Source organism: Manis pentadactyla, chromosome 17 (genome assembly GCF_030020395.1).
Source record: "Manis pentadactyla isolate mManPen7 chromosome 17, mManPen7.hap1, whole genome shotgun sequence".
Classification (NCBI taxonomy): domain Eukaryota; kingdom Metazoa; phylum Chordata; class Mammalia; order Pholidota; family Manidae; genus Manis; species Manis pentadactyla.
The window spans coordinates 2,050,219-2,122,307 of NC_080035.1; positions in this window are offsets into that span (position 1 = coordinate 2,050,219).

The following is a 72,089-nucleotide window of genomic DNA, read 5'->3' on the forward strand; positions in this document are numbered from 1 at the left end:
TGTGTTGAATCCATTGTAATGTGACGCAATAAAGGGTTCCCTTGTGATTTGGAAGCGAATGCAACCTTGCTGGATGGAATCAAACGTAATAGAACGTGGTGGAATGTTGCGCAATAGAGAGGAAGGTTGTGAAGTTGAGTATAATGGTGTGAAATGTGATCTGTAGAGGGATACTGAGTGATTTTGTAGAGAACGGTGTGTTCTTTATAACAATGGAGTGCCATAGGATGCATTAGAATGTTTTGAAGGGAGAAGAATCTAGTGGAATCGTGTGGAATGTCATGTGAATTGACGCAATAGGCTGTTCCTGAATTGTTTGGAAGGAATGGGCCCTTCTTACACAGAATGGAATGCAAAGGAATGTGGTGGAATGTTGCCCAATGGAGTGCAATTAAGTTTTATTGAGTGGAATGTGGTGTTATGTGATGCAATAGGGAGTCCTGAGTTGTTTGGATGAAAAGGCTCCCTACTTTTTCACAATGGAACTCAGTAGAACTTGTTGGATTGTTAGGGAATAGAGTAGAATCTTGTGGAATGGAGAGGAATGGCATTTGAAGAGACGCAATACGAAGTTCGTGAATTGCTTGGAACCAAATTTAGCTTTCTTTGGCAGAATTAAAAGCAATAGAACGTGGTATAATATTGTGGAATGAAGGGCAATGTTCTGTAATCTAGTGGAATCTGCTGTATTGTGACATAATAAAGGTCTCCAGAGTGGTTTGGAAGCGAATGGTTCCTCCTTTGGCACAGTGTAAAGCAAATGAATGTGCTGGCGTATTTGGGAATGGAGTAAAATGTTGTGGAATGGAGCGGAATGGAGTGTCACGTGATGCCATAGAGTGTTAAAGATCGTTTTGGAAAAGAATGCAGCCTTCTTTGACAGAGCAGAACGCTACAGAACGTGGTGGAATTTTGTGGAGTGCAGTGCAATTTTTTAGATTGGTGTAGAATCGCATATAATGTGACACAGTATAGAGTTCTTGGGTGATCTCGAAGCTAATGTAGCTCTCTTGTAATTGATGGAAAGCTAAAGAACACAATGAGATGTTGACAAATGGAGTGCTATGCTGTAAAATCGACTGGAATCGTGCGTAGTGCGACGCAGTGGAGAGTTCCTCGTTGTTTTGGAAAGGAACGGAGCCTTATTTGACAGAATGGAATGCAATATAACGTGGTTTAGTTTAGTAGAATCTTGAAGAATGGAGTGGAATGGCATTTGATGTGATGCAATAGACCGTCCTTAATGCGCTGGAAGTGAATCGATGTTTCTTTGTAGGAATGGAATGCAAAAGAATACAGTGGAATGTAGCAAAAGGAAGTGGAGAGCTGTGGAATGCAGTGTAATCGGGTGTAATGTGACGCAAGAGACGGTTCCTGATTGGGAAAAGAGTGGAGCATTCTTTTGTAGAATGGAACACGATAGAACACGGTGGATTGCTGGGGTCTGGAGTGTAATGTTGTGGAGTGGTGTTGAATCCGTTGTAATGTGATGCAATATAGGGTTCCCTAGTGATTTGGAAGCAAATGCAGCCTTGGTGGATGGAAGCAAACGTAATAGAATGCGGTGAAATGTTGCAGAATAGAGTGGAAGGTTGTGAAATGGTTTCTAATGGGGTGTAATGTGTTCCAAAGTAGGGATCCTGAGAGATTTTGTATAGGAGGATATCTTCTCTGTAAAAATAGAAAGCCACAGAATGCAATGGAATGTTTGCAATGGAGTAGAATCTTCTGGAATCGTGTGGAATGTCATGGGAATTGATGCAATAGGCTGCTCCTGAATGGATTGAAAGAAATTGGGCCTTCTTTTACAGAATGGAATGCAATGGAATGTGGTGGAATGTTGCCCAATGGAGTGCAATGCTCTTTTACTGAGGGGTAAGTGGTGTTATGTGACGGAGCAGAGAGTTCCTGGGTTGTTTGGATAAGAATGCTTCCTACTTTGTCGCAATGGAACTCAGTAGAACTTGTTGGATTGTTGGGGAATAGAGTAGAATCCTGTGGAATGTAGAGGAATGGCATGTGAAGTGACACAATACGGAGTTGCTGAATTGCTTGGAACCAAATGGAGCTTTCCCTGGCAGAATGGAACGCAGTAGAACGTGGTATAATGTTGTGGAATGAAGTGGAATCGGCTGTAATATGAAAATAAAGGTCTCCAGACTGGTTTGGAAACAAATGGTGCCTACTTTGCCGGAGTGTAAAGCAGATGAATGTGCCGGCATACTGGGAAATGGAGTAAAATATAGTGGAATTTAGCGGAATGGAGTGTATTTTGATGCCACAGAGTGTTACAAATTATTTCGGAAATGAATGGATCCTTCCTTGAGAGAACAGAGCGCTATAGAACGTGGTGGAATTTTGTGGAGTTCAGTGCAATTTTGTATATTGGTGTAGAATCGCGTGTTTCTGAGTGTTTGCAATGGAGTAGAATCTTGTGGAATGGCATGTGAATTGACACAGTAGGCTGTCCCTGAATGTCTTGGAAGCAATGGGGCCTTCTTTTACACAATGTAATGCAATTTAATGTGGTGGAATGTTGCCCAATGGAGTGCAATGCTGTTTTATTGAGTAGAAAGTGGTTTTCTGTGATGCAACAGAGAGTTCCTGGGTTGTTTGGGTTGCTTGATAAGAATGCTTCCTACTTTGTCAAAATGGAACTCAGTAGAACTTGCTGGATTGTTGGGGAATAGAGTAGAATATTGTGGAATTGGGAGAAATGGCTTGCGAAGTGACACAACATGAAGTTCTTGGATTTCTTGGAACCAAATGCAGCTTTCTTTGGCAGAATGGAACGCAATAGAACGTGGTATAATGTTGTCTAATGGAGGGCAATGTTGTGGAATGGAGTGGAATCGGCTGTAATGTGACATAATAAATGTCTCCAGACTTGTTTGGAAGCGAATGGTGCCTCCTTTGCCGGAGAGTAAAGCAAATGAATGTGCTGGCATATTGGGGAATGGAGTGAAATGTTGTGGAATGGAGCAGAATGTAGTGTTATGTTATGCCATAGAGTGTTACAGATTGTTTTGGAAACGAATGGAGCCTTCTTTGAAACAACAGAACGCTATAGGACGTGGTGGAATTTTGTGGAGTTCAGTGCAATTTTGTAGATTCGTGTAGAATCGCGTGTACTGTGAAACAATATAGATGTCCTGAGTGGTCTCGAAGCAAACGCAGCTCTCCTGGGTGGAATGGAAAGCCACAGAACATGGTGAGATGTTCAGGAAAGGCGTGCAATGTTAAATGGACTGGAATAGTGCATAATGTGATGCAGTAGAGTGTTCCTCATTCTTTTGGAAAGGAACGGAGCCTTATTTGAAAGAATGGAATGCAATATATAACGTGGTGAAATTTTGTAGAATCTTGTAGAATGTAGTGGAATTTCATTTGATATGATGCAACAGACCGTCCTTAAAGGGTGGGAAGAGAATGGAGTCTTCTTTGTAGGAATGGAATGGAAAAGACTACAGTGGAATGTATCTAAATGAAGTGAAGAGTTGTGGAATGCAGTGTAATGTAATGTAATGTAATCTGATGCAAGAGACAGTTCCTGATTGTTTGGGATAAGAGTGGAGCCTTCCTTTGCAGAATGGAACACGATTGAACACGGTGGAGTGCTGGGGTATGGAGTGCAATGCTGTGGAATTGTGTTGAATCCATTGTAATGTGACGCAATAAAGGGTTCCCTTGTGATTTGGAAGCGAATGCAACCTTGCTGGATGGAATCAAACGTAATAGAACGTGGTGGAATGTTGCGCAATAGAGAGGAAGGTTGTGAAGTTGAGTATAATGGTGTGAAATGTGGTCTGCAGAGGGATACTGAGTGATTTTGAAGAGAACGGTGTGTTCTTTTTAACAATGGAGTGCCATAGGATGCATTAGAGTGTTTTGAAGTGAGAAGAATCTAGTGGAATCGTGTGGAATGTCATGTGAATTGACGCAATAGGCTGTTCCTGAATAGTTTGGAAGCAATGGGCCCTTCTTACTCAGAATGGAATGCAAAGGAATGTGGTGGAATGTTGCCCAATGGAGTGCAACTAAGTTTTATTGAGTGGAATGTGGTGTTATGTGATGCAATAGGGAGTCCTGAGTTGTTTGGATGAAAAGGCTTCCTACTTTTTCACAAAGGAACTCAGTAGAACTTGTTGGATTGTCAGGGAATAGAGTAGAATCTTGTGGAATGGAGAGGAATGGCATTTGAAGAGACGCAATACAAAGTTCGTGAATTGCTTGGAACCAAATTTAGCTTTCTTTGGCAGAATTAAAAGCAATAGAACGTGGTATAATATTGTGGAATGAAGGGCAATGTTCTGTAATCTAGTGGAATCTGCTGTATTGTGACATAATAAAGGACTCCAGAGTGGTTTGGAAGCGAATGGTTCCTCCTTTGGCACAGTGTAAAGCAAATGAATGTGCTGGCGTATTTGGGAATGGAGTAAAATGTTGTGGAATGGAGCGGAATGGAGTGTCACGTGATGCCATAGAGTGTTAAAGATCGTTTTGGAAAAGAATGCAGCCTTCTTTGACAGAACAGAACGCTACAGAACGTGGTGGAATTTTGTGGAGTGCAGTGCAATTTTTTAGATTGGTGTAGAATCGCATATAATGTGACACAATATAGAGTTCTTGAGTGGTCTCGAAGCTAATGTAGCTCTCTTGTAATTGATGGAAAGCTACAGAACACAACGAGATGTTGACAAATGGAGTGCTATGCTGTAAAATCGACTGGAATCGTGCGTAGTGCGACGCAGTGGAGAGTTCCTCGTTGTTTTGGAAAGGAACGGAGCCTTATTTGACAGAATGGAATGCAATATAACGTGGTTTAGTTTAGTAGTATCTTGAAGATTGGAGTGGAATGGCATTTGATGTGATGCAATAGACCGTCCTTAATGCGCTGGAAGTGAATCGATGTTTCTTTGTAGGAATGGAATGCAAAAGAATACAGTGGAATGTAGCAAAATGAAGTGGAGAGCTGTGGAATGCAGTGTAATCGGGTGTAATGTGACGCAAGAGACGGTTCCTGATTCGGAAAAGAGTGGAGCATTCTTTTGTAGAATGGAGCACGATAGAACACGGTGGATTGCTGGGGTCTGGAGTGTAATGTTGTGGAGTGGTGTTGAATCCGTTGTAATGTGATGCAATAAAGGGTTCCCTAGTGATTTGGAAGCAAATGCAGCCTTGGTGGATGGAAGCAAACGTAATAGAATGCGGTGAAATGTTGCAGAATAGAGTGGAAGGTGGTGAAATGGTTTCTAATGGGGAGTAATGTTTTCCAAAGTAGGGATCCTGAGAGATTTTGTATAGGAGGATATCTTCTCTGTAAAAATAGAAAGCCACAGAATGCAATGGAATGTTTGCAATGGAGTAGAATCTTCTGGAATCCTGTGGAATGTCATGGGAATTGATGCAATAGGCTGCTCCTGAATGGATTGAAAGAAATTGGGCCTTCTTTTACAGAATGGAATGCAATGGAATGTGGTGGAATGTTGCCCAATGGAGTGCAATGCTCTTTTACTGAGGGGTAAGTGGTGTTATGTGACGGAGCAGAGAGTTCCTGGGTTGTTTGGATAAGAATGCTTCCTACTTTGTCGCAATGGAACTCAGTAGAACTTGTTGGATTGTTGGGGAATAGAGTAGAATCCTGTGGAATGTAGAGGAATGGCATGTGAAGTGACACAATACGGAGTTGCTGAGTTGCTTGGAACCAAATGGAGCTTTCTCTGGCAGAATGGAACGCAGTAGAACGTGGTATAATGTTGTGGAATGAAGTGGAATCGGCTGTAATATGAAAATAAAGGTCTCCAGACTGGTTTGGAAACAAATGGTGCCTACTTTGCCGGAGTGTAAAGCAGATGAATGTGCCGGCATACTGGGAAATGGAGTAAAATATAGTGGAATTTAGCGGAATGGAGTGTATTTTGATGCCACAGAGTGTTACAAATTATTTCGGAAATGAATGGATCCTTCCTTGAGAGAACAGAGCGCTATAGAACGTGGTGGAATTTTGTGGAGTTCAGTGCAATTTTGTATATTGGTGTAGAATCGCGTGTTTCTGAGTGTTTGCAATGGAGTAGAATCTTGTGGAATGGCATGTGAATTGACACAGTAGGCTGTCCCTGAATGTCTTGGAAGCAATGGGGCCTTCTTTTACACAATGTAATGCAATTTAATGTGGTGGAATGTTGCCCAATGGAGTGCAATGCTGTTTTATTGAGTAGAAAGTGGTTTTCTGTGATGCAACAGAGAGTTCCTGGGTTGTTTGGGTTGCTTGATAAGAATGCTTCCTACTTTGTCAAAATGGAACTCTGTAGAACTTGCTGGATTGTTGGGGAATAGAGTAGAATTTTGTGGAATTGGGAGAAATGGCTTGCGAAGTGACACAACATGAAGTTCGTGGATTTCTTGGAACCAAATGCAACTTTCTTTGGCAGAATGGAACGCAATAGAACGTGGTATAATGTTGTCTAATGGAGGGCAATGTTGTGGAATGGAGTGGAATCGGCTGTAATGTGACATAATAAATGTCTCCAGACTTGTTTGGAAGCGAATGGTGCCTCCTTTGCCAGAGAGTAAAGCAAATGAATGTGCTGGCATATTGGGGAATGGAGTGAAATGTTGTGGAATGGAGCAGAATGTAGTGTTATGTTATGCCATAGAGTGTTACAGATTGTTTTGGAAACGAATGGAGCCTTCTTTGAATCAACAGAATGCTATAGGACGTGGTGGAATTTTGTGGAGTTCAGTGCAATTTTTGGGGATTCGTGTAGAATCGCGTGTACTGTGAAACAATATAGATGTCCTGAGTGGTCTCGAAGCAAATGCAGCTCTCCTGGGTGGAATGGAAAGCCACAGAACATGGTGAGATGTTCAGGAAAGGCGTGCAATGTTAAATGGACTGGAATAGTGCATAATGTGATGCAGTAGAGTGTTCCTCATCTTTTGGAAAGGAACGGAGCCTTATTTGAAAGAATGGAATGCAATATATAACGTGGTGAAATTTTGTAGAATCTTGTAGAATGTAGTGGAATTTCATTTGATATGATGCAACAGACCGTCCTTAAAGAGCGGGAAGAGAATGGAGTCTTCTTTGTAGGAATGAAATGGAAAAGACTACAGTGGAATGTAGCTAAATGAAGTGAAGAGTTGTGGAATGCAGTGTAATGTAATGTAATGTAATCCGATGCAAGAGACAGTTCCTGATTGTTTGGGATAAGAGTGGAGCCTTCCTTTGCAGAATGGAACACGATTGAACACGGTGGAGTGCTGGGGTATGGAGTGCAATGCTGTGGAATTGTGTTGAATCCATTGTAATGTGACGCAATAAAGGGTTCCCTTGTGATTTGGAAGCGAATGCAACCTTGCTGGATGGAATCAAACGTAATAGAACGTGGTGGAATGTTGCGCAATAGAGAGGAAGGTTGTGAAGGTGAGTATAATGGTGTGAATGTAATCTGTAGAGGGATACTGAGTGATTTTGTAGAGAACGGTGTGTTCTTTATAACAATGGAGTGCCATAGGATGCATTAGAATGTTTTGAAGGGAGAAGAATCTAGTGGAATCGTGTGGAATGTCATGTGAATTGACGCAATAGGCTGTTCCTGAATTGTTTGGAAGCAATGGGCCCTTCTTACACAGAATGGAATGCAAAGGAATGTGGTGGAATGTTGCCCAATGGAGTGCAATTAAGTTTTATTGAGTGGAATGTGGTGTTATGTGATGCAATAGGGAGTCCTGAGTTGTTTGGATGAAAAGGCTCCCTACTTTTTCACAATGGAACTCAGTAGAACTTGTTGGATTGTTAGGGAATAGAGTAGAATCTTGTGGAATGGAGAGGAATGGCATTTGAAGAGACGCAATACGAAGTTCGTGAATTGCTTGGAACCAAATTTAGCTTTCTTTGGCAGAATTAAAAGCAATAGAACGTGGTATAATATTGTGGAATGAAGGGCAATGTTCTGTAATCTAGTGGAATCTGCTGTATTGTGACATAATAAAGGTCTCCAGAGTGGTTTGGAAGCGAATGGTTCCTCCTTTGGCACAGTGTAAAGCAAATGAATGTGCTGGCGTATTTGGGAATGGAGTAAAATGTTGTGGAATGGAGCGGAATGGAGTGTCACGTGATGCCATAGAGTGTTAAAGATCGTTTTGGAAAAGAATGCAGCCTTCTTTGACAGAGCAGAACGCTACAGAACGTGGTGGAATTTTGTGGAGTGCAGTGCAATTTTTTAGATTGGTGTAGAATCGCATATAATGTGACACAGTATAGAGTTCTTGAGTGGTCTCGAAGCTAATGTAGCTCTCTTGTAATTGATGGAAAGCTACAGAACACAATGAGATGTTGACAAATGGAGTGCTATGCTGTAAAATCGACTGGAATCGTGCGTAGTGCGACGCAGTGGAGAGTTCCTCGTTGTTTTGGAAAGGAACGGAGCCTTATTTGACAGAATGGAATGCAATATAACGTGGTTTAGTTTAGTAGTATCTTGAAGATTGGAGTGGAATGGCATTTGATGTGATGCAATAGACCGTCCTTAATGCGCTGGAAGTGAATCGATATTTCTTTGTAGGAATGGAATGCAAAAGAATACAGTGGAATGTAGCAAAAGGAAGTGGAGAGCTGTGGAATGCAGTGTAATCGGGTGTAATGTGACGCAAGAGACGGTTCCTGATTGGGAAAAGAGTGGAGCATTCTTTTGTAGAATGGAACACGATAGAACACGGTGGATTGCTGGGGTCTGGAGTGTAATGTTGTGGAGTGGTGTTGAATCCGTTGTAATGTGATGCAATATAGGGTTCCCTAGTGATTTGGAAGCAAATGCAGCCTTGGTGGATGGAAGCAAACGTAATAGAATGCGGTGAAATGTTGCAGAATAGAGTGGAAGGTGGTGAAATGGTTTCTAATGGGGAGTAATGTGTTCCAAAGTAGGGATCCTGAGAGATTTTGTATAGGAGGATATCTTCTCTGTAAAAATAGAAAGCCACAGAATGCAATGGAATGTTTGCAATGGAGTAGAATCTTCTGGAATCGTGTGGAATGTCATGGGAATTGATGCAATAGGCTGCTCCTGAATGGATTGAAAGAAATTGGGCCTTCTTTTACAGAATGGAATGCAATGGAATGTGGTGGAATGTTGCCCAATGGAGTGCAATGCTCTTTTACTGAGGGGTAAGTGGTGTTATGTGACGGAGCAGAGAGTTCCTGGGTTGTTTGGATAAGAATGCTTCCTACTTTGTCGCAATGGAACTCAGTAGAACTTGTTGGATTGTTGGGGAATAGAGTAGAATCCTGTGGAATGTAGAGGAATGGCATGTGAAGTGACACAATACGGAGTTGCTGAATTGCTTGGAACCAAATGGAGCTTTCCCTGGCAGAATGGAACGCAGTAGAACGTGGTATAATGTTGTGGAATGAAGTGGAATCGGCTGTAATATGAAAATAAAGGTCTCCAGACTGGATTGGAAACAAATGGTGCCTACTTTGCCGGAGTGTAAAGCAGATGAATGTGCCGGCATACTGGGAAATGGAGTAAAATATAGTGGAATTTAGCGGAATGGAGTGTATTTTGATGCCACAGAGTGTTACAAATTATTTCGGAAATGAATGGATCCTTCCTTGAGAGAACAGAGCGCTATAGAACGTGGTGGAATTTTGTGGAGTTCAGTGCAATTTTGTATATTGGTGTAGAATCGCGTGTTTCTGAGTGTTTGCAATGGAGTAGAATCTTGTGGAATGGCATGTGAATTGACACAGTAGGCTGTCCCTGAATGTCTTGGAAGCAATGGGGCCTTCTTTTACACAATGTAATGCAATTTAATGTGGTGGAATGTTGCCCAATGGAGTGCAATGCTGTTTTATTGAGTAGAAAGTGGTTTTCTGTGATGCAACAGAGAGTTCCTGGGTTGTTTGGGTTGCTTGATAAGAATGCTTCCTACTTTGTCAAAATGGAACTCAGTAGAACTTGCTGGATTGTTGGGGAATAGAGTAGAATATTGTGGAATTGGGAGAAATGGCTTGCGAAGTGACACAACATGAAGTTCTTGGATTTCTTGGAACCAAATGCAGCTTTCTTTGGCAGAATGGAACGCAATAGAACGTGGTATAATGTTGTCTAATGGAGGGCAATGTTGTGGAATGGAGTGGAATCGGCTGTAATGTGACATAATAAATGTCTCCAGACTTGTTTGGAAGCGAATGGTGCCTCCTTTGCCGGAGAGTAAAGCAAATGAATGTGCTGGCATATTGGGGAATGGAGTGAAATGTTGTGGAATGGAGCAGAATGTAGTGTTATGTTATGCCATAGAGTGTTACAGATTGTTTTGGAAACGAATGGAGCCTTCTTTGAAACAACAGAACGCTATAGGACGTGGTGGAATTTTGTGGAGTTCAGTGCAATTTTGTAGATTCGTGTAGAATCGCGTGTACTGTGAAACAATATAGATGTCCTGAGTGGTCTCGAAGCAAATGCAGCTCTCCTGGGTGGAATGGAAAGCCACAGAACATGGTGAGATGTTCAGGAAAGGCGTGCAATGTTAAATGGACTGGAATAGTGCATAATGTGATGCAGTAGAGTGTTCCTCATTCTTTTGGAAAGGAACGGAGCCTTATTTGAAAGAATGGAATGCAATATATAACGTGGTGAAATTTTGTAGAATCTTGTAGAATGTAGTGGAATTTCATTTGATATGATGCAACAGACCGTCCTTAAAGGGTGGGAAGAGAATGGAGTCTTCTTTGTAGGAATGGAATGGAAAAGACTACAGTGGAATGTATCTAAATGAAGTGAAGAGTTGTGGAATGCAGTGTAATGTAATGTAATGTAATCTGATGCAAGAGACAGTTCCTGATTGTTTGGGATAAGAGTGGAGCCTTCCTTTGCAGAATGGAACACGATTGAACACGGTGGAGTGCTGGGGTATGGAGTGCAATGCTGTGGAATTGTGTTGAATCCATTGTAATGTGACGCAATAAAGGGTTCCCTTGTGATTTGGAAGCGAATGCAACCTTGCTGGATGGAATCAAACGTAATAGAACGTGGTGGAATGTTGCGCAATAGAGAGGAAGGTTGTGAAGTTGAGTATAATGGTGTGAAATGTGGTCTGCAGAGGGATACTGAGTGATTTTGAAGAGAACGGTGTGTTCTTTTTAACAATGGAGTGCCATAGGATGCATTAGAGTGTTTTGAAGTGAGAAGAATCTAGTGGAATCGTGTGGAATGTCATGTGAATTGACGCAATAGGCTGTTCCTGAATAGTTTGGAAGCAATGGGCCCTTCTTACTCAGAATGGAATGCAAAGGAATGTGGTGGAATGTTGCCCAATGGAGTGCAACTAAGTTTTATTGAGTGGAATGTGGTGTTATGTGATGCAATAGGGAGTCCTGAGTTGTTTGGATGAAAAGGCTTCCTACTTTTTCACAAAGGAACTCAGTAGAACTTGTTGGATTGTCAGGGAATAGAGTAGAATCTTGTGGAATGGAGAGGAATGGCATTTGAAGAGACGCAATACAAAGTTCGTGAATTGCTTGGAACCAAATTTAGCTTTCTTTGGCAGAATTAAAAGCAATAGAACGTGGTATAATATTGTGGAATGAAGGGCAATGTTCTGTAATCTAGTGGAATCTGCTGTATTGTGACATAATAAAGGACTCCAGAGTGGTTTGGAAGCGAATGGTTCCTCCTTTGGCACAGTGTAAAGCAAATGAATGTGCTGGCGTATTTGGGAATGGAGTAAAATGTTGTGGAATGGAGCGGAATGGAGTGTCACGTGATGCCATAGAGTGTTAAAGATCGTTTTGGAAAAGAATGCAGCCTTCTTTGACAGAACAGAACGCTACAGAACGTGGTGGAATTTTGTGGAGTGCAGTGCAATTTTTTAGATTGGTGTAGAATCGCATATAATGTGACACAATATAGAGTTCTTGAGTGGTCTCGAAGCTAATGTAGCTCTCTTGTAATTGATGGAAAGCTACAGAACACAACGAGATGTTGACAAATGGAGTGCTATGCTGTAAAATCGACTGGAATCGTGCGTAGTGCGACGCAGTGGAGAGTTCCTCGTTGTTTTGGAAAGGAACGGAGCCTTATTTGACAGAATGGAATGCAATATAACGTGGTTTAGTTTAGTAGTATCTTGAAGATTGGAGTGGAATGGCATTTGATGTGATGCAATAGACCGTCCTTAATGCGCTGGAAGTGAATCGATGTTTCTTTGTAGGAATGGAATGCAAAAGAATACAGTGGAATGTAGCAAAATGAAGTGGAGAGCTGTGGAATGCAGTGTAATCGGGTGTAATGTGACGCAAGAGACGGTTCCTGATTCGGAAAAGAGTGGAGCATTCTTTTGTAGAATGGAGCACGATAGAACACGGTGGATTGCTGGGGTCTGGAGTGTAATGTTGTGGAGTGGTGTTGAATCCGTTGTAATGTGATGCAATAAAGGGTTCCCTAGTGATTTGGAAGCAAATGCAGCCTTGGTGGATGGAAGCAAACGTAATAGAATGCGGTGAAATGTTGCAGAATAGAGTGGAAGGTGGTGAAATGGTTTCTAATGGGGAGTAATGTTTTCCAAAGTAGGGATCCTGAGAGATTTTGTATAGGAGGATATCTTCTCTGTAAAAATAGAAAGCCACAGAATGCAATGGAATGTTTGCAATGGAGTAGAATCTTCTGGAATCCTGTGGAATGTCATGGGAATTGATGCAATAGGCTGCTCCTGAATGGATTGAAAGAAATTGGGCCTTCTTTTACAGAATGGAATGCAATGGAATGTGGTGGAATGTTGCCCAATGGAGTGCAATGCTCTTTTACTGAGGGGTAAGTGGTGTTATGTGACGGAGCAGAGAGTTCCTGGGTTGTTTGGATAAGAATGCTTCCTACTTTGTCGCAATGGAACTCAGTAGAACTTGTTGGATTGTTGGGGAATAGAGTAGAATCCTGTGGAATGTAGAGGAATGGCATGTGAAGTGACACAATACGGAGTTGCTGAGTTGCTTGGAACCAAATGGAGCTTTCTCTGGCAGAATGGAACGCAGTAGAACGTGGTATAATGTTGTGGAATGAAGTGGAATCGGCTGTAATATGAAAATAAAGGTCTCCAGACTGGTTTGGAAACAAATGGTGCCTACTTTGCCGGAGTGTAAAGCAGATGAATGTGCCGGCATACTGGGAAATGGAGTAAAATATAGTGGAATTTAGCGGAATGGAGTGTATTTTGATGCCACAGAGTGTTACAAATTATTTCGGAAATGAATGGATCCTTCCTTGAGAGAACAGAGCGCTATAGAACGTGGTGGAATTTTGTGGAGTTCAGTGCAATTTTGTATATTGGTGTAGAATCGCGTGTTTCTGAGTGTTTGCAATGGAGTAGAATCTTGTGGAATGGCATGTGAATTGACACAGTAGGCTGTCCCTGAATGTCTTGGAAGCAATGGGGCCTTCTTTTACACAATGTAATGCAATTTAATGTGGTGGAATGTTGCCCAATGGAGTGCAATGCTGTTTTATTGAGTAGAAAGTGGTTTTCTGTGATGCAACAGAGAGTTCCTGGGTTGTTTGGGTTGCTTGATAAGAATGCTTCCTACTTTGTCAAAATGGAACTCTGTAGAACTTGCTGGATTGTTGGGGAATAGAGTAGAATTTTGTGGAATTGGGAGAAATGGCTTGCGAAGTGACACAACATGAAGTTCGTGGATTTCTTGGAACCAAATGCAACTTTCTTTGGCAGAATGGAACGCAATAGAACGTGGTATAATGTTGTCTAATGGAGGGCAATGTTGTGGAATGGAGTGGAATCGGCTGTAATGTGACATAATAAATGTCTCCAGACTTGTTTGGAAGCGAATGGTGCCTCCTTTGCCAGAGAGTAAAGCAAATGAATGTGCTGGCATATTGGGGAATGGAGTGAAATGTTGTGGAATGGAGCAGAATGTAGTGTTATGTTATGCCATAGAGTGTTACAGATTGTTTTGGAAACGAATGGAGCCTTCTTTGAATCAACAGAATGCTATAGGACGTGGTGGAATTTTGTGGAGTTCAGTGCAATTTTTGGGGATTCGTGTAGAATCGCGTGTACTGTGAAACAATATAGATGTCCTGAGTGGTCTCGAAGCAAATGCAGCTCTCCTGGGTGGAATGGAAAGCCACAGAACATGGTGAGATGTTCAGGAAAGGCGTGCAATGTTAAATGGACTGGAATAGTGCATAATGTGATGCAGTAGAGTGTTCCTCATCTTTTGGAAAGGAACGGAGCCTTATTTGAAAGAATGGAATGCAATATATAACGTGGTGAAATTTTGTAGAATCTTGTAGAATGTAGTGGAATTTCATTTGATATGATGCAACAGACCGTCCTTAAAGAGCGGGAAGAGAATGGAGTCTTCTTTGTAGGAATGAAATGGAAAAGACTACAGTGGAATGTAGCTAAATGAAGTGAAGAGTTGTGGAATGCAGTGTAATGTAATGTAATGTAATCCGATGCAAGAGACAGTTCCTGATTGTTTGGGATAAGAGTGGAGCCTTCCTTTGCAGAATGGAACACGATTGAACACGGTGGAGTGCTGGGGTATGGAGTGCAATGCTGTGGAATTGTGTTGAATCCATTGTAATGTGACGCAATAAAGGGTTCCCTTGTGATTTGGAAGCGAATGCAACCTTGCTGGATGGAATCAAACGTAATAGAACGTGGTGGAATGTTGCGCAATAGAGAGGAAGGTTGTGAAGGTGAGTATAATGGTGTGAATGTAATCTGTAGAGGGATACTGAGTGATTTTGTAGAGAACGGTGTGTTCTTTATAACAATGGAGTGCCATAGGATGCATTAGAATGTTTTGAAGGGAGAAGAATCTAGTGGAATCGTGTGGAATGTCATGTGAATTGACGCAATAGGCTGTTCCTGAATTGTTTGGAAGCAATGGGCCCTTCTTACACAGAATGGAATGCAAAGGAATGTGGTGGAATGTTGCCCAATGGAGTGCAATTAAGTTTTATTGAGTGGAATGTGGTGTTATGTGATGCAATAGGGAGTCCTGAGTTGTTTGGATGAAAAGGCTCCCTACTTTTTCACAATGGAACTCAGTAGAACTTGTTGGATTGTTAGGGAATAGAGTAGAATCTTGTGGAATGGAGAGGAATGGCATTTGAAGAGACGCAATACGAAGTTCGTGAATTGCTTGGAACCAAATTTAGCTTTCTTTGGCAGAATTAAAAGCAATAGAACGTGGTATAATATTGTGGAATGAAGGGCAATGTTCTGTAATCTAGTGGAATCTGCTGTATTGTGACATAATAAAGGTCTCCAGAGTGGTTTGGAAGCGAATGGTTCCTCCTTTGGCACAGTGTAAAGCAAATGAATGTGCTGGCGTATTTGGGAATGGAGTAAAATGTTGTGGAATGGAGCGGAATGGAGTGTCACGTGATGCCATAGAGTGTTAAAGATCGTTTTGGAAAAGAATGCAGCCTTCTTTGACAGAGCAGAACGCTACAGAACGTGGTGGAATTTTGTGGAGTGCAGTGCAATTTTTTAGATTGGTGTAGAATCGCATATAATGTGACACAGTATAGAGTTCTTGAGTGGTCTCGAAGCTAATGTAGCTCTCTTGTAATTGATGGAAAGCTACAGAACACAATGAGATGTTGACAAATGGAGTGCTATGCTGTAAAATCGACTGGAATCGTGCGTAGTGCGACGCAGTGGAGAGTTCCTCGTTGTTTTGGAAAGGAACGGAGCCTTATTTGACAGAATGGAATGCAATATAACGTGGTTTAGTTTAGTAGTATCTTGAAGATTGGAGTGGAATGGCATTTGATGTGATGCAATAGACCGTCCTTAATGCGCTGGAAGTGAATCGATATTTCTTTGTAGGAATGGAATGCAAAAGAATACAGTGGAATGTAGCAAAAGGAAGTGGAGAGCTGTGGAATGCAGTGTAATCGGGTGTAATGTGACGCAAGAGACGGTTCCTGATTGGGAAAAGAGTGGAGCATTCTTTTGTAGAATGGAACACGATAGAACACGGTGGATTGCTGGGGTCTGGAGTGTAATGTTGTGGAGTGGTGTTGAATCCGTTGTAATGTGATGCAATATAGGGTTCCCTAGTGATTTGGAAGCAAATGCAGCCTTGGTGGATGGAAGCAAACGTAATAGAATGCGGTGAAATGTTGCAGAATAGAGTGGAAGGTGGTGAAATGGTTTCTAATGGGGAGTAATGTGTTCCAAAGTAGGGATCCTGAGAGATTTTGTATAGGAGGATATCTTCTCTGTAAAAATAGAAAGCCACAGAATGCAATGGAATGTTTGCAATGGAGTAGAATCTTCTGGAATCGTGTGGAATGTCATGGGAATTGATGCAATAGGCTGCTCCTGAATGGATTGAAAGAAATTGGGCCTTCTTTTACAGAATGGAATGCAATGGAATGTGGTGGAATGTTGCCCAATGGAGTGCAATGCTCTTTTACTGAGGGGTAAGTGGTGTTATGTGACGGAGCAGAGAGTTCCTGGGTTGTTTGGATAAGAATGCTTCCTACTTTGTCGCAATGGAACTCAGTAGAACTTGTTGGATTGTTGGGGAATAGAGTAGAATCCTGTGGAATGTAGAGGAATGGCATGTGAAGTGACACAATACGGAGTTGCTGAATTGCTTGGAACCAAATGGAGCTTTCCCTGGCAGAATGGAACGCAGTAGAACGTGGTATAATGTTGTGGAATGAAGTGGAATCGGCTGTAATATGAAAATAAAGGTCTCCAGACTGGATTGGAAACAAATGGTGCCTACTTTGCCGGAGTGTAAAGCAGATGAATGTGCCGGCATACTGGGAAATGGAGTAAAATATAGTGGAATTTAGCGGAATGGAGTGTATTTTGATGCCACAGAGTGTTACAAATTATTTCGGAAATGAATGGATCCTTCCTTGAGAGAACAGAGCGCTATAGAACGTGGTGGAATTTTGTGGAGTTCAGTGCAATTTTGTATATTGGTGTAGAATCGCGTGTTTCTGAGTGTTTGCAATGGAGTAGAATCTTGTGGAATGGCATGTGAATTGACACAGTAGGCTGTCCCTGAATGTCTTGGAAGCAATGGGGCCTTCTTTTACACAATGTAATGCAATTTAATGTGGTGGAATGTTGCCCAATGGAGTGCAATGCTGTTTTATTGAGTAGAAAGTGGTTTTCTGTGATGCAACAGAGAGTTCCTGGGTTGTTTGGGTTGCTTGATAAGAATGCTTCCTACTTTGTCAAAATGGAACTCAGTAGAACTTGCTGGATTGTTGGGGAATAGAGTAGAATATTGTGGAATTGGGAGAAATGGCTTGCGAAGTGACACAACATGAAGTTCTTGGATTTCTTGGAACCAAATGCAGCTTTCTTTGGCAGAATGGAACGCAATAGAACGTGGTATAATGTTGTCTAATGGAGGGCAATGTTGTGGAATGGAGTGGAATCGGCTGTAATGTGACATAATAAATGTCTCCAGACTTGTTTGGAAGCGAATGGTGCCTCCTTTGCCGGAGAGTAAAACAAATGAATGTGCTGGCATATTGGGGTATTTAGTGAAATGTTGTGGAATGGAGCAGAATGTAGTGTTATGTTATGCCATAGAGTGTTACAGATTGTTTTGGAAACGAATGGAGCCTTCTTTGAAACAACAGAACGCTATAGGACGTGGTGGAATTTTGTGGAGTTCAGTGCAATTTTGTAGATTCGTGTAGAATCGCGTGTACTGTGAAACAATATAGATGTCCTGAGTGGTCTCGAAGCAAATGCAGCTCTCCTGGGTGGAATGGAAAGCCACAGAACATGGTGAGATGTTCAGGAAAGGCGTGCAATGTTAAATGGACTGGAATAGTGCATAATGTGATGCAGTAGAGTGTTCCTCATTCTTTTGGAAAGGAACGGAGCCTTATTTGAAAGAATGGAATGCAATATATAACGTGGTGAAATTTTGTAGAATCTTGTAGAATGTAGTGGAATTTCATTTGATATGATGCAACAGACCGTCCTTAAAGGGTGGGAAGAGAATGGAGTCTTCTTTGTAGGAATGGAATGGAAAAGACTACAATGGAATGTAGCTAAATGAAGTGAAGAGTTGTGGAATGCAGTGTAATGTAATGTAATGTAATCTGATGCAAGAGACAGTTCCTGATTGTTTGGGATAAGAGTGGAGCCTTCCTTTGCAGAATGGAACACGATTGAACACGGTGGAGTGCTGGGGTATGGAGTGCAATGCTGTGGAATTGTGTTGAATCCATTGTAATGTGACGCAATAAAGGGTTCCCTTGTGATTTGGAAGCGAATGCAACCTTGCTGGATGGAATCAAACGTAATAGAACGTGGTGGAATGTTGCGCAATAGAGAGGAAGGTTGTGAAGGTGAGTATAATGGTGTGAAATGTAATCTGTAGAGGGATACTGAGTGATTTTGTAGAGAACGGTGTGTTCTTTATAACAATGGAGTGCCATAGGATGCATTAGAATGTTTTGAAGGGAGAAGAATCTAGTGGAATCGTGTGGAATGTCATGTGAATTGACGCAATAGGCTGTTCCTGAATTGTTTGGAAGCAATGGGCCCTTCTTACACAGAATGGAATGCAAAGGAATGTGGTGGAATGTTGCCCAATGGAGTGCAATTAAGTTTTATTGAGTGGAATGTGGTGTTATGTGATGCAATAGGGAGTCCTGAGTTGTTTGGATGAAAAGGCTCCCTACTTTTTCACAATGGAACTCAGTAGAACTTGTTGGATTGTTAGGGAATAGAGTAGAATCTTGTGGAATGGAGAGGAATGGCATTTGAAGAGACGCAATACGAAGTTCGTGAATTGCTTGGAACCAAATTTAGCTTTCTTTGGCAGAATTAAAAGCAATAGAACGTGGTATAATATTGTGGAATGAAGGGCAATGTTCTGTAATCTAGTGGAATCTGCTGTATTGTGACATAATAAAGGTCTCCAGAGTGGTTTGGAAGCGAATGGTTCCTCCTTTGGCACAGTGTAAAGCAAATGAATGTGCTGGCGTATTTGGGAATGGAGTAAAATGTTGTGGAATGGAGCGGAATGGAGTGTCACGTGATGCCATAGAGTGTTAAAGATCGTTTTGGAAAAGAATGCAGCCTTCTTTGACAGAGCAGAACGCTACAGAACGTGGTGGAATTTTGTGGAGTGCAGTGCAATTTTTTAGATTGGTGTAGAATCGCATATAATGTGACACAGTATAGAGTTCTTGAGGGGTCTCGAAGCTAATGTAGCTCTCTTGTAATTGATGGAAAGCTACAGAACACAACGAGATTTTGACAAATGGAGTGCTATGCTGTAAAATCGACTGGAATCGTGCGTAGTGCGACGCAGTGGAGAGTTCCTCGTTGTTTTGGAAAGGAACGGAGCCTTATTTGACAGAATGGAATGCAATATAACGTGGTTTAGTTTAGTAGTATCTTGAAGATTGGAGTGGAATGGCATTTGATGTGATGCAATAGACCGTCCTTAATGCGCTGGAAGTGAATCGATGTTTCTTTGTAGGAATGGAATGCAAAAGAATACAGTGGAATGTAGCAAAAGGAAGTGGAGAGCTGTGGAATGCAGTGTAATCGGGTGTAATGTGACGCAAGAGACGGTTCCTGATTGGGAAAAGAGTGGAGCATTCTTTTGTAGAATGGAACACGATAGAACACGGTGGATTACTGGGGTCTGGAGTGTAATGTTGTGGAGTGGTGTTGAATCCGTTGTAATGTGATGCAATATAGGGTTCCCTAGTGATTTGGAAGCAAATGCAGCCTTGGTGGATGGAAGCAAACGTAATAGAATGCGGTGAAATGTTGCAGAATAGAGTGGAAGGTGGTGAAATGGTTTCTAATGGGGAGTAATGTGTTCCAAAGTAGGGATCCTGAGAGATTTTGTATAGGAGGATATCTTCTCGGTAAAAATAGAAAGCCACAGAATGCAATGGAATGTTTGCAATGGAGTAGAATCTTCTGGAATCGTGTGGAATGTCATGGGAATTGATGCAATAGGCTGCTCCTGAATGGATTGAAAGAAATTGGGCCTTCTTTTACAGAATGGAATGCAATGGAATGTGGTGGAATGTTGCCCAATGGAGTGCAATGCTCTTTTACTGAGGGGTAAGTGGTGTTATGTGACGGAGCAGAGAGTTCCTGGGTTGTTTGGATAAGAATGCTTCCTACTTTGTCGCAATGGAACTCAGTAGAACTTGTTGGATTGTTGGGGAATAGAGTAGAATCCTGTGGAATGTAGAGGAATGGCATGTGAAGTGACACAATACGGAGTTGCTGAATTGCTTGGAACCAAATGGAGCTTTCCCTGGCAGAATGGAACGCAGTAGAACGTGGTATAATGTTGTGGAATGAAGTGGAATCGGCTGTAATATGAAAATAAAGGTCTCCAGACTGGATTGGAAACAAATGGTGCCTACTTTGCCGGAGTGTAAAGCAGATGAATGTGCCGGCATACTGGGAAATGGAGTAAAATATAGTGGAATTTAGCGGAATGGAGTGTATTTTGATGCCACAGAGTGTTACAAATTATTTCGGAAATGAATGGATCCTTCCTTGAGAGAACAGAGCGCTATAGAACGTGGTGGAATTTTGTGGAGTTCAGTGCAATTTTGTATATTGGTGTAGAATCGCGTGTTTCTGAGTGTTTGCAATGGAGTAGAATCTTGTGGGATGGCATGTGAATTGACACAGTAGGCTGTCCCTGAATATCTTGGAAGCAATGGGGCCTTCTTTTACACAATGTAATGCAATTTAATGTGGTGGAATGTTGCCCAATGGAGTGCAATGCTGTTTTATTGAGTAGAAAGTGGTTTTCTGTGATGCAACAGAGAGTTCCTGGGTTGTTTGGGTTGCTTGATAAGAATGCTTCCTACTTTGTCAAAATGGAACTCAGTAGAACTTGCTGGATTGTTGGGGAATAGAGTAGAATTTTGTGGAATTGGGAGAAATGGCTTGCGAAGTGACACAACATGAAGTTCGTGGATTTCTTGGAACCAAATGCAACTTTCTTTGGCATAATGGAAAGCAATAGAACGTGGTATAATGTTGTCTAATGGAGGGCAATGTTGTGGAATGGAGTGGAATCGGCTGTAATGTGACATAATAAATGTCTCCAGACTTGTTTGGAAGCGAATGGTGCCTCCTTTGCCGGAGAGTAAAACAAATGAATGTGCTGGCATATTGGGGAATGGAGTGAAATGTTGTGGAATGGAGCAGAATGTAGTGTTATGTTATGCCATAGAGTGTTACAGATTGTTTTGGAAACGAATGGAGCCTTCTTTGAAACAACAGAACGCTATAGGACATGGTGGAATTTTGTGGAGTTCAGTGCAATTTTGTAGATTCGTGTAGAATCGCGTGTACTGTGAAACAATATAGATGTCCTGAGTGGTCTCGAAGCAAATGCAGCTCTCCTGGGTGGAATGGAAAGCCACAGAACATGGTGAGATGTTCAGGAAAGGCGTGCAATGTTAAATGGACTGGAATAGTGCATAATGTGATGCAGTAGAGTGTTCCTCATTCTTTTGGAAAGGAACGGAGCCTTATTTGAAAGAATGGAATGCAATATATAACGTGGTGAAATTTTGTAGAATCTTGTAGAATGTAGTGGAATTTCATTTGATATGATGCAACAGACCGTCCTTAAAGGGCGGGAAGAGAATGGAGTCTTCTTTGTAGGAATGGAATGGAAAAGACTACAATGGAATGTAGCTAAATGAAGTGAAGAGTTGTGGAATGCAGTGTAATGTAATGTAATGTAATCTGATGCAAGAGACAGTTCCTGATTGTTTGGGATAAGAGTGGAGCCTTCCTTTGCAGAATGGAACACGATTGAACACGGTGGAGTGCTGGGGTATGGAGTGCAATGCTGTGGAATTGTGTTGAATCCATTGTAATGTGACGCAATAAAGGGTTCCCTTGTGATTTGGAAGCGAATGCAACCTTGCTGGATGGAATCAAACGTAATAGAACGTGGTGGAATGTTGCGCAATAGAGAGGAAGGTTGTGAAGGTGAGTATAATGGTGTGAAATGTAATCTGTAGAGGGATACTGAGTGATTTTGTAGAGAACGGTGTGTTCTTTATAACAATGGAGTGCCATAGGATGCATTAGAATGTTTTGAAGGGAGAAGAATCTAGTGGAATCGTGTGGAATGTCATGTGAATTGACGCAATAGGCTGTTCCTGAATTGTTTGGAAGCAATGGGCCCTTCTTACACAGAATGGAATGCAAAGGAATGTGGTGGAATGTTGCCCAATGGAGTGCAATTAAGTTTTATTGAGTGGAATGTGGTGTTATGTGATGCAATAGGGAGTCCTGAGTTGTTTGGATGAAAAGGCTCCCTACTTTTTCACAATGGAACTCAGTAGAACTTGTTGGATTGTTAGGGAATAGAGTAGAATCTTGTGGAATGGAGAGGAATGGCATTTGAAGAGACGCAATACGAAGTTCGTGAATTGCTTGGAACCAAATTTAGCTTTCTTTGGCAGAATTAAAAGCAATAGAACGTGGTATAATATTGTGGAATGAAGGGCAATGTTCTGTAATCTAGTGGAATCTGCTGTATTGTGACATAATAAAGGTCTCCAGAGTGGTTTGGAAGCGAATGGTTCCTCCTTTGGCACAGTGTAAAGCAAATGAATGTGCTGGCGTATTTGGGAATGGAGTAAAATGTTGTGGAATGGAGCGGAATGGAGTGTCACGTGATGCCATAGAGTGTTAAAGATCGTTTTGGAAAAGAATGCAGCCTTCTTTGACAGAGCAGAACGCTACAGAACGTGGTGGAATTTTGTGGAGTGCAGTGCAATTTTTTAGATTGGTGTAGAATCGCATATAATGTGACACAGTATAGAGTTCTTGAGGGGTCTCGAAGCTAATGTAGCTCTCTTGTAATTGATGGAAAGCTACAGAACACAACGAGATGTTGACAAATGGAGTGCTATGCTGTAAAATCGACTGGAATCGTGCGTAGTGCGACGCAGTGGAGAGTTCCTCGTTGTTTTGGAAAGGAACGGAGCCTTATTTGACAGAATGGAATGCAATATAACGTGGTTTAGTTTAGTAGTATCTTGAAGATTGGAGTGGAATGGCATTTGATGTGATGCAATAGACCGTCCTTAATGCGCTGGAAGTGAATCGATGTTTCTTTGTAGGAATGGAATGCAAAAGAATACAGTGGAATGTAGCAAAAGGAAGTGGAGAGCTGTGGAATGCAGTGTAATCGGGTGTAATGTGATGCAAGAGACGGTTCCTGATTGGGAAAAGAGTGGAGCATTCTTTTGTAGAATGGAACACGATAGAACACGGTGGATTGCTGGGGTCTGGAGTGTAATGTTGTGGAGTGGTGTTGAATCCGTTGTAATGTGATGCAATATAGGGTTCCCTAGTGATTTGGAAGCAAATGCAGCCTTGGTGGATGGAAGCAAACGTAATAGAATGCGGTGAAATGTTGCAGAATAGAGTGGAAGGTGGTGAAATGGTTTCTAATGGGGAGTAATGTGTTCCAAAGTAGGGATCCTGAGAGATTTTGTATAGGAGGATATCTTCTCTGTAAAAATAGAAAGCCACAGAATGCAATGGAATGTTTGCAATGGAGTAGAATCTTCTGGAATCGTGTGGAATGTCATGGGAATTGATGCAATAGGCTGCTCCTGAATGGATTGAAAGAAATTGGGCCTTCTTTTACAGAATGGAATGCAATGGAATGTGGTGGAATGTTGCCCAATGGAGTGCAATGCTCTTTTACTGAGGGGTAAGTGGTGTTATGTGACGGAGCAGAGAGTTCCTGGGTTGTTTGGATAAGAATGCTTCCTACTTTGTCGCAATGGAACTCAGTAGAACTTGTTGGATTGTTGGGGAATAGAGTAGAATCCTGTGGAATGTAGAGGAATGGCATGTGAAGTGACACAATACGGAGTTGCTGAATTGCTTGGAACCAAATGGAGCTTTCCCTGGCAGAATGGAACGCAGTAGAACGTGGTATAATGTTGTGGAATGAAGTGGAATCGGCTGTAATATGAAAATAAAGGTCTCCAGACTGGATTGGAAACAAATGGTGCCTACTTTGCCGGAGTGTAAAGCAGATGAATGTGCCGGCATACTGGGAAATGGAGTAAAATATAGTGGAATTTAGCGGAATGGAGTGTATTTTGATGCCACAGAGTGTTACAAATTATTTCGGAAATGAATGGATCCTTCCTTGAGAGAACAGAGCGCTATAGAACGTGGTGGAATTTTGTGGAGTTCAGTGCAATTTTGTATATTGGTGTAGAATCGCGTGTTTCTGAGTGTTTGCAATGGAGTAGAATCTTGTGGGATGGCATGTGAATTGACACAGTAGGCTGTCCCTGAATATCTTGGAAGCAATGGGGCCTTCTTTTACACAATGTAATGCAATTTAATGTGGTGGAATGTTGCCCAATGGAGTGCAATGCTGTTTTATTGAGTAGAAAGTGGTTTTCTGTGATGCAACAGAGAGTTCCTGGGTTGTTTGGGTTGCTTGATAAGAATGCTTCCTACTTTGTCAAAATGGAACTCAGTAGAACTTGCTGGATTGTTGGGGAATAGAGTAGAATATTGTGGAATTGGGAGAAATGGCTTGCGAAGTGACACAACATGAAGTTCGTGGATTTCTTGGAACCAAATGCAGCTTTCTTTGGCATAATGGAAAGCAATAGAACGTGGTATAATGTTGTCTAATGGAGGGCAATGTTGTGGAATGGAGTGGAATCGGCTGTAATGTGACATAATAAATGTCTCCAGACTTGTTTGGAAGCGAATGGTGCCTCCTTTGCCGGAGAGTAAAACAAATGAATGTGCTGGCATATTGGGGAATGGAGTGAAATGTTGTGGAATGGAGCAGAATGTAGTGTTATGTTATGCCATAGAGTGTTACAGATTGTTTTGGAAACGAATGGAGCCTTCTTTGAAACAACAGAACGCTATAGGACGTGGTGGAATTTTGTGGAGTTCAGTGCAATTTTGTAGATTCGTGTAGAATCGCGTGTACTGTGAAACAATATAGATGTCCTGAGTGGTCTCGAAGCAAATGCAGCTCTCCTGGGTGGAATGGAAAGCCACAGAACATGGTGAGATGTTCAGGAAAGGCGTGCAATGTTAAATGGACTGGAATAGTGCATAATGTGATGCAGTAGAGTGTTCCTCATTCTTTTGGAAAGGAACGGAGCCTTATTTGAAAGAATGGAATGCAATATATAACGTGGTGAAATTTTGTAGAATCTTGTAGAATGTAGTGGAATTTCATTTGATATGATGCAACAGACCGTCCTTAAAGGGTGGGAAGAGAATGGAGTCTTCTTTGTAGGAATGGAATGGAAAAGACTACAATGGAATGTAGCTAAATGAAGTGAAGAGTTGTGGAATGCAGTGTAATGTAATGTAATGTAATCTGATGCAAGAGACAGTTCCTGATTGTTTGGGATAAGAGTGGAGCCTTCCTTTGCAGAATGGAACACGATTGAACACGGTGGAGTGCTGGGGTATGGAGTGCAATGCTGTGGAATTGTGTTGAATCCATTGTAATGTGACGCAATAAAGGGTTCCCTTGTGATTTGGAAGCGAATGCAACCTTGCTGGATGGAATCAAACGTAATAGAACGTGGTGGAATGTTGCGCAATAGAGAGGAAGGTTGTGAAGGTGAGTATAATGGTGTGAAATGTAATCTGTAGAGGGATACTGAGTGATTTTGTAGAGAACGGTGTGTTCTTTATAACAATGGAGTGCCATAGGATGCATTAGAATGTTTTGAAGGGAGAAGAATCTAGTGGAATCGTGTGGAATGTCATGTGAATTGACGCAATAGGCTGTTCCTGAATTGTTTGGAAGCAATGGGCCCTTCTTACACAGAATGGAATGCAAAGGAATGTGGTGGAATGTTGCCCAATGGAGTGCAATTAAGTTTTATTGAGTGGAATGTGGTGTTATGTGATGCAATAGGGAGTCCTGAGTTGTTTGGATGAAAAGGCTCCCTACTTTTTCACAATGGAACTCAGTAGAACTTGTTGGATTGTTAGGGAATAGAGTAGAATCTTGTGGAATGGAGAGGAATGGCATTTGAAGAGACGCAATACGAAGTTCGTGAATTGCTTGGAACCAAATTTAGCTTTCTTTGGCAGAATTAAAAGCAATAGAACGTGGTATAATATTGTGGAATGAAGGGCAATGTTCTGTAATCTAGTGGAATCTGCTGTATTGTGACATAATAAAGGTCTCCAGAGTGGTTTGGAAGCGAATGGTTCCTCCTTTGGCACAGTGTAAAGCAAATGAATGTGCTGGCGTATTTGGGAATGGAGTAAAATGTTGTGGAATGGAGCGGAATGGAGTGTCACGTGATGCCATAGAGTGTTAAAGATCGTTTTGGAAAAGAATGCAGCCTTCTTTGACAGAGCAGAACGCTACAGAACGTGGTGGAATTTTGTGGAGTGCAGTGCAATTTTTTAGATTGGTGTAGAATCGCATATAATGTGACACAGTATAGAGTTCTTGAGGGGTCTCGAAGCTAATGTAGCTCTCTTGTAATTGATGGAAAGCTACAGAACACAACGAGATGTTGACAAATGGAGTGCTATGCTGTAAAATCGACTGGAATCGTGCGTAGTGCGACGCAGTGGAGAGTTCCTCGTTGTTTTGGAAAGGAACGGAGCCTTATTTGACAGAATGGAATGCAATATAACGTGGTTTAGTTTAGTAGTATCTTGAAGATTGGAGTGGAATGGCATTTGATGTGATGCAATAGACCGTCCTTAATGCGCTGGAAGTGAATCGATGTTTCTTTGTAGGAATGGAATGCAAAAGAATACAGTGGAATGTAGCAAAAGGAAGTGGAGAGCTGTGGAATGCAGTGTAATCGGGTGTAATGTGATGCAAGAGACGGTTCCTGATTGGGAAAAGAGTGGAGCATTCTTTTGTAGAATGGAACACGATAGAACACGGTGGATTGCTGGGGTCTGGAGTGTAATGTTGTGGAGTGGTGTTGAATCCGTTGTAATGTGATGCAATATAGGGTTCCCTAGTGATTTGGAAGCAAATGCAGCCTTGGTGGATGGAAGCAAACGTAATAGAATGCGGTGAAATGTTGCAGAATAGAGTGGAAGGTGGTGAAATGGTTTCTAATGGGGAGTAATGTGTTCCAAAGTAGGGATCCTGAGAGATTTTGTATAGGAGGATATCTTCTCTGTAAAAATAGAAAGCCACAGAATGCAATGGAATGTTTGCAATGGAGTAGAATCTTCTGGAATCGTGTGGAATGTCATGGGAATTGATGCAATAGGCTGCTCCTGAATGGATTGAAAGAAATTGGGCCTTCTTTTACAGAATGGAATGCAATGGAATGTGGTGGAATGTTGCCCAATGGAGTGCAATGCTCTTTTACTGAGGGGTAAGTGGTGTTATGTGACGGAGCAGAGAGTTCCTGGGTTGTTTGGATAAGAATGCTTCCTACTTTGTCGCAATGGAACTCAGTAGAACTTGTTGGATTGTTGGGGAATAGAGTAGAATCCTGTGGAATGTAGAGGAATGGCATGTGAAGTGACACAATACGGAGTTGCTGAATTGCTTGGAACCAAATGGAGCTTTCCCTGGCAGAATGGAACGCAGTAGAACGTGGTATAATGTTGTGGAATGAAGTGGAATCGGCTGTAATATGAAAATAAAGGTCTCCAGACTGGATTGGAAACAAATGGTGCCTACTTTGCCGGAGTGTAAAGCAGATGAATGTGCCGGCATACTGGGAAATGGAGTAAAATATAGTGGAATTTAGCGGAATGGAGTGTATTTTGATGCCACAGAGTGTTACAAATTATTTCGGAAATGAATGGATCCTTCCTTGAGAGAACAGAGCGCTATAGAACGTGGTGGAATTTTGTGGAGTTCAGTGCAATTTTGTATATTGGTGTAGAATCGCGTGTTTCTGAGTGTTTGCAATGGAGTAGAATCTTGTGGGATGGCATGTGAATTGACACAGTAGGCTGTCCCTGAATATCTTGGAAGCAATGGGGCCTTCTTTTACACAATGTAATGCAATTTAATGTGGTGGAATGTTGCCCAATGGAGTGCAATGCTGTTTTATTGAGTAGAAAGTGGTTTTCTGTGATGCAACAGAGAGTTCCTGGGTTGTTTGGGTTGCTTGATAAGAATGCTTCCTACTTTGTCAAAATGGAACTCAGTAGAACTTGCTGGATTGTTGGGGAATAGAGTAGAATATTGTGGAATTGGGAGAAATGGCTTGCGAAGTGACACAACATGAAGTTCTTGGATTTCTTGCAACCAAATGCAGCTTTCTTTGGCAGAATGGAACGCAATAGAACGTGGTATAATGTTGTCTAATGGAGGGCAATGTTGTGGAATGGAGTGGAATCGGCTGTAATGTGACATAATAAATGTCTCCAGACTTGTTTGGAAGCGAATGGTGCCTCCTTTGCTGGAGAGTAAAGCAAATGAATGTGCTGGCATATTGGGGAATGGAGTGAAATGTTGTGGAATGGAGCAGAATGTAGTGTTATGTTATGCCATAGAGTGTTACAGATTGTTTTGGAAACGAATGGAGCCTTCTTTGAAACAACAGAACGCTATAGGACGTGGTGGAATTTTGTGGAGTTCAGTGCAATTTTGTAGATTCGTGTAGAATCGCGTGTACTGTGAAACAATATAGATGTCCTGAGTGGTCTCGAAGCAAATGCAGCTCTCCTGGGTGGAATGGAAAGCCACAGAACATGGTGAGATGTTCAGGAAAGGCGTGCAATGTTAAATGGACTGGAATAGTGCATAATGTGATGCAGTAGAGTGTTCCTCATTCTTTTGGAAAGGAACGGAGCCTTATTTGAAAGAATGGAATGCAATATATAACGTGGTGAAATTTTGTAGAATCTTGTAGAATGTAGTGGAATTTCATTTGATATGATGCAACAGACCGTCCTTAAAGGGTGGGAAGAGAATGGAGTCTTCTTTGTAGGAATGGAATGGAAAAGACTACAATGGAATGTAGCTAAATGAAGTGAAGAGTTGTGGAATGCAGTGTAATGTAATGTAATGTAATCTGATGCAAGAGACAGTTCCTGATTGTTTGGGATAAGAGTGGAGCCTTCCTTTGCAGAATGGAACACGATTGAACACGGTGGAGTGCTGGGGTATGGAGTGCAATGCTGTGGAATTGTGTTGAATCCATTGTAATGTGACGCAATAAAGGGTTCCCTTGTGATTTGGAAGCGAATGCAACCTTGCTGGATGGAATCAAACGTAATAGAACGTGGTGGAATGTTGCGCAATAGAGAGGAAGGTTGTGAAGGTGAGTATAATGGTGTGAAATGTAATCTGTAGAGGGATACTGAGTGATTTTGTAGAGAACGGTGTGTTCTTTATAACAATGGAGTGCCATAGGATGCATTAGAATGTTTTGAAGGGAGAAGAATCTAGTGGAATCGTGTGGAATGTCATGTGAATTGACGCAAGAGGCTGTTCCTGAATTGTTTGGAAGCAATGGGCCCTTCTTACACAGAATGGAATGCAAAGGAATGTGGTGGAATGTTGCCCAATGGAGTGCAATTAAGTTTTATTGAGTGGAATGTGGTGTTATGTGATGCAATAGGGAGTCCTGAGTTGTTTGGATGAAAAGGCTCCCTACTTTTTCACAATGGAACTCAGTAGAACTTGTTGGATTGTTAGGGAATAGAGTAGAATCTTGTGGAATGGAGAGGAATGGCATTTGAAGAGACGCAATACGAAGTTCGTGAATTGCTTGGAACCAAATTTAGCTTTCTTTGGCAGAATTAAAAGCAATAGAACGTGGTATAATATTGTGGAATGAAGGGCAATGTTCTGTAATCTAGTGGAATCTGCTGTATTGTGACATAATAAAGGTCTCCAGAGTGGTTTGGAAGCGAATGGTTCCTCCTTTGGCACAGTGTAAAGCAAATGAATGTGCTGGCGTATTTGGGAATGGAGTAAAATGTTGTGGAATGGAGCGGAATGGAGTGTCACGTGATGCCATAGAGTGTTAAAGATCGTTTTGGAAAAGAATGCAGCCTTCTTTGACAGAGCAGAACGCTACAGAACGTGGTGGAATTTTGTGGAGTGCAGTGCAATTTTTTAGATTGGTGTAGAATCGCATATAATGTGACACAATATAGAGTTCTTGGGTGGTCTCGAAGCTAATGTAGCTCTCTTGTAATTGATGGAAAGCTACAGAACACAATGAGATGTTGACAAATGGAGTGCTATGCTGTAAAATCGACTGGAATCGTGCGTAGTGCGACGCAGTGGAGAGTTCCTCGTTGTTTTGGAAAGGAACGGAGCCTTATTTGACAGAATGGAATGCAATATAACGTGGTTTAGTTTAGTAGTATCTTGAAGATTGGAGTGGAATGGCATTTGATGTGATGCAATAGACCGTCCTTAATGCGCTGGAAGTGAATCGATGTTTCTTTGTAGGAATGGAATGCAAAAGAATACAGTGGAATGTAGCAAAAGGAAGTGGAGAGCTGTGGAATGCAGTGTAATCGGGTGTAATGTGACGCAAGAGACGGTTCCTGATTGGGAAAAGAGTGGAGCATTCTTTTGTAGAATGGAACACGATAGAACACGGTGGATTGCTGGGGTCTGGAGTGTAATGTTGTGGAGTGGTGTTGAATCCGTTGTAATGTGATGCAATATAGGGTTCCCTAGTGATTTGGAAGCAAATGCAGCCTTGGTGGATGGAAGCAAACGTAATAGAATGCGGTGAAATGTTACAGAATAGAGTGGAAGGTTGTGAAATGGTTTCTAATGGGGTGTAATGTGTTCCAAAGTAGGGATCCTGAGAGATTTTGTATAGGAGGATATCTTCTCTGTAAAAATAGAAAGCCACAGAATGCAATGGAATGTTTGCAATGGAGTAGAATCTTCTGGAATCGTGTGGAATGTCATGGGAATTGATGCAATAGGCTGCTCCTGAATGGATTGAAAGAAATTGGGCCTTCTTTTACAGAATGGAATGCAATGGAATGTGGTGGAATGTTGCCCAATGGAGTGCAATGCTCTTTTACTGAGGGGTAAGTGGTGTTATGTGACGGAGCAGAGAGTTCCTGGGTTGTTTGGATAAGAATGCTTCCTACTTTGTCGCAATGGAACTCAGTAGAACTTGTTGGATTGTTGGGGAATAGAGTAGAATCCTGTGGAATGTAGAGGAATGGCATGTGAAGTGACACAATACGGAGTTGCTGAATTGCTTGGAACCAAATGGAGCTTTCCCTGGCAGAATGGAACGCAGTAGAACGTGGTATAATGTTGTGGAATGAAGTGGAATCGGCTGTAATATGAAAATAAAGGTCTCCAGACTGGTTTGGAAACAAATGGTGCCTACTTTGCCGGAGTGTAAAGCAGATGAATGTGCCGGCATACTGGGAAATGGAGTAAAATATAGTGGAATTTAGCGGAATGGAGTGTATTTTGATGCCACAGAGTGTTACAAATTATTTCGGAAATGAATGGATCCTTCCTTGAGAGAACAGAGCGCTATAGAACGTGGTGGAATTTTGTGGAGTTCAGTGCAATTTTGTATATTGGTGTAGAATCGCGTGTTTCTGAGTGTTTGCAATGGAGTAGAATCTTGTGGGATGGCATGTGAATTGACACAGTAGGCTGTCCCTGAATATCTTGGAAGCAATGGGGCCTTCTTTTACACAATGTAATGCAATTTAATGTGGTGGAATGTTGCCCAATGGAGTGCAATGCTGTTTTATTGAGTAGAAAGTGGTTTTCTGTGATGCAACAGAGAGTTCCTGGGTTGTTTGGGTTGCTTGATAAGAATGCTTCCTACTTTGTCAAAATGGAACTCAGTAGAACTTGCTGGATTGTTGGGGAATAGAGTAGAATATTGTGGAATTGGGAGAAATGGCTTGCGAAGTGACACAACATGAAGTTCGTGGATTTCTTGGAACCAAATGCAACTTTCTTTGGCATAATGGAAAGCAATAGAACGTGGTATAATGTTGTCTAATGGAGGGCAATGTTGTGGAATGGAGTGGAATCGGCTGTAATGTGACATAATAAATGTCTCCAGACTTGTTTGGAAGCGAATGGTGCCTCCTTTGCCGGAGAGTAAAGCAAATGAATGTGCTGGCATATTGGGGAATGGAGTGAAATGTTGTGGAATGGAGCAGAATGTAGTCTTATGTTATGCCATAGAGTGTTACAGATTGTTTTGGAAACGAATGGAGCCTTCTTTGAAACAACAGAACGCTATAGGACGTGGTGGAATTTTGTGGAGTTCAGTGCAATTTTGTAGATTCGTGTAGAATCGCGTGTACTGTGAAACAATATAGATGTCCTGAGTGGTCTCGAAGCAAATGCAGCTCTCCTGGGTGGAATGGAAAGCCACAGAACAGGTGAGATGTTCAGGAAACGCGTGCAATGTTAAATGGACTGGAATAGTGCATAATGTGATGCAGTAGAGTGTTCCTCATCTTTTGGAAAGGAACGGAGCCTTATTTGAAAGAATGGAATGCAATATATAACGTGGTGAAATTTTGTAGAATCTTGTAGAATGTAGTGGAATTTCATTTGATATGATGCAACAGACCGTCCTTAAAGGGCGGGAAGAGAATGGAGTCTTCTTTGTAGGAATGAAATGGAAAAGACTACAGTGGAATGTAGCTAAATGAAGTGAAGAGTTGTGGAATGCAGTGTAATGTAATGTAATGTAATCTGATGCAAGAGACAGTTCCTGATTGTTTGGGATAAGAGTGGAGCCTTCCTTTGCAGAATGGAACACGATTGAACACGGTGGAGTGCTGGGGTATGGAGTGCAATGCTGTGGAATTGTGTTGAATCCATTGTAATGTGACGCAATAAAGGGTTCCCTTGTGATTTGGAAGCGAATGCAACCTTGCTGGATGGAATCAAACGTAATAGAACGTGGTGGAATGTTGCGCAATAGAGAGGAAGGTTGTGAAGGTGAGTATAATGGTGTGAAATGTAATCTGTAGAGGGAAACTGAGTGATTTTGTAGAGAACGGTGTGTTCTTTATAACAATGGAGTGCCATAGGATGCATTAGAATGTTTTGAAGGGAGAAGAATCTAGTGGAATCGTGTGGAATGTCATGTGAATTGACGCAATAGGCTGTTCCTGAATTGTTTGGAAGCAATGGGCCCTTCTTACACAGAATGGAATGCAAAGGAATGTGGTGGAATGTTGCCCAATGGAGTGCAATTAAGTTTTATTGAGTGGAATGTGGTGTTATGTGATGCAATAGGGAGTCCTGAGTTGTTTGGATGAAAAGGTTCCCTACTTTTTCACAATGGAACTCAGTAGAACTTGTTGGATTGTTAGGGAATAGAGTAGAATCTTGTGGAATGGAGAGGAATGGCATTTGAAGAGACGCAATACGAAGTTCGTGAATTGCTTGGAACCAAATTTAGCTTTCTTTGGCAGAATTAAAAGCAATAGAACGTGGTATAATATTGTGGAATGAAGGGCAATGTTCTGTAATCTAGTGGAATCTGCTGTATTGTGACATAATAAAGGTCTCCAGAGTGGTTTGGAAGCGAATGGTTCCTCCTTTGGCACAGTGTAAAGCAAATGAATGTGCTGGCGTATTTGGGAATGGAGTAAAATGTTGTGGAATGGAGCGGAATGGAGTGTCACGTGATGCCATAGAGTGTTAAAGATCGTTTTGGAAAAGAATGCAGCCTTCTTTGACAGAGCAGAACGCTACAGAACGTGGTGGAATTTTGTGGAGTGCAGTGCAATTTTTTAGATTGGTGTAGAATCGCATATAATGTGACACAGTATAGAGTTCTTGAGGGGTCTCGAAGCTAATGTAGCTCTCTTGTAATTGATGGAAAGCTACAGAACACAATGAGATGTTGACAAATGGAGTGCTATGCTGTAAAATCGACTGGAATCGTGCGTAGTGCGACGCAGTGGAGAGTTCCTCGTTGTTTTGGAAAGGAACGGAGCCTTATTTGACAGAATGGAATGCAATATAACGTGGTTTAGTTTAGTAGTATCTTGAAGATTGGAGTGGAATGGCATTTGATGTGATGCAATAGACCGTCCTTAATGCGCTGGAAGTGAATCGATGTTTCTTTGTAGGAATGGAATGCAAAAGAATACAGTGGAATGTAGCAAAAGGAAGTGGAGAGCTGTGGAATGCAGTGTAATCGGGTGTAATGTGACGCAAGAGACGGTTCCTGATTGGGAAAAGAGTGGAGCATTCTTTTGTAGAATGGAACACGATAGAACACGGTGGATTGCTGGGGTCTGGAGTGTAATGTTGTGGAGTGGTGTTGAATCCGTTGTAATGTGATGCAATATAGGGTTCCCTAGTGATTTGGAAGCAAATGCAGCCTTGGTGGATGGAAGCAAACGTAATAGAATGCGGTGAAATGTTGCAGAATAGAGTGGAAGGTTGTGAAATGGTTTCTAATGGGGTGTAATGTGTTCCAAAGTAGGGATCCTGAGAGATTTTGTATAGGAGGATATCTTCTCTGTAAAAATAGAAAGCCACAGAATGCAATGGAATGTTTGCAATGGAGTAGAATCTTCTGGAATCGTGTGGAATGTCATGGGAATTGATGCAATAGGCTGCTCCTGAATGGATTGAAAGAAATTGGGCCTTCTTTTACAGAATGGAATGCAATGGAATGTGGTGGAATGTTGCCCAATGGAGTGCAATGCTCTTTTACTGAGGGGTAAGTGGTGTTATGTGACGGAGCAGAGAGTTCCTGGGTTGTTTGGATAAGAATGCTTCCTACTTTGTCGCAATGGAACTCAGTAGAACTTGTTGGATTGTTGGGGAATAGAGTAGAATCCTGTGGAATGTAGAGGAATGGCATGTGAAGTGACACAATACGGAGTTGCTGAATTGCTTGGAACCAAATGGAGCTTTCCCTGGCAGAATGGAACGCAGTAGAACGTGGTATAATGTTGTGGAATGAAGTGGAATCGGCTGTAATATGAAAATAAAGGTCTCCAGACTGGTTTGGAAACAAATGGTGCCTACTTTGCCGGAGTGTAAAGCAGATGAATGTGCCGGCATACTGGGAAATGGAGTAAAATATAGTGGAATTTAGCGGAATGGAGTGTATTTTGATGCCACAGAGTGTTACAAATTATTTCGGAAATGAATGGATCCTTCCTTGAGAGAACAGAGCGCTATAGAACGTGGTGGAATTTTGTGGAGTTCAGTGCAATTTTGTATATTGGTGTAGAATCGCGTGTTTCTGAGTGTTTGCAATGGAGTAGAATCTTGTGGAATGGCATGTGAATTGACACAGTAGGCTGTCCCTGAATGTCTTGGAAGCAATGGGGCCTTCTTTTACACAATGTAATGCAATTTAATGTGGTGGAATGTTGCCCAATGGAGTGCAATGCTGTTTTATTGAGTAGAAAGTGGTTTTCTGTGATGCAACAGAGAGTTCCTGGGTTGTTTGGGTTGCTTGATAAGAATGCTTCCTACTTTGTCAAAATGGAACTCAGTAGAACTTGCTGGATTGTTGGGGAATAGAGTAGAATATTGTGGAATTGGGAGAAATGGCTTGCGAAGTGACACAACATGAAGTTCGTGGATTTCTTGGAACCAAATGCAACTTTCTTTGGCATAATCGAACGCAATAGAACGTGGTATAATGTTGTCTAATGGAGGGCAATGTTGTGGAATGGAGTGGAATCGGCTGTAATGTGACATAATAAATGTCTCCAGACTTGTTTGGAAGCGAATGGTGCCTCCTTTGCCGGAGAGTAAAGCAAATGAATGTGCTGGCATATTGGGGAATGGAGTGAAATGTTGTGGAATGGAGCAGAATGTAGTGTTATGTTATGCCATAGAGTGTTACAGATTGTTTTGGAAACGAATGGAGCCTTCTTTGAAACAACAGAACGCTATAGGACGTGGTGGAATTTTGTGGAGTTCAGTGCAATTTTGTAGATTCGTGTAGAATCGCGTGTACTGTGAAACAATATAGATGTCCTGAGTGGTCTCGAAGCAAATGCAGCTCTCCTGGGTGGAATGGAAAGCCACAGAACATGGTGAGATGTTCAGGAAAGGCGTGCAATGTTAAATGGACTGGAATAGTGCATAATGTGATGCAGTAGAGTGTTCCTCATTCTTTTGGAAAGGAACGGAGCCTTATTTGAAAGAATGGAATGCAATATATAACGTGGTGAAATTTTGTAGAATCTTGTAGAATGTAGTGGAATTTCATTTGATATGATGCAACAGACCGTCCTTAAAGGGCGGGAAGAGAATGGAGTCTTCTTTGTAGGAATGGAATGGAAAAGACTACAATGGAATGTAGCTAAATGAAGTGAAGAGTTGTGGAATGCAGTGTAATGTAATGTAATGTAATCTGATGCAAGAGACAGTTCCTGATTGTTTGGGATAAGAGTGGAGCCTTCCTTTGCAGAATGGAACACGATTGAACACGGTGGAGTGCTGGGGTATGGAGTGCAATGCTGTGGAATTGTGTTGAATCCATTGTAATGTGACGCAATAAAGGGTTCCCTTGTGATTTGGAAGCGAATGCAACCTTGCTGGATGGAATCAAACGTAATAGAACGTGGTGGAATGTTGCGCAATAGAGAGGAAGGTTGTGAAGTTGAGTATAATGGTGTGAAATGTGATCTGTAGAGGGATACTGAGTGATTTTGTAGAGAACGGTGTGTTCTTTATAACAATGGAGTGCCATAGGATGCATTAGAATGTTTTGAAGGGAGAAGAATCTAGTGGAATCGTGTGGAATGTCATGTGAATTGACGCAATAGGCTGTTCCTGAATTGTTTGGAAGCAATGGGCCCTTCTTACACAGAATGGAATGCAAAGGAATGTGGTGGAATGTTGCCCAATGGAGTGCAATTAAGTTTTATTGAGTGGAATGTGGTGTTATGTGATGCAATAGGGAGTCCTGAGTTGTTTGGATGAAAAGGTTCCCTACTTTTTCACAATGGAACTCAGTAGAACTTGTTGGATTGTTAGGGAATAGAGTAGAATCTTGTGGAATGGAGAGGAATGGCATTTGAAGAGACGCAATACGAAGTTCGTGAATTGCTTGGAACCAAATTTAGCTTTCTTTGGCAGAATTAAAAGCAATAGAACGTGGTATAATATTGTGGAATGAAGGGCAATGTTCTGTAATCTAGTGGAATCTGCTGTATTGTGACATAATAAAGGTCTCCAGAGTGGTTTGGAAGCGAATGGTTCCTCCTTTGGCACAGTGTAAAGCAAATGAATGTGCTGGCGTATTTGGGAATGGAGTAAAATGTTGTGGAATGGAGCGGAATGGAGTGTCACGTGATGCCATAGAGTGTTAAAGATCGTTTTGGAAAAGAATGCAGCCTTCTTTGACAGAGCAGAACGCTACAGAACGTGGTGGAATTTTGTGGAGTGCAGTGCAATTTTTTAGATTGGTGTAGAATCGCATATAATGTGACACAATATAGAGTTCTTGGGTGTTCTCGAAGCTAATGTAGCTCTCTTGTAATTGATGGAAAGCTACAGAACACAATGAGATGTTGACAAATGGAGTGCTATGCTGTAAAATCGACTGGAATCGTGCGTAGTGCGACGCAATGGAGAGTTCCTCGTTGTTTTGGAAAGGAACGGAGCCTTATTTGACAGAATGGAATGCAATATAACGTGGTTTAGTTTAGTAGAATCTTGAAGAATGGAGTGGAATGGCATTTGATGTGATGCAATAGACCGTCCTTAATGCGCTGGAAGTGAATCGATGTTTCTTTGTAGGAATGGAATGCAAAAGAATACAGTGGAATGTAGCAAAATGAAGTGGAGAGCTGTGGAATGCAGTGTAATCGGGTGTAATGTGACGCAAGAGACGGTTCCTGATTGGGAAAAGAGTGGAGCATTCTTTTGTAGAATGGAACACGATAGAACACGGTGGATTGCTGGGGTCTGGAGTGTAATGTTGTGGAGTGGTGTTGAATCCGTTGTAATGTGATGCAATATAGGGTTCCCTAGTGATTTGGAAGCAAATGCAGCCTTGGTGGATGGAAGCAAACGTAATAGAATGCGGTGAAATGTTGCAGAATAGAGTGGAAGGTTGTGAAATGGTTTCTAATGGGGTGTAATGTGTTCCAAAGTAGGGATCCTGAGAGATTTTGTATAGGAGGATATCTTCTCTGTAAAAATAGAAAGCCACAGAATGCAATGGAATGTTTGCAATGGAGTAGAATCTTCTGGAATCGTGTGGAATGTCATGGGAATTGATGCAATAGGCTGCTCCTGAATGGATTGAAAGAAATTGGGCCTTCTTTTACAGAATGGAATGCAATGGAATGTGGTGGAATGTTGCCCAATGGAGTGCAATGCTCTTTTACTGAGGGGTAAGTGGTGTTATGTGACGGAGCAGAGAGTTCCTGGGTTGTTTGGATAAGAATGCTTCCTACTTTGTCGCAATGGAACTCAGTAGAACTTGTTGGATTGTTGGGGAATAGAGTAGAATCCTGTGGAATGTAGAGGAATGGCATGTGAAGTGACACAATACGGAGTTGCTGAATTGCTTGGAACCAAATGGAGCTTTCCCTGGCAGAATGGAACGCAGTAGAACGTGGTATAATGTTGTGGAATGAAGTGGAATCGGCTGTAATATGAAAATAAAGGTCTCCAGACTGGTTTGGAAACAAATGGTGCCTACTTTGCCGGAGTGTAAAGCAGATGAATGTGCCGGCATACTGGGAAATGGAGTAAAATATAGTGGAATTTAGCGGAATGGAGTGTATTTTGATGCCACAGAGTGTTACAAATTATTTCGGAAATGAATGGATCCTTCCTTGAGAGAACAGAGCGCTATAGAACGTGGTGGAATTTTGTGGAGTTCAGTGCAATTTTGTATATTGGTGTAGAATCGCGTGTTTCTGAGTGTTTGCAATGGAGTAGAATCTTGTGGAATGGCATGTGAATTGACACAGTAGGCTGTCCCTGAATGTCTTGGAAGCAATGGGGCCTTCTTTTACACAATGTAATGCAATTTAATGTGGTGGAATGTTGCCCAATGGAGTGCAATGCTGTTTTATTGAGTAGAAAGTGGTTTTCTGTGATGCAACAGAGAGTTCCTGGGTTGTTTGGGTTGCTTGATAAGAATGCTTCCTACTTTGTCAAAATGGAACTCAGTAGAACTTGCTGGATTGTTGGGGAATAGAGTAGAATATTGTGGAATTGGGAGAAATGGCTTGCGAAGTGACACAACATGAAGTTCTTGGATTTCTTGGAACCAAATGCAGCTTTCTTTGGCAGAATGGAACGCAATAGAACGTGGTATAATGTTGTCTAATGGAGGGCAATGTTGTGGAATGGAGTGGAATCGGCTGTAATGTGACATAATAAATGTCTCCAGACTTGTTTGGAAGCGAATGGTGCCTCCTTTGCCGGAGAGTAAAACAAATGAATGTGCTGGCATATTGGGGAATTTAGTGAAATGTTGTGGAATGGAGCAGAATGTAGTGTTATGTTATGCCATAGAGTGTTACAGATTGTTTTGGAAACGAATGGAGCCTTCTTTGAAACAACAGAACGCTATAGGACGTGGTGGAATTTTGTGGAGTTCAGTGCAATTTTGTAGATTCGTGTAGAATCGCGTGTACTGTGAAACAATATAGATGTCCTGAGTGGTCTCGAAGCAAATGCAGCTCTCCTGGGTGGAATGGAAAGCCACAGAACATGGTGAGATGTTCAGGAAAGGCGTGCAATGTTAAATGGACTGGAATAGTGCATAATGTGATGCAGTAGAGTGTTCCTCATTCTTTTGGAAAGGAACGGAGCCTTATTTGAAAGAATGGAATGCAATATATAACGTGGTGAAATTTTGTAGAATCTTGTAGAATGTAGTGGAATTTCATTTGATATGATGCAACAGACCGTCCTTAAAGGGTGGGAAGAGAATGGAGTCTTCTTTGTAGGAATGGAATGGAAAAGACTACAGTGGAATGTAGCTAAATGAAGTGAAGAGTTGTGGAATGCAGTGTAATGTAATGTAATGTAATCTGATGCAAGAGACAGTTCCTGATTGTTTGGGATAAGAGTGGAGCCTTCCTTTGCAGAATGGAACACGATTGAACACGGTGGAGTGCTGGGGTATGGAGTGCAATGCTGTGGAATTGTGTTGAATCCATTGTAATGTGACGCAATAAAGGGTTCCCTTGTGATTTGGAAGCGAATGCAACCTTGCTGGATGGAATCAAACGTAATAGAACGTGGTGGAATGTTGCGCAATAGAGAGGAAGGTTGTGAAGTTGAGTATAATGGTGTGAAATGTGATCTGTAGAGGGATACTGAGTGATTTTGTAGAGAACGGTGTGTTCTTTATAACAATGGAGTGCCATAGGATGCATTAGAATGTTTTGAAGGGAGAAGAATCTAGTGGAATCGTGTGGAATGTCATGTGAATTGACGCAATAGGCTGTTCCTGAATTGTTTGGAAGCAATGGGCCCTTCTTACACAGAATGGAATGCAAAGGAATGTGGTGGAATGTTGCCCAATGGAGTGCAATTAAGTTTTATTGAGTGGAATGTGGTGTTATGTGATGCAATAGGGAGTCCTGAGTTGTTTGGATGAAAAGGTTCCCTACTTTTTCACAATGGAACTCAGTAGAACTTGTTGGATTGTTAGGGAATAGAGTAGAATCTTGTGGAATGGAGAGGAATGGCATTTGAAGAGACGCAATACGAAGTTCGTGAATTGCTTGGAACCAAATTTAGCTTTCTTTGGCAGAATTAAAAGCAATAGAACGTGGTATAATATTGTGGAATGAAGGGCAATGTTCTGTAATCTAGTGGAATCTGCTGTATTGTGACATAATAAAGGTCTCCAGAGTGGTTTGGAAGCGAATGGTTCCTCCTTTGGCACAGTGTAAAGCAAATGAATGTGCTGGCGTATTTGGGAATGGAGTAAAATGTTGTGGAATGGAGCGGAATGGAGTGTCACGTGATGCCATAGAGTGTTAAAGATCGTTTTGGAAAAGAATGCAGCCTTCTTTGACAGAGCAGAACGCTACAGAACGTGGTGGAATTTTGTGGAGTGCAGTGCAATTTTTTAGATTGGTGTAGAATCGCATATAATGTGACACAGTATAGAGTTCTTGAGGGGTCTCGAAGCTAATGTAGCTCTCTTGTAATTGATGGAAAGCTACAGAACACAATGAGATGTTGACAAATGGAGTGCTATGCTGTAAAATCGACTGGAATCGTGCGTAGTGCGACGCAATGGAGAGTTCCTCGTTGTTTTGGAAAGGAACGGAGCCTTATTTGACAGAATGGAATGCAATATAACGTGGTTTAGTTTAGTAGAATCTTGAAGAATGGAGTGGAATGGCATTTGATGTGATGCAATAGACCGTCCTTAATGCGCTGGAAGTGAATCGATGTTTCTTTGTAGGAATGGAATGCAAAAGAATACAGTGGAATGTAGCAAAATGAAGTGGAGAGCTGTGGAATGCAGTGTAATCGGGTGTAATGTGACGCAAGAGACGGTTCCTGATTGGGAAAAGAGTGGAGCATTCTTTTGTAGAATGGAACACGATAGAACACGGTGGATTGCTGGGGTCTGGAGTGTAATGTTGTGGAGTGGTGTTGAATCCGTTGTAATGTGATGCAATATAGGGTTCCCTAGTGATTTGGAAGCAAATGCAGCCTTGGTGGATGGAAGCAAACGTAATAGAATGCGGTGAAATGTTGCAGAATAGAGTGGAAGGTTGTGAAATGGTTTCTAATGGGGTGTAATGTGTTCCAAAGTAGGGATCCTGAGAGATTTTGTATAGGAGGATATCTTCTCTGTAAAAATAGAAAGCCACAGAATGCAATGGAATGTTTGCAATGGAGTAGAATCTTCTGGAATCGTGTGGAATGTCATGGGAATTGATGCAATAGGCTGCTCCTGAATGGATTGAAAGAAATTGGGCCTTCTTTTACAGAATGGAATGCAATGGAATGTGGTGGAATGTTGCCCAATGGAGTGCAATGCTCTTTTACTGAGGGGTAAGTGGTGTTATGTGACGGAGCAGAGAGTTCCTGGGTTGTTTGGATAAGAATGCTTCCTACTTTGTCGCAATGGAACTCAGTAGAACTTGTTGGATTGTTGGGGAATAGAGTAGAATCCTGTGGAATGTAGAGGAATGGCATGTGAAGTGACACAATACGGAGTTGCTGAATTGCTTGGAACCAAATGGAGCTTTCCCTGGCAGAATGGAACGCAGTAGAACGTGGTAAAATGTTGTGGAATGAAGTGGAATCGGCTGTAATATGAAAATAAAGGTCTCCAGACTGGTTTGGAAACAAATGGTGCCTACTTTGCCGGAGTGTAAAGCAGATGAATGTGCCGGCATACTGGGAAATGGAGTAAAATATAGTGGAATTTAGCGGAATGGAGTGTATTTTGATGCCACAGAGTGTTACAAATTATTTCGGAAATGAATGGATCCTTCCTTGAGAGAACAGAGCGCTATAGAACGTGGTGGAATTTTGTGGAGTTCAGTGCAATTTTGTATATTGGTGTAGAATCGCGTGTTTCTGAGTGTTTGCAATGGAGTAGAATCTTGTGGAATGGCATGTGAATTGACACAGTAGGCTGTCCCTGAATGTCTTGGAAGCAATGGGGCCTTCTTTTACACAATGTAATGCAATTTAATGTGGTGGAATGTTGCCCAATGGAGTGCAATGCTGTTTTATTGAGTAGAAAGTGGTTTTCTGTGATGCAACAGAGAGTTCCTGGGTTGTTTGGGTTGCTTGATAAGAATGCTTCCTACTTTGTCAAAATGGAACTCAGTAGAACTTGCTGGATTGTTGGGGAATAGAGTAGAATATTGTGGAATTGGGAGAAATGGCTTGCGAAGTGACACAACATGAAGTTCTTGGATTTCTTGGAACCAAATGCAGCTTTCTTTGGCAGAATGGAACGCAATAGAACGTGGTATAATGTTGTCTAATGGAGGGCAATGTTGTGGAATGGAGTGGAATCGGCTGTAATGTGACATAATAAATGTCTCCAGACTTGTTTGGAAGCGAATGGTGCCTCCTTTGCCGGAGAGTAAAACAAATGAATGTGCTGGCATATTGGGGAATTTAGTGAAATGTTGTGGAATGGAGCAGAATGTAGTGTTATGTTATGCCATAGAGTGTTACAGATTGTTTTGGAAACGAATGGAGCCTTCTTTGAAACAACAGAACGCTATAGGACGTGGTGGAATTTTGTGGAGTTCAGTGCAATTTTGTAGATTCGTGTAGAATCGCGTGTACTGTGAAACAATATAGATGTCCTGAGTGGTCTCGAAGCAAATGCAGCTCTCCTGGGTGGAATGGAAAGCCACAGAACATGGTGAGATGTTCAGGAAAGGCGTGCAATGTTAAATGGACTGGAATAGTGCATAATGTGATGCAGTAGAGTGTTCCTCATTCTTTTGGAAAGGAACGGAGCCTTATTTGAAAGAATGGAATGCAATATATAACGTGGTGAAATTTTGTAGAATCTTGTAGAATGTAGTGGAATTTCATTTGATATGATGCAACAGACCGTCCTTAAAGGGTGGGAAGAGAATGGAGTCTTCTTTGTAGGAATGGAATGGAAAAGACTACAATGGAATGTAGCTAAATGAAGTGAAGAGTTGTGGAATGCAGTGTAATGTAATGTAATGTAATCTGATGCAAGAGACAGTTCCTGATTGTTTGGGATAAGAGTGGAGCCTTACTTTGCAGAATGGAACACGATTGAACACGGTGGAGTGCTGGGTTATGGAGTGCAATGCTGTGGAATTGTGTTGAATCCATTGTAATGTGACGCAATAAAGGGTTCCCTTGTGATTTGGAAGCGAATGCAACCTTGCTGGATGGAATCAAACGTAATAGAACGTGGTGGAATGTTGCGCAATAGAGAGGAAGGTTGTGAAGTTGAGTATAATGGTGTGAAATGTGGTCTGCAGAGGGATACTGAGTGATTTTGTAGAGAACGGTGTGTTCTTTATAACAATGGAGTGCCATAGGATGCATTAGAATGTTTTGAAGGGAGAAGAATCTAGTGGAATCGTGTGGAATGTCATGTGAATTGACGCAATAGGCTGTTCCTGAATTGTTTGGAAGCAATGGGCCCTTCTTACACAGAATGGAATGCAAAGGAATGTGGTGGAATGTTGCCCAATGGAGTGCAACTAAGTTTTATTGAGTGGAATGTGGTGTTATGTGATGCAATAGGGAGTCCTGAGTTGTTTGGATGAAAAGGCTTCCTACTTTTTCACAAAGGAACTCAGTAGAACTTGTTGGATTGTCAGGGAATAGAGTAGAATCTTGTGGAATGGAGAGGAATGGCATTTGAAGAGACGCAATACAAAGTTCGTGAATTGCTTGGAACCAAATTTAGCTTTCTTTGGCAGAATTAAAAGCAATAGAACGTGGTATAATATTGTGGAATGAAGGGCAATGTTCTGTAATCTAGTGGAATCTGCTGTATTGTGACATAATAAAGGACTCCAGAGTGGTTTGGAAGCGAATGGTTCCTCCTTTGGCACAGTGTAAAGCAAATGAATGTGCTGGCGTATTTGGGAATGGAGTAAAATGTTGTGGAATGGAGCGGAATGGAGTGTCACGTGATGCCATAGAGTGTTAAAGATCGTTTTGGAAAAGAATGCAGCCTTCTTTGACAGAACAGAACGCTACAGAACGTGGTGGAATTTTGTGGAGTGCAGTGCAATTTTTTAGATTGGTGTAGAATCGCATATAATGTGACACAATATAGAGTTCTTGGGTGGTCTCGAAGCTAATGTAGCTCTCTTGTAATTGATGGAAAGCTACAGAACACAATGAGATGTTGACAAATGGAGTGCTATGCTGTAAAATCGACTGGAATCGTGCGTAGTGCGACGCAATGGAGAGTTCCTCGTTGTTTTGGAAAGGAACGGAGCCTTATTTGACAGAATGGAATGCAATATAACGTGGTTTAGTTTAGTAGAATCTTGAAGAATGGAGTGGAATGGCATTTGATGTGATGCAATAGACCGTCCTTAATGCGCTGGAAGTGAATCGATGTTTCTTTGTAGGAATGGAATGCAAAAGAATACAGTGGAATGTAGCAAAATGAAGTGGAGAGCTGTGGAATGCAGTGTAATCGGGTGTAATGTGACGCAAGAGACGGTTCCTGATTGGGAAAAGAGTGGAGCATTCTTTTGTAGAATGGAACACGATAGAACACGGTGGATTGCTGGGGTCTGGAGTGTAATGTTGTGGAGTGGTGTTGAATCCGTTGTAATGTGATGCAATATAGGGTTCCCTAGTGATTTGGAAGCAAATGCAGCCTTGGTGGATGGAAGCAAACGTAATAGAATGCGGTGAAATGTTGCAGAATAGAGTGGAAGGTTGTGAAATGGTTTCTAATGGGGTGTAATGTGTTCCAAAGTAGGGATCCTGAGAGATTTTGTATAGGAGGATATCTTCTCTGTAAAAATAGAAAGCCACAGAATGCAATGGAATGTTTGCAATGGAGTAGAATCTTCTGGAATCGTGTGGAATGTCATGGGAATTGATGCAATAGGCTGCTCCTGAATGGATTGAAAGAAATTGGGCCTTCTTTTACAGAATGGAATGCAATGGAATGTGGTGGAATGTTGCCCAATGGAGTGCAATGCTCTTTTACTGAGGGGTAAGTGGTGTTATGTGACGGAGCAGAGAGTTCCTGGGTTGTTTGGATAAGAATGCTTCCTACTTTGTCGCAATGGAACTCAGTAGAACTTGTTGGATTGTTGGGGAATAGAGTAGAATCCTGTGGAATGTAGAGGAATGGCATGTGAAGTGACACAATACGGAGTTGCTGAATTGCTTGGAACCAAATGGAGCTTTCCCTGGCAGAATGGAACGCAGTAGAACGTGGTATAATGTTGTGGAATGAAGTGGAATCGGCTGTAATATGAAAATAAAGGTCTCCAGACTGGTTTGGAAACAAATGGTGCCTACTTTGCCGAAGTGTAAAGCAGATGAATGTGCCGGCATACTGGGAAATGGAGTAAAATATAGTGGAATTTAGCGGAATGGAGTGTATTTTGATGCCACAGAGTGTTACAAATTATTTCGGAAATGAATGGATCCTTCCTTGAGAGAACAGAGCGCTATAGAACGTGGTGGAATTTTGTGGAGTTCAGTGCAATTTTGTATATTGGTGTAGAATCGCGTGTTTCTGAGTGTTTGCAATGGAGTAGAATCTTGTGGAATGGCATGTGAATTGACACAGTAGGCTGTCCCTGAATGTCTTGGAAGCAATGGGGCCTTCTTTTACACAATGTAATGCAATTTAATGTGGTGGAATGTTGCCCAATGGAGTGCAATGCTGTTTTATTGAGTAGAAAGTGGTTTTCTGTGATGCAACAGAGAGTTCCTGGGTTGTTTGGGTTGCTTGATAAGAATGCTTCCTACTTTGTCAAAATGGAACTCAGTAGAACTTGCTGGATTGTTGGGGAATAGAGTAGAATATTGTGGAATTGGGAGAAATGGCTTGCGAAGTGACACAACATGAAGTTCTTGGATTTCTTGGAACCAAATGCAGCTTTCTTTGGCAGAATGGAACGCAATAGAACGTGGTATAATGTTGTCTAATGGAGGGCAATGTTGTGGAATGGAGTGGAATCGGCTGTAATGTGACATAATAAATGTCTCCAGACTTGTTTGGAAGCGAATGGTGCCTCTTTTGCCGGAGAGTAAAACAAATGAATGTGCTGGCATATTGGGGAATTTAGTGAAATGTTGTGGAATGGAGCAGAATGTAGTGTTATGTTATGCCATAGAGTGTTACAGATTGTTTTGGAAACGAATGGAGCCTTCTTTGAAACAACAGAACGCTATAGGACGTGGTGGAATTTTGTGGAGTTCAGTGCAATTTTGTAGATTCGTGTAGAATCGCGTGTACTGTGAAACAATATAGATGTCCTGAGTGGTCTCGAAGCAAATGCAGCTCTCCTGGGTGGAATGGAAAGCCACAGAACATGGTGAGATGTTCAGGAAAGGCGTGCAATGTTAAATGGACTGGAATAGTGCATAATGTGATGCAGTAGAGTGTTCCTCATTCTTTTGGAAAGGAACGGAGCCTTATTTGAAAGAATGGAATGCAATATATAACGTGGTGAAATTTTGTAGAATCTTGTAGAATGTAGTGGAATTTCATTTGATATGATGCAACAGACCGTCCTTAAAGGGTGGGAAGAGAATGGAGTCTTCTTTGTAGGAATGGAATGGAAAAGACTACAGTGGAATGTAGCTAAATGAAGTGAAGAGTTGTGGAATGCAGTGTAATGTAATGTAATGTAATCTGATGCAAGAGACAGTTCCTGATTGTTTGGGATAAGAGTGGAGCCTTCCTTTGCAGAATGGAACACGATTGAACACGGTGGAGTGCTGGGGTATGGAGTGCAATGCTGTGGAATTGTGTTGAATCCATTGTAATGTGACGCAATAAAGGGTTCCCTTGTGATTTGGAAGCGAATGCAACCTTGCTGGATGGAATCAAACGTAATAGAACGTGGTGGAATGTTGCGCAATAGAGAGGAAGGTTGTGAAGTTGAGTATAATGGTGTGAAATGTGATCTGTAGAGGGATACTGAGTGATTTTGTAGAGAACGGTGTGTTCTTTATAACAATGGAGTGCCATAGGATGCATTAGAATGTTTTGAAGGGAGAAGAATCTAGTGGAATCGTGTGGAATGTCATGTGAATTGACGCAATAGGCTGTTCCTGAATTGTTTGGAAGCAATGGGCCCTTCTTACACAGAATGGAATGCAAAGGAATGTGGTGGAATGTTGCCCAATGGAGTGCAATTAAGTTTTATTGAGTGGAATGTGGTGTTATGTGATGCAATAGGGAGTCCTGAGTTGTTTGGATGAAAAGGTTCCCTACTTTTTCACAATGGAACTCAGTAGAACTTGTTGGATTGTTAGGGAATAGAGTAGAATCTTGTGGAATGGAGAGGAATGGCATTTGAAGAGACGCAATACGAAGTTCGTGAATTGCTTGGAACCAAATTTAGCTTTCTTTGGCAGAATTAAAAGCAATAGAACGTGGTATAATATTGTGGAATGAAGGGCAATGTTCTGTAATCTAGTGGAATCTGCTGTATTGTGACATAATAAAGGTCTCCAGAGTGGTTTGGAAGCGAATGGTTCCTCCTTTGGCACAGTGTAAAGCAAATGAATGTGCTGGCGTATTTGGGAATGGAGTAAAATGTTGTGGAATGGAGCGGAATGGAGTGTCACGTGATGCCATAGAGTGTTAAAGATCGTTTTGGAAAAGAATGCAGCCTTCTTTGACAGAACAGAACGCTACAGAACGTGGTGGAATTTTGTGGAGTGCAGTGCAATTTTTTAGATTGGTGTAGAATCGCATATAATGTGACACAATATAGAGTTCTTGGGTGGTCTCGAAGCTAATGTAGCTCTCTTGTAATTGATGGAAAGCTACAGAACACAATGAGATGTTGACAAATGGAGTGCTATGCTGTAAAATCGACTGGAATCGTGCGTAGTGCGACGCAATGGAGAGTTCCTCGTTGTTTTAGAAAGGAACGGAGCCTTATTTGACAGAATGGAATGCAATATAACGTGGTTTAGTTTAGTAGAATCTTGAAGAATGGAGTGGAATGGCATTTGATGTGATGCAATAGACCGTCCTTAATGCGCTGGAAGTGAATCGATGTTTCTTTGTAGGAATGGAATGCAAAAGAATACAGTGGAATGTAGCAAAAGGAAGTGGAGAGCTGTGGAATGCAGTGTAATCGGGTGTAATGTGACGCAAGAGACGGTTCCTGATTGGGAAAAGAGTGGAGCATTCTTTTGTAGAATGGAACACGATAGAACACGGTGGATTGCTGGGGTCTGGAGTGTAATGTTGTGGAGTGGTGTTGAATCCGTTGTAATGTGATGCAATATAGGGTTCCCTAGTGATTTGGAAGCAAATGCAGCCTTGGTGGATGGAAGCAAACGTAATAGAATGCGGTGAAATGTTGCAGAATAGAGTGGAAGGTTGTGAAATGGTTTCTAATGGGGTGTAATGTGTTCCAAAGTAGGGATCCTGAGAGATTTTGTATAGGAGGATATCTTCTCTGTAAAAATAGAAAGCCACAGAATGCAATGGAATGTTTGCAATGGAGTAGAATCTTCTGGAATCGTGTGGAATGTCATGGGAATTGATGCAATAGGCTGCTCCTGAATGGATTGAAAGAAATTGGGCCTTCTTTTACAGAATGGAATGCAATGGAATGTGGTGGAATGTTGCCCAATGGAGTGCAATGCTCTTTTACTGAGGGGTAAGTGGTGTTATGTGACGGAGCAGAGAGTTCCTGGGTTGTTTGGATAAGAATGCTTCCTACTTTGTCGCAATGGAACTCAGTAGAACTTGTTGGATTGTTGGGGAATAGAGTAGAATCCTGTGGAATGTAGAGGAATGGCATGTGAAGTGACACAATACGGAGTTGCTGAATTGCTTGGAACCAAATGGAGCTTTCCCTGGCAGAATGGAACGCAGTAGAACGTGGTATAATGTTGTGGAATGAAGTGGAATCGGCTGTAATATGAAAATAAAGGTCTCCAGACTGGTTTGGAAACAAATGGTGCCTACTTTGCCGGAGTGTAAAGCAGATGAATGTGCCGGCATACTGGGAAATGGAGTAAAATATAGTGGAATTTAGCGGAATGGAGTGTATTTTGATGCCACAGAGTGTTACAAATTATTTCGGAAATGAATGGATCCTTCCTTGAGAGAACAGAGCGCTATAGAACGTGGTGGAATTTTGTGGAGTTCAGTGCAATTTTGTATATTGGTGTAGAATCGCGTGTTTCTGAGTGTTTGCAATGGAGTAGAATCTTGTGGAATGGCATGTGAATTGACACAGTAGGCTGTCCCTGAATGTCTTGGAAGCAATGGGGCCTTCTTTTACACAATGTAATGCAATTTAATGTGGTGGAATGTTGCCCAATGGAGTGCAATGCTGTTTTATTGAGTAGAAAGTGGTTTTCTGTGATGCAACAGAGAGTTCCTGGGTTGTTTGGGTTGCTTGATAAGAATGCTTCCTACTTTGTCAAAATGGAACTCAGTAGAACTTGCTGGATTGTTGGGGAATAGAGTAGAATATTGTGGAATTGGGAGAAATGGCTTGCGAAGTGACACAACATGAAGTTCTTGGATTTCTTGGAACCAAATGCAGCTTTCTTTGGCAGAATGGAACGCAATAGAACGTGGTATAATGTTGTCTAATGGAGGGCAATGTTGTGGAATGGAGTGGAATCGGCTGTAATGTGACATAATAAATGTCTCCAGACTTGTTTGGAAGCGAATGGTGCCTCCTTTGCCGGAGAGTAAAACAAATGAATGTGCTTTCATATTGGGGAATTTAGTGAAATGTTGTGGAATGGAGCAGAATGTAGTGTTATGTTATGCCATAGAGTGTTACAGATTGTTTTGGAAACGAATGGAGCCTTCTTTGAAACAACAGAACGCTATAGGACGTGGTGGAATTTTGTGGAGTTCAGTGCAATTTTGTAGATTCGTGTAGAATCGCGTGTACTGTGAAACAATATAGATGTCCTGAGTGGTCTCGAAGCAAATGCAGCTCTCCTGGGTGGAATGGAAAGCCACAGAACATGGTGAGATGTTCAGGAAAGGCGTGCAATGTTAAATGGACTGGAATAGTGCATAATGTGATGCAGTAGAGTGTTCCTCATTCTTTTGGAAAGGAACGGAGCCTTATTTGAAAGAATGGAATGCAATATATAACGTGGTGAAATTTTGTAGAATCTTGTAGAATGTAGTGGAATTTCATTTGATATGATGCAACAGACCGTCCTTAAAGGGTGGGAAGAGAATGGAGTCTTCTTTGTAGGAATGGAATGGAAAAGACTACAATGGAATGTAGCTAAATGAAGTGAAGAGTTGTGGAATGCAGTGTAATGTAATGTAATGTAATCTGATGCAAGAGACAGTTCCTGATTGTTTGGGATAAGAGTGGAGCCTTACTTTGCAGAATGGAACACGATTGAACACGGTGGAGTGCTGGGGTATGGAGTGCAATGCTGTGGAATTGTGTTGAATCCATTGTAATGTGACGCAATAAAGGGTTCCCTTGTGATTTGGAAGCGAATGCAACCTTGCTGGATGGAATCAAACGTAATAGAACGTGGTGGAATGTTGCGCAATAGAGAGGAAGGTTGTGAAGTTGAGTATAATGGTGTGAAATGTGGTCTGCAGAGGGATACTGAGTGATTTTGTAGAGAACGGTGTGTTCTTTATAACAATGGAGTGCCATAGGATGCATTAGAATGTTTTGAAGGGAGAAGAATCTAGTGGAATCGTGTGGAATGTCATGTGAATTGACGCAATAGGCTGTTCCTGAATTGTTTGGAAGGAATGGGCCCTTCTTACACAGAATGGAATGCAAAGGAATGTGGTGGAATGTTGCCCAATGGAGTGCAACTAAATTTTATTGAGTGGAATGTGGTGTTATGTGATGCAATAGGGAGTCCTGAGTTGTTTGGATGAAAAGGCTTCCTACTTTTTCACAAAGGAACTCAGTAGAACTTGTTGGATTGTCAGGGAATAGAGTAGAATCTTGTGGAATGGAGAGGAATGGCATTTGAAGAGACGCAATACAAAGTTCGTGAATTGCTTGGAACCAAATTTAGCTTTCTTTGGCAGAATTAAAAGCAATAGAACGTGGTATAATATTGTGGAATGAAGGGCAATGTTCTGTAATCTAGTGGAATCTGCTGTATTGTGACATAATAAAGGTCTCCAGAGTGGTTTGGAAGCGAATGGTTCCTCCTTTGGCACAGTGTAAAGCAAATGAATGTGCTGGCGTATTTGGGAATGGAGTAAAATGTTGTGGAATGGAGCGGAATGGAGTGTCACGTGATGCCATAGAGTGTTAAAGATCGTTTTGGAAAAGAATGCAGCCTTCTTTGACAGAACAGAACGCTACAGAACGTGGTGGAATTTTGTGGAGTGCAGTGCAATTTTTTAGATTGGTGTAGAATCGCATATAATGTGACACAATATAGAGTTCTTGAGTGGTCTCGAAGCTAATGGAGCTCTCTTGTAATTGATGGAAAGCTACAGAACACAATGAGATGTTGACAAATGGAGTGCTATGCTGTAAAATCGACTGGAATTGTGCGTAATGCGACGTAGTGGAGAGTTCTTCGTTGTTTTGGAAAGGAACGGAGCCTTATTTGACAGAATGGAATGCAATATAACGTGGTTTAGTTTAGTAGAATCTTGAAGAATGGAGTGGAATGGCATTTGATGTGATGCAATAGACCGTCCTTAATGCGCTGGAAGTGAATCGATGTTTCTTTGTAGGAATGGAATGCAAAAGAATACAGTGGAATGTAGCAAAATGAAGTGGAGAGCTGTGGAATGCAGTGTAATCGGGTGTAATGTGACGCAAGAGACGGTTCCTGATTCGGAAAAGAGTGGAGCATTCTTTTGTAGAATGGAGCACGATAGAACACGGTGGATTGCTGGGGTCTGGAGTGTAATGTTGTGGAGTGGTGTTGAATCCGTTGTAATGTGATGCAATATAGGGTTCCCTAGTGATTTGGAAGCAAATGCAGCCTTGGTGGATGGAAGCAAACGTAATAGAATGCGGTGAAATGTTGCAGAATAGAGTGGAAGGTGGTGAAATGGTTTCTAATGGGGAGTAATGTTTTCCAAAGTAGGGATCCTGAGAGATTTTGTATAGGAGGATATCTTCTCTGTAAAAATAGAAAGCCACAGAATGCAATGGAATGTTTGCAATGGAGTAGAATCTTCTGGAATCGTGTGGAATGTCATGGGAATTGATGCAATAGGCTGCTCCTGAATGGATTGAAAGAAATTGGGCCTTCTTTTACAGAATGGAATGCAATGGAATGTGGTGGAATGTTGCCCAATGGAGTGCAATGCTCTTTTACTGAGGGGTAAGTGGTGTTATGTGACGGAGCAGAGAGTTCCTGGGTTGCTTGGATAAGAATGCTTCCTACTTTGTCGCAATGGAACTCAGTAGAACTTGTTGGATTGTTGGGGAATAGAGTAGAATCCTGTGGAATGTAGAGGAATGGCATGTGAAGTGACACAATACGGAGTTGCTGAGTTGCTTGGAACCAAATGGAGCTTTCTCTGGCAGAATGGAACGCAGTAGAACGTGGTATAATGTTGTGGAATGAAGTGGAATCGGCTGTAATATGAAAATAAAGGTCTCCAGACTGGTTTGGAAACAAATGGTGCCTACTTTGCCGCAGTGTAAAGCAGATGAATGTGCCGGCATACTGGGAAATGGAGTAAAATATAGTGGAATTTAGCGGAATGGAGTGTATTTTGATGCCACAGAGTGTTACAAATTATTTCGGAAATGAATGGATCCTTCCTTGAGAGAACAGAGCGCTATAGAACGTGGTGGAATTTTGTGGAGTTCAGTGCAATTTTGTATATTGGTGTAGAATCGCGTGTTTCTGAGTGTTTGCAATGGAGTAGAATCTTGTGGAATGGCATGTGAATTGACACAGTAGGCTGTCCCTGAATGTCTTGGAAGCAATGGGGCCTTCTTTTACACAATGTAATGCAATTTAATGTGGTGGAATGTTGCCCAATGGAGTGCAATGCTGTTTTATTGAGTAGAAAGTGGTTTTCTGTGATGCAACAGAGAGTTCCTGGGTTGTTTGGGTTGCTTGATAAGAATGCTTCCTACTTTGTCAAAATGGAACTCTGTAGAACTTGCTGGATTGTTGGGGAATAGAGTAGAATTTTGTGGAATTGGGAGAAATGGCTTGCGAAGTGACACAACATGAAGTTCGTGGATTTCATGGAACCAAATGCAACTTTCTTTGGCAGAATGGAACGCAATAGAACGTGGTATAATGTTGTCTAATGGAGGGCAATGTTGTGGAATGGAGTGGAATCGGCTGTAATGTGACATAATAAATGTCTCCAGACTTGTTTGGAAGCGAATGGTGCCTCCTTTGCTGGAGAGTAAAGCAAATGAATGTGCTGGCATATTGGGGAATGGAGTGAAATGTTGTGGAATGGAGCAGAATGTAGTGTTATGTTATGCCATAGAGTGTTACAGATTGTTTTGGAAACGAATGGAGCCTTCTTTGAATCAACAGAATGCTATAGGACGTGGTGGAATTTTGTGGAGTTCAGTGCAATTTTTGGGGATTCGTGTAGAATCGCGTGTACTGTGAAACAATATAGATGTCCTGAGTGGTCTCGAAGCAAATGCAGCTCTCCTGGGTGGAATGGAAAGCCACAGAACATGGTGAGATGTTCAGGAAAGGCGTGCAATGTTAAATGGACTGGAATAGTGCATAATGTGATGCAGTAGAGTGTTCCTCATCTTTTGGAAAGGAACGGAGCCTTATTTGAAAGAATGGAATGCAATATATAACGTGGTGAAATTTTGTAGAATCTTGTAGAATGTAGTGGAATTTCATTTGATATGATGCAACAGACCGTCCTTAAAGGGCGGGAAGAGAATGGAGTCTTCTTTGTAGGAATGAAATGGAAAAGACTACAGTGGAATGTAGCTAAATGAAGTGAAGAGTTGTGGAATGCAGTGTAATGTAATGTAATGTAATCTGATGCAAGAGACAGTTCCTGATTGTTTGGGATAAGAGTGGAGCCTTCCTTTGCAGAATGGAACACGATTGAACACGGTGTAGTGCTGGGGTATGGAGTGCAATGCTGTGGAATTGTGTTGAATCCATTGTAATGTGACGCAATAAAGGGTTCCCTTGTGATTTGGAAGCGAATGCAACCTTGCTGGATGGAATCAAACGTAATAGAACGTGGTGGAATGTTGCGCAATAGAGAGGAAGGTTGTGAAGTTGAGTATAATGGTGTGAAATGTAATCTGTAGAGGGATACTGAGTGATTTTGTAGAGAACGGTGTGTTCTTTATAACAATGGAGTGCCATAGGATGCATTAGAATGTTTTGAAGGGAGAAGAATCTAGTGGAATCGTGTGGAATGTCATGTGAATTGACGCAATAGGCTGTTCCTGAATTGTTTGGAAGCAATGGGCCCTTCTTACACAGAATGGAATGCAAAGGAATGTGGTGGAATGTTGCCCAATGGAGTGCAATTAAGTTTTATTGAGTGGAATGTGGTGTTATGTGATGCAATAGGGAGTCCTGAGTTGTTTGGATGAAAAGGCTCCCTACTTTTTCACAATGGAACTCAGTAGAACTTGTTGGATTGTTAGGGAATAGAGTAGAATCTTGTGGAATGGAGAGGAATGGCATTTGAAGAGACGCAATACGAAGTTCGTGAATTGCTTGGAACCAAGTTTAGCTTTCTTTGGCAGAATTAAAAGCAATAGAACGTGGTATAATATTGTGGAATGAAGGGCAATGTTCTGTAATCTAGTGGAATCTGCTGTATTGTGACATAATAAAGGTCTCCAGAGTGGTTTGGAAGCGAATGGTTCCTCCTTTGGCACAGTGTAAAGCAAATGAATGTGCTGGCGTATTTGGGAATGGAGTAAAATGTTGTGGAATGGAGCGGAATGGAGTGTCACGTGATGCCATAGAGTGTTAAAGATCGTTTTGGAAAAGAATGCAGCCTTCTTTGACAGAGCAGAACGCTACAGAACGTGGTGGAATTTTGTGGAGTGCAGTGCAATTTTTTAGATTGGTGTAGAATCGCATATAATGTGACACAGTATAGAGTTCTTGAGGGGTCTCGAAGCTAATGTAGCTCTCTTGTAATTGATGGAAAGCTACAGAACACAACGAGATGTTGACAAATGGAGTGCTATGCTGTAAAATCGACTGGAATCGTGCGTAGTGCGACGCAGTGGAGAGTTCCTCGTTGTTTTGGAAAGGAACGGAGCCTTATTTGACAGAATGGAATGCAATATAACGTGGTTTAGTTTAGTAGTATCTTGAAGATTGGAGTGGAATGGCATTTGATGTGATGCAATAGACCGTCCTTAATGCGCTGGAAGTGAATCGATGTTTCTTTGTAGGAATGGAATGCAAAAGAATACAGTGGAATGTAGCAAAATGAAGTGGAGAGCTGTGGAATGCAGTGTAATCGGGTGTAATGTGACGCAAGAGACGGTTCCTGATTGGGAAAAGAGTGGAGCATTCTTTTGTAGAATGGAACACGATAGAACACGGTGGATTGCTGGGGTCTGGAGTGTAATGTTGTGGAGTGGTGTTGAATCCGTTGTAATGTGATGCAATATAGGGTTCCCTAGTGATTTGGAAGCAAATGCAGCCTTGGTGGATGGAAGCAAACGTAATAGAATGCGGTGAAATGTTGCAGAATAGAGTGGAAGGTTGTGAAATGGTTTCTAATGGGGTGTAATGTGTTCCAAAGTAGGGATCCTGAGAGATTTTGTATAGGAGGATATCTTCTCTGTAAAAATAGAAAGCCACAGAATGCAATGGAATGTTTGCAATGGAGTAGAATCTTCTGGAATCGTGTGGAATGTCATGGGAATTGATGCAATAGGCTGCTCCTGAATGGATTGAAAGAAATTGGGCCTTCTTTTACAGAATGGAATGCAATGGAATGTGGTGGAATGTTGCCCAATGGAGTGCAATGCTCTTTTACTGAGGGGTAAGTGGTGTTATGTGACGGAGCAGAGAGTTCCTGGGTTGTTTGGATAAGAATGCTTCCTACTTTGTCGCAATGGAACTCAGTAGAACTTGTTGGATTGTTGGGGAATAGAGTAGAATCCTGTGGAATGTAGAGGAATGGCATGTGAAGTGACACAATACGGAGTTGCTGAATTGCTTGGAACCAAATGGAGCTTTCCCTGGCAGAATGGAACGCAGTAGAACGTGGTATAATGTTGTGGAATGAAGTGGAATCGGCTGTAATATGAAAATAAAGGTCTCCAGACTGGTTTGGAAACAAATGGTGCCTACTTTGCCGGAGTGTAAAGCAGATGAATGTGCCGGCATACTGGGAAATGGAGTAAAATATAGTGGAATTTAGCGGAATGGAGTGTATTTTGATGCCACAGAGTGTTACAAATTATTTCGGAAATGAATGGATCCTTCCTTGAGAGAACAGAGCGCTATAGAACGTGGTGGAATTTTGTGGAGTTCAGTGCAATTTTGTATATTGGTGTAGAATCGCGTGTTTCTGAGTGTTTGCAATGGAGTAGAATCTTGTGGGATGGCATGTGAATTGACACAGTAGGCTGTCCCTGAATATCTTGGAAGCAATGGGGCCTTCTTTTACACAATGTAATGCAATTTAATGTGGTGGAATGTTGCCCAATGGAGTGCAATGCTGTTTTATTGAGTAGAAAGTGGTTTTCTGTGATGCAACAGAGAGTTCCTGGGTTGTTTGGGTTGCTTGATAAGAATGCTTCCTACTTTGTCAAAATGGAACTCAGTAGAACTTGCTGGATTGTTGGGGAATAGAGTAGAATATTGTGGAATTGGGAGAAATGGCTTGCGAAGTGACACAACATGAAGTTCGTGGATTTCTTGGAACCAAATGCAACTTTCTTTGGCATAATGGAACGCAATAGAACGTGGTATAATGTTGTCTAATGGAGGGCAATGTTGTGGAATGGAGTGGAATCGGCTGTAATGTGACATAATAAATGTCTCCAGACTTGTTTGGAAGCGAATGGTGCCTCCTTTGCCGGAGAGTAAAGCAAATGAATGTGCTGGCATATTGGGGAATGGAGTGAAATGTTGTGGAATGGAGCAGAATGTAGTGTTATGTTATGCCATAGAGTGTTACAGATTGTTTTGGAAACGAATGGAGCCTTCTTTGAAACAACAGAACGCTATAGGACGTGGTGGAATTTTGTGGAGTTCAGTGCAATTTTGTAGATTCGTGTAGAATCGCGTGTACTGTGAAACAATATAGATGTCCTGAGTGGTCTCGAAGCAAATGCAGCTCTCCTGGGTGGAATGGAAAGCCACAGAACATGGTGAGATGTTCAGGAAAGGCGTGCAATGTTAAATGGACTGGAATAGTGCATAATGTGATGCAGTAGAGTGTTCCTCATTCTTTTGGAAAGGAACGGAGCCTTATTTGAAAGAATGGAATGCAATATATAACGTGGTGAAATTTTGTAGAATCTTGTAGAATGTAGTGGAATTTCATTTGATATGATGCAACAGACCGTCCTTAAAGGGTGGGAAGAGAATGGAGTCTTCTTTGTAGGAATGGAATGGAAAAGACTACAGTGGAATGTAGCTAAATGAAGTGAAGAGTTGTGGAATACAGTGTAATGTAATGTAATGTAATCTGATGCAAGAGACAGTTCCTGATTGTTTGGGATAAGAGTGGAGCCTTCCTTTGCAGAATGGAACACGATTGAACACGGTGGAGTGCTGGGGTATGGAGTGCAATGCTGTGGAATTGTTTTGAATCCATTGTAATGTGACGCAATAAAGGGTTCCCTTGTGATTTGGAAGCGAATGCAACCTTGCTGGATGGAATCAAACGTAATAGAACGTGGTGGAATGTTGCGCAATAGAGAGGAAGGTTGTGAAGTTGAGTATAATGGTGTGAAATGTGATCTGTAGAGGGATACTGAGTGATTTTGTAGAGAACGGTGTGTTCTTTATAACAATGGAGTGCCATAGGATGCATTAGAATGTTTTGAAGGGAGAAGAATCTAGTGGAATCGTGTGGAATGTCATGTGAATTGACGCAATAGGCTGTTCCTGAATTGTTTGGAAGCAATGGGCCCTTCTTACACAGAATGGAATGCAAAGGAATGTGGTGGAATGTTGCCCAATGGAGTGCAATTAAGTTTTATTGAGTGGAATGTGGTGTTATGTGATGCAATAGGGAGTCCTGAGTTGTTTGGATGAAAAGGCTCCCTACTTTTTCACAATGGAACTCAGTAGAACTTGTTGGATTGTTAGGGAATAGAGTAGAATCTTGTGGAATGGAGAGGAATGGCATTTGAAGAGACGCAATACGAAGTTCGTGAATTGCTTGGAACCAAATTTAGCTTTCTTTGGCAGAATTAAAAGCAATAGAACGTGGTATAATATTGTGGAATGAAGGGCAATGTTCTGTAATCTAGTGGAATCTGCTGTATTGTGACATAATAAAGGTCTCCAGAGTGGTTTGGAAGCGAATGGTTCCTCCTTTGGCACAGTGTAAAGCAAATGAATGTGCTGGCGTATTTGGGAATGGAGTAAAATGTTGTGGAATGGAGCGGAATGGAGTGTCACGTGATGCCATAGAGTGTTAAAGATCGTTTTGGAAAAGAATGCAGCCTTCTTTGACAGAGCAGAACGCTACAGAACGTGGTGGAATTTTGTGGAGTGCAGTGCAATTTTTTAGATTGGTGTAGAATCGCATATAATGTGACACAATATAGAGTTCTTGGGTGATCTCGAAGCTAATGTAGCTCTCTTGTAATTGATGGAAAGCTACAGAACACAATGAGATGTTGACAAATGGAGTGCTAAGCTGTAAAATCGACTGGAATCGTGCGTAGTGCGACGCAGTGGAGAGTTCCTCGTTGTTTTGGAAAGGAACGGAGCCTTATTTGACAGAATGGAATGCAATATAACGTGGTTTAGTTTAGTAGAATCTTGAAGAATGGAGTGGAATGGCATTTGATGTGATGCAATAGACCGTCCTTAATGCGCTGGAAGTGAATCGATGTTTCTTTGTAGGAATGGAATGCAAAAGAATACAGTGGAATGTAGCAAAAGGAAGTGGAGATCTGTGGAATGCAGTGTAATCGGGTGTAATGTGACGCAAGAGACGGTTCCTGATTGGGAAAAGAGTGGAGCATTCTTTTGTAGAATGGAACACGATAGAACACGGTGGATTGCTGGGGTCTGGAGTGTAATGTTGTGGAGTGGTGTTGAATCCGTTGTAATGTGATGCAATATAGGGTTCCCTAGTGATTTGGAAGCAAATGCAGCCTTGGTGGATGGAAGCAAACGTAATAGAATGCGGTGAAATGTTGCAGAATAGAGTGGAAGGTTGTGAAATGGTTTCTAATGGGGTGTAATGTGTTCCAAAGTAGGGATCCTGAGAGATTTTGTATAGGAGGATATCTTCTCTGTAAAAACAGAAAGCCACAGAATGCAATGGAATGTTTGCAATGGAGTAGAATCTTCTGGAATCGTGTGGAATGTCATGGGAATTGATGCAATAGGCTGCTCCTGAATGGATTGAAAGAAATTGGGCCTTCTTTTACAGAATGGAATGCAATGGAATGTGGTGGAATGTTGCCCAATGGAGTGCAATGCTCTTTTACTGAGGGGTAAGTGGTGTTATGTGACGGAGCAGAGAGTTCCTGGGTTGTTTGGATAAGAATGCTTCCTACTTTGTCGCAATGGAACTCAGTAGAACTTGTTGGATTGTTGGGGAATAGAGTAGAATCCTGTGGAATGTAGAGGAATGGCATGTGAAGTGACACAATACGGAGTTGCTGAATTGCTTGGAACCAAATGGAGCTTTCCCTGGCAGAATGGAACGCAGTAGAACGTGGTATAATGTTGTGGAATGAAGTGGAATCGGCTGTAATATGAAAATAAAGGTCTCCAGACTGGTTTGGAAACAAATGGTGCCTACTTTGCCGCAGTGTAAAGCAGATGAATGTGCCGGCATACTGGGAAATGGAGTAAAATATAGTGGAATTTAGCGGAATGGAGTGTATTTTGATGCCACAGAGTGTTACAAATTATTTCGGAAATGAATGGATCCTTCCTTGAGAGAACAGAGCGCTATAGAACGTGGTGGAATTTTGTGGAGTTCAGTGCAATTTTGTATATTGGTGTAGAATCGCGTGTTTCTGAGTGTTTGCAATGGAGTAGAATCTTGTGGAATGGCATGTGAATTGACACAGTAGGCTGTCCCTGAATGTCTTGGAAGCAATGGGGCCTTCTTTTACACAATGTAATGCAATTTAATGTGGTGGAATGTTGCCCAATGGAGTGCAATGCTGTTTTATTGAGTAGAAAGTGGTTTTCTGTGATGCAACAGAGAGTTCCTGGGTTGTTTGGGTTGCTTGATAAGAATGCTTCCTACTTTGTCAAAATGGAACTCAGTAGAACTTGCTGGATTGTTGGGGAATAGAGTAGAATATTGTGGAATTGGGAGAAATGGCTTGCGAAGTGACACAACATGAAGTTCTTGGATTTCTTGGAACCAAATGCAGCTTTCTTTGGCAGAATGGAACGCAATAGAACGTGGTATAATGTTGTCTAATGGAGGGCAATGTTGTGGAATGGAGTGGAATCGGCTGTAATGTGACATAATAAATGTCTCCAGACTTGTTTGGAAGCGAATGGTGCCTCCTTTGCCGGAGAGTAAAACAAATGAATGTGCTGGCATATTGGGGAATGGAGTGAAATGTTGTGGAATGGAGCAGAATGTAGTGTTATGTTATGCCATAGAGTGTTACAGATTGTTTTGGAAACGAATGGAGCCTTCTTTGAAACAACAGAACGCTATAGGACGTGGTGGAATTTTGTGGAGTTCAGTGCAATTTTGTAGATTCGTGTAGAATCGCGTGTACTGTGAAACAATATAGATGTCCTGAGTGGTCTCGAAGCAAATGCAGCTCTCCTGGGTGGAATGGAAAGCCACAGAACATGGTGAGATGTTCAGGAAAGGCGTGCAATGTTAAATGGACTGGAATAGTGCATAATGTGATGCAGTAGAGTGTTCCTCATTCTTTTGGAAAGGAACGGAGCCTTATTTGAAAGAATGGAATGCAATATATAACGTGGTGAAATTTTGTAGAATCTTGTAGAATGTAGTGGAATTTCATTTGATATGATGCAACAGACCGTCCTTAAAGGGTGGGAAGAGAATGGAGTCTTCTTTGTAGGAATGGAATGGAAAAGACTACAATGGAATGTAGCTAAATGAAGTGAAGAGTTGTGGAATGCAGTGTAATGTAATGTAATGTAATCTGATGCAAGAGACAGTTCCTGATTGTTTGGGATAAGAGTGGAGCCTTCCTTTGCAGAATGGAACACGATTGAACACGGTGGAGTGCTGGGGTATGGAGTGCAATGCTGTGGAATTGTGTTGAATCCATTGTAATGTGACGCAATAAAGGGTTCCCTTGTGATTTGGAAGCGAATGCAACCTTGCTGGATGGAATCAAACGTAATAGAACGTGGTGGAATGTTGCGCAATAGAGAGGAAGGTTGTGAAGTTGAGTATAATGGTGTGAAATGTGGTCTGCAGAGGGATACTGAGTGATTTTGTAGAGAACGGTGTGTTCTTTTTAACAATGGAGTGCCATAGGATGCATTAGAGTGTTTTGAAGGGAGAAGAATCTAGTGGAATCGTGTGGAATGTCATGTGAATTGACGCAATAGGCTGTTCCTGAATAGTTTGGAAGCAATGGGCCCTTCTTACTCAGAATGGAATGCAAAGGAATGTGGTGGAATGTTGCCCAATGGAGTGCAACTAAGTTTTATTGAGTGGAATGTGGTGTTATGTGATGCAATAGGGAGTCCTGAGTTGTTTGGATGAAAAGGCTTCCTACTTTTTCACAAAGGAACTCAGTAGAACTTGTTGGATTGTCAGGGAATAGAGTAGAATCTTGTGGAATGGAGAGGAATGGCATTTGAAGAGACGCAATACAAAGTTCTTGAATTGCTTGGAACCAAATTTAGCTTTCTTTGGCAGAATTAAAAGCAATAGAACGTGGTATAATATTGTGGAATGAAGGGCAATGTTCTGTAATCTAGTGGAATCTGCTGTATTGTGACATAATAAAGGACTCCAGAGTGGTTTGGAAGCGAATGGTTCCTCCTTTGGCACAGTGTAAAGCAAATGAATGTGCTGGCGTATTTGGGAATGGAGTAAAATGTTGTGGAATGGAGCGGAATGGAGTGTCACGTGATGCCATAGAGTGTTAAAGATCGTTTTGGAAAAGAATGCAGCCTTCTTTGACAGAACAGAACGCTACAGAACGTGGTGGAATTTTGTGGAGTGCAGTGCAATTTTTTAGATTGGTGTAGAATCGCATATAATGTGACACAATATAGAGTTCTTGAGTGGTCTCGAAGCTAATGGAGCTCTCTTGTAATTGATGGAAAGCTACAGAACACAATGAGATGTTGACAAATGGAGTGCTATGCTGTAAAATCGACTGGAATTGTGCGTAATGCGACGTAGTGGAGAGTTCTTCGTTGTTTTGGAAAGGAACGGAGCCTTATTTGACAGAATGGAATGCAATATAACGTGGTTTAGTTTAGTAGAATCTTGAAGAATGGAGTGGAATGGCATTTGATGTGATGCAATAGACCGTCCTTAATGCGCTGGAAGTGAATCGATGTTTCTTTGTAGGAATGGAATGCAAAAGAATACAGTGGAATGTAGCAAAATGAAGTGGAGAGCTGTGGAATGCAGTGTAATCGGGTGTAATGTGACGCAAGAGACGGTTCCTGATTGGGAAAAGAGTGGAGCATTCTTTTGTAGAATGGAGCACGATAGAACACGGTGGATTGCTGGGGTCTGGAGTGTAATGTTGTGGAGTGGTGTTGAATCCGTTGTAATGTGATGCAATATAGGGTTCCCTAGTGATTTGGAAGCAAATGCAGCCTTGGTGGATGGAAGCAAACGTAATAGAATGCGGTGAAATGTTGCCGAATAGAGTGGAAGGTGGTGAAATGGTTTCTAATGGGGAGTAATGTTTTCCAAAGTAGGGATCCTGAGAGATTTTGTATAGGAGGATATCTTCTCTGTAAAAATAGAAAGCCACAGAATGCAACGGAATGTTTGCAATGGAGTAGAATCTTCTGGAATCGTGTGGAATGTCATGGGAATTGATGCAATAGGCTGCTCCTGAATGGATTGAAAGAAATTGGGCCTTCTTTTACAGAATGGAATGCAATGGAATGTGGTGGAATGTTGCCCAATGGAGTGCAATGCTCTTTTACTGAGGGGTAAGTGGTGTTATGTGACGGAGCAGAGAGTTCCTGGGTTGTTTGGATAAGAATGCTTCCTACTTTGTCGCAATGGAACTCAGTAGAACTTGTTGGATTGTTGGGGAATAGAGTAGAATCCTGTGGAATGTAGAGGAATGGCATGTGAAGTGACACAATACGGAGTTGCTGAGTTGCTTGGAACCAAATGGAGCTTTCTCTGGCAGAATGGAACGCAGTAGAACGTGGTATAATGTTGTGGAATGAAGTGGAATCGGCTGTAATATGAAAATAAAGGTCTCCAGACTGGTTTGGAAACAAATGGTGCCTACTTTGCCGGAGTGTAAAGCAGATGAATGTGCCGGCATACTGGGAAATGGAGTAAAATATAGTGGAATTTAGCGGAATGGAGTGTATTTTGATGCCACAGAGTGTTACAAATTATTTCGGAAATGAATGGATCCTTCCTTGAGAGAACAGAGCGCTATAGAACGTGGTGGAATTTTGTGGAGTTCAGTGCAATTTTGTATATTGGTGTAGAATCGCGTGTTTCTGAGTGTTTGCAATGGAGTAGAATCTTGTGGAATGGCATGTGAATTGACACAGTAGGCTGTCCCTGAATGTCTTGGAAGCAATGGGGCCTTCTTTTACACAATGTAATGCAATTTAATGTGGTGGAATGTTGCCCAATGGAGTGCAATGCTGTTTTATTGAGTAGAAAGTGGTTTTCTGTGATGCAACAGAGAGTTCCTGGGTTGTTTGGGTTGCTTGATAAGAATGCTTCCTACTTTGTCAAAATGGAACTCTGTAGAACTTGCTGGATTGTTGGGGAATAGAGTAGAATTTTGTGGAATTGGGAGAAATGGCTTGCGAAGTGACACAACATGAAGTTCTTGGATTTCTTGGAACCAAATGCAACTTTCTTTGGCAGAATGGAACGCAATAGAACGTGGTATAATGTTGTCTAATGGAGGGCAATGTTGTGGAATGGAGTGGAATCGGCTGTAATGTGACATAATAAATGTCTCCAGACTTGTTTGGAAGCGAATGGTGCCTCCTTTGCCGGAGAGTAAAGCAAATGAATGTGCTGGCATATTGGGGAATGGAGTGAAATGTTGTGGAATGGAGCAGAATGTAGTGTTATGTTTTGCCATAGAGTGTTACAGATTGTTTTGGAAACGAATTGAGCCTTCTTTGAATCAACAGAATGCTATAGGACGTGGTGGAATTTTGTGGAGTTCAGTGCAATTTTTGGGGATTCGTGTAGAATCGCGTGTACTGTGAAACAATATAGATGTCCTGAGTGGTCTCGAAGCAAATGCAGCTCTCCTGGGTGGAATGGAAAGCCACAGAACATGGTGAGATGTTCAGGAAAGGCGTGCAATGTTAAATGGACTGGAATAGTGCATAATGTGATGCAGTAGAGTGTTCCTCATTCTTTTGGAAAGGAACGGAGCCTTATTTGAAAGAATGGAATGCAATATATAACGTGGTGAAATTTTGTAGAATCTTGTAGAATGTAGTGGAATTTCATTTGATATGATGCAACAGACCGTCCTTAAAGGGTGGGAAGAGAATGGAGTCTTCTTTGTAGGAATGGAATGGAAAAGACTACAGTGGAATGTATCTAAATGAAGTGAAGAGTTGTGGAATGCAGTGTAATGTAATGTAATGTAATCTGATGCAAGAGACAGTTCCTGATTGTTTGGGATAAGAGTGGAGCCTTCCTTTGCAGAATGGAACACGATTGAACACGGTGGAGTGCTGGGGTATGGAGTGCAATGCTGTGGAATTGTGTTGAATCCATTGTAATGTGACGCAATAAAGGGTTCCCTTGTGATTTGGAAGCGAATGCAACCTTGCTGGATGGAATCAAACGTAATAGAACGTGGTGGAATGTTGCGCAATAGAGAGGAAGGTTGTGAAGTTGAGTATAATGGTGTGAAATGTGGTCTGCAGAGGGATACTGAGTGATTTTGTAGAGAACGGTGTGTTCTTTTTAACAATGGAGTGCCATAGGATGCATTAGAGTGTTTTGAAGGGAGAAGAATCTAGTGGAATCGTGTGGAATGTCATGTGAATTGACGCAATAGGCTGTTCCTGAATAGTTTGGAAGCAATGGGCCCTTCTTACTCAGAATGGAATGCAAAGGAATGTGGTGGAATGTTGCCCAATGGAGTGCAACTAAGTTTTATTGAGTGGAATGTGGTGTTATGTGATGCAATAGGGAGTCCTGAGTTGTTTGGATGAAAAGGCTTCCTACTTTTTCACAAAGGAACTCAGTAGAACTTGTTGGATTGTCAGGGAATAGAGTAGAATCTTGTGGAATGGAGAGGAATGGCATTTGAAGAGACGCAATACAAAGTTCTTGAATTGCTTGGAACCAAATTTAGCTTTCTTTGGCAGAATTAAAAGCAATAGAACGTGGTATAATATTGTGGAATGAAGGGCAATGTTCTGTAATCTAGTGGAATCTGCTGTATTGTGACATAATAAAGGACTCCAGAGTGGTTTGGAAGCGAATGGTTCCTCCTTTGGCACAGTGTAAAGCAAATGAATGTGCTGGCGTATTTGGGAATGGAGTAAAATGTTGTGGAATGGAGCGGAATGGAGTGTCACGTGATGCCATAGAGTGTTAAAGATCGTTTTGGAAAAGAATGCAGCCTTCTTTGACAGAACAGAACGCTACAGAACGTGGTGGAATTTTGTGGAGTGCAGTGCAATTTTTTAGATTGGTGTAGAATCGCATATAATGTGACACAATATAGAGTTCTTGAGTGGTCTCGAAGCTAATGGAGCTCTCTTGTAATTGATGGAAAGCTACAGAACACAATGAGATGTTGACAAATGGAGTGCTATGCTGTAAAATCGACTGGAATTGTGCGTAGTGCGACGTAGTGGAGAGTTCTTCGTTGTTTTGGAAAGGAACGGAGCCTTATTTGACAGAATGGAATGCAATATAACGTGGTTTAGTTTAGTAGAATCTTGAAGAATGGAGTGGAATGGCATTTGATGTGATGCAATAGACCGTCCTTAATGCGCTGGAAGTGAATCGATGTTTCTTTGTAGGAATGGAATGCAAAAGAATACAGTGGAATGTAGCAAAATGAAGTGGAGAGCTGTGGAATGCAGTGTAATCGGGTGTAATGTGACGCAAGAGACGGTTCCTGATTGGGAAAAGAGTGGAGCATTCTTTTGTAGAATGGAGCACGATAGAACACGGTGGATTGCTGGGGTCTGGAGTGTAATGTTGTGGAGTGGTGTTGAATCCGTTGTAATGTGATGCAATATAGGGTTCCCTAGTGATTTGGAAGCAAATGCAGCCTTGGTGGATGGAAGCAAACGTAATAGAATGCGGTGAAATGTTGCCGAATAGAGTGGAAGGTGGTGAAATGGTTTCTAATGGGGAGTAATGTTTTCCAAAGTAGGGATCCTGAGAGATTTTGTATAGGAGGATATCTTCTCTGTAAAAATAGAAAGCCACAGAATGCAACGGAATGTTTGCAATGGAGTAGAATCTTCTGGAATCGTGTGGAATGTCATGGGAATTGATGCAATAGGCTGCTCCTGAATGGATTGAAAGAAATTGGGCCTTCTTTTACAGAATGGAATGCAATGGAATGTGGTGGAATGTTGCCCAATGGAGTGCAATGCTCTTTTACTGAGGGGTAAGTGGTGTTATGTGACGGAGCAGAGAGTTCCTGGGTTGTTTGGATAAGAATGCTTCCTACTTTGTCGCAATGGAACTCAGTAGAACTTGTTGGATTGTTGGGGAATAGAGTAGAATCCTGTGGAATGTAGAGGAATGGCATGTGAAGTGACACAATACGGAGTTGCTGAGTTGCTTGGAACCAAATGGAGCTTTCTCTGGCAGAATGGAACGCAGTAGAACGTGGTATAATGTTGTGGAATGAAGTGGAATCGGCTGTAATATGAAAATAAAGGTCTCCAGACTGGTTTGGAAACAAATGGTGCCTACTTTGCCGGAGTGTAAAGCAGATGAATGTGCCGGCATACTGGGAAATGGAGTAAAATATAGTGGAATTTAGCGGAATGGAGTGTATTTTGATGCCACAGAGTGTTACAAATTATTTCGGAAATGAATGGATCCTTCCTTGAGAGAACAGAGCGCTATAGAACGTGGTGGAATTTTGTGGAGTTCAGTGCAATTTTGTATATTGGTGTAGAATCGCGTGTTTCTGAGTGTTTGCAATGGAGTAGAATCTTGTGGGATGGCATGTGAATTGACACAGTAGGCTGTCCCTGAATGTCTTGGAAGCAATGGGGCCTTCTTTTACACAATGTAATGCAATTTAATGTGGTGGAATGTTGCCCAATGGAGTGCAATGCTGTTTTATTGAGTAGAAAGTGGTTTTCTGTGATGCAACAGAGAGTTCCTGGGTTGTTTGGGTTGCTTGATAAGAATGCTTCCTACTTTGTCAAAATGGAACTCAGTAGAACTTGCTGGATTGTTGGGGAATAGAGTAGAATATTGTGGAATTGGGAGAAATGGCTTGCGAAGTGACACAACATGAAGTTCTTGGATTTCTTGGAACCAAATGCAACTTTCTTTGGCAGAATGGAACGCAATAGAACGTGGTATAATGTTGTCTAATGGAGGGCAATGTTGTGGAATGGAGTGGAATCGGCTGTAATGTGACATAATAAATGTCTCCAGACTTGTTTGGAAGCGAATGGTGCCTCCTTTGCCGGAGAGTAAAGCAAATGAATGTGCTGGCATATTGGGGAATGGAGTGAAATGTTGTGGAATGGAGCAGAATGTAGTGTTATGTTATGCCATAGAGTGTTACAGATTGTTTTGGAAACGAATTGAGCCTTCTTTGAATCAACAGAATGCTATAGGACGTGGTGGAATTTTGTGGAGTTCAGTGCAATTTTTGGGGATTCGTGTAGAATCGCGTGTACTGTGAAACAATATAGATGTCCTGAGTGGTCTCGAAGCAAATGCAGCTCTCCTGGGTGGAATGGAAAGCCACAGAACATGGTGAGATGTTCAGGAAAGGCGTGCAATGTTAAATGGACTGGAATAGTGCATAATGTGATGCAGTAGAGTGTTCCTCATTCTTTTGGAAAGGAACGGAGCCTTATTTGAAAGAATGGAATGCAATATATAACGTGGTGAAATTTTGTAGAATCTTGTAGAATGTAGTGGAATTTCATTTGATATGATGCAACAGACCGTCCTTAAAGGGTGGGAAGAGAATGGAGTCTTCTTTGTAGGAATGGAATGGAAAAGACTACAGTGGAATGTATCTAAATGAAGTGAAGAGTTGTGGAATGCAGTGTAATGTAATGTAATGTAATCTGATGCAAGAGACAGTTCCTGATTGTTTGGGATAAGAGTGGAGCCTTCCTTTGCAGAATGGAACACGATTGAACACGGTGGAGTGCTGGGGTATGGAGTGCAATGCTGTGGAATTGTGTTGAATCCATTGTAATGTGACGCAATAAAGGGTTCCCTTGTGATTTGGAAGCGAATGCAACCTTGCTGGATGGAATCAAACGTAATAGAACGTGGTGGAATGTTGCGCAATAGAGAGGAAGGTTGTGAAGTTGAGTATAATGGTGTGAAATGTGGTCTGCAGAGGGATACTGAGTGATTTTGTAGAGAACGGTGTGTTCTTTTTAACAATGGAGTGCCATAGGATGCATTAGAGTGTTTTGAAGGGAGAAGAATCTAGTGGAATCGTGTGGAATGTCATGTGAATTGACGCAATAGGCTGTTCCTGAATAGTTTGGAAGCAATGGGCCCTTCTTACTCAGAATGGAATGCAAAGGAATGTGGTGGAATGTTGCCCAATGGAGTGCAACTAAGTTTTATTGAGTGGAATGTGGTGTTATGTGATGCAATAGGGAGTCCTGAGTTGTTTGGATGAAAAGGCTTCCTACTTTTTCACAAAGGAACTCAGTAGAACTTGTTGGATTGTCAGGGAATAGAGTAGAATCTTGTGGAATGGAGAGGAATGGCATTTGAAGAGACGCAATACAAAGTTCTTGAATTGCTTGGAACCAAATTTAGCTTTCTTTGGCAGAATTAAAAGCAATAGAACGTGGTATAATATTGTGGAATGAAGGGCAATGTTCTGTAATCTAGTGGAATCTGCTGTATTGTGACATAATAAAGGACTCCAGAGTGGTTTGGAAGCGAATGGTTCCTCCTTTGGCACAGTGTAAAGCAAATGAATGTGCTGGCGTATTTGGGAATGGAGTAAAATGTTGTGGAATGGAGCGGAATGGAGTGTCACGTGATGCCATAGAGTGTTAAAGATCGTTTTGGAAAAGAATGCAGCCTTCTTTGACAGAACAGAACGCTACAGAACGTGGTGGAATTTTGTGGAGTGCAGTGCAATTTTTTAGATTGGTGTAGAATCGCATATAATGTGACACAATATAGAGTTCTTGAGTGGTCTCGAAGCTAATGGAGCTCTCTTGTAATTGATGGAAAGCTACAGAACACAATGAGATGTTGACAAATGGAGTGCTATGCTGTAAAATCGACTGGAATTGTGCGTAGTGCGACGTAGTGGAGAGTTCTTCGTTGTTTTGGAAAGGAACGGAGCCTTATTTGACAGAATGGAATGCAATATAACGTGGTTTAGTTTAGTAGAATCTTGAAGAATGGAGTGGAATGGCATTTGATGTGATGCAATAGACCGTCCTTAATGCGCTGGAAGTGAATCGATGTTTCTTTGTAGGAATGGAATGCAAAAGAATACAGTGGAATGTAGCAAAATGAAGTGGAGAGCTGTGGAATGCAGTGTAATCGGGTGTAATGTGACGCAAGAGACGGTTCCTGATTGGGAAAAGAGTGGAGCATTCTTTTGTAGAATGGAGCACGATAGAACACGGTGGATTGCTGGGGTCTGGAGTGTAATGTTGTGGAGTGGTGTTGAATCCGTTGTAATGTGATGCAATATAGGGTTCCCTAGTGATTTGGAAGCAAATGCAGCCTTGGTGGATGGAAGCAAACGTAATAGAATGCGGTGAAATGTTGCCGAATAGAGTGGAAGGTGGTGAAATGGTTTCTAATGGGGAGTAATGTTTTCCAAAGTAGGGATCCTGAGAGATTTTGTATAGGAGGATATCTTCTCTGTAAAAATAGAAAGCCACAGAATGCAACGGAATGTTTGCAATGGAGTAGAATCTTCTGGAATCGTGTGGAATGTCATGGGAATTGATGCAATAGGCTGCTCCTGAATGGATTGAAAGAAATTGGGCCTTCTTTTACAGAATGGAATGCAATGGAATGTGGTGGAATGTTGCCCAATGGAGTGCAATGCTCTTTTACTGAGGGGTAAGTGGTGTTATGTGACGGAGCAGAGAGTTCCTGGGTTGTTTGGATAAGAATGCTTCCTACTTTGTCGCAATGGAACTCAGTAGAACTTGTTGGATTGTTGGGGAATAGAGTAGAATCCTGTGGAATGTAGAGGAATGGCATGTGAAGTGACACAATACGGAGTTGCTGAGTTGCTTGGAACCAAATGGAGCTTTCTCTGGCAGAATGGAACGCAGTAGAACGTGGTATAATGTTGTGGAATGAAGTGGAATCGGCTGTAATATGAAAATAAAGGTCTCCAGACTGGTTTGGAAACAAATGGTGCCTACTTTGCCGGAGTGTAAAGCAGATGAATGTGCCGGCATACTGGGAAATGGAGTAAAATATAGTGGAATTTAGCGGAATGGAGTGTATTTTGATGCCACAGAGTGTTACAAATTATTTCGGAAATGAATGGATCCTTCCTTGAGAGAACAGAGCGCTATAGAACGTGGTGGAATTTTGTGGAGTTCAGTGCAATTTTGTATATTGGTGTAGAATCGCGTGTTTCTGAGTGTTTGCAATGGAGTAGAATCTTGTGGGATGGCATGTGAATTGACACAGTAGGCTGTCCCTGAATGTCTTGGAAGCAATGGGGCCTTCTTTTACACAATGTAATGCAATTTAATGTGGTGGAATGTTGCCCAATGGAGTGCAATGCTGTTTTATTGAGTAGAAAGTGGTTTTCTGTGATGCAACAGAGAGTTCCTGGGTTGTTTGGGTTGCTTGATAAGAATGCTTCCTACTTTGTCAAAATGGAACTCAGTAGAACTTGCTGGATTGTTGGGGAATAGAGTAGAATATTGTGGAATTGGGAGAAATGGCTTGCGAAGTGACACAACATGAAGTTCTTGGATTTCTTGGAACCAAATGCAACTTTCTTTGGCAGAATGGAACGCAATAGAACGTGGTATAATGTTG